Raw genomic sequence first — 57,997 nt, forward strand, 5'->3', positions numbered from 1 at the left:
CTCGCTGCTCACGGATGAATGCCCTTTCTATCGCTTCATTGTGCTTGAAACACTCAAACAACTTTCTCGACCAGAGAAAAAAAGGGGGTATCTCTCCAGGCTCCGGCGCCGGGTCTTTCTCACAGACTTTGTTTTGGATGTGGTCCCTGTTTAATTAATGTATACTCACTTCTCCGGCAGGCCATGGCCCCAGGCCGATGTGTGGTCGTCAACGCTGAAACCGCAGGCTCCAGATGGACGTGCCGATTACAGCCCGAAGAAACACGCAAAGAGCCAGCGAGTCGTTTTTCTCTAACATCCTTTATTTGCCCCATAGAATAGTTATGTGTGTGTATATTATCTGTATACGCTCCACGGAGAAAGAGAGACCGTTCGAGGTCCCACGCTCGTCAGTGCTAACATTCGCGTGCGCTGGACGCCTCCCATCGTTGAGTATTGGTGTGACCAGGCACCACAACAGGAGGACCGAAGGAGGAGGAGGAGGGAGGGGGCGGAGGAACTATAACTACTCCAGCGAACTGTGGCTCACCAACTTCCCCGTCACTAGCCGAGTTCTGGAGCTGGAAGAACGGCGATATACACCGCGACGTGGCGGCGCGTTGGAAGATAATTATGGATTGTGGACTTCAGGCCCAACAGTAGGGCTTGATCCGTGTAAAGATTCAGTGCCGAGATCTTCAAGCCTGAGGTAGACCGTTATACGCCTCAGGGATAGTCTTGCAAACGCTTATCGAAACGTATATTTACGCTGCAGGGTTTGTACCTCGAGTGCTGAGGGAACCCAGGGTGGCGTCCTTAGTTTAATTTGATGTATTCGTTGCCCTACAAAGCAACGAGAGGTTAGAATTTGTTCCGGGCATCTCGCATTGTCTAAAAGTCACCGCTGAATGGAATCTCGAATGAGACGAGAACTGCGACACGAATTTAAATGCTATAGTTACGCGACATCACGTTTTCGTTCGGTTCGTGCCGCCAAATATTAAGTGCTTCTGTTCAAATGCTTCGTTGAGGGGGTGTCCACTATTATTTGCTTTCCATAGGAAACGTTGCCCCCGCAATGGTACGGGCGATTCGTATACAGAAACTGGCACGGCAGTTGAGGAGCAGTTGTACACTACGCTGACTAAAAATGCAATTTCTTGCCCATTGCGATCACCCAGTTCGGGACATAAGTGTAAGCGAATGAGGCGTAATGCAGTCATAGGTACTTCGGGCCCGCGATAACGTTTAATTGCCCTAACATATGGTTCCAGGCAACGAATAATCTACCGCAAAATGCCTTACAGGTGCTGTAAATGCTCGCGTTTAATTGAATATGATTTCGAGAAAAAATGTAAATGATATTAACTTGCTATTTATAGATCATTTTCTAACTGTCTAAATGTTTGCTGTATTCGCTAACTATTAGAAACGTTTCTGGACAGTGGAAAAATAAGGAGAGGTGGGGTGAAGGCAGGTTATGAGATGCGTTTAGTTTGCAATTTTCATGCAGCGCATCGAAAGGGGGATTTGTCAGCGCTAGGCTTAACAAGCATGAAACTGCACTTTCCTCGCGCCAAGCTGAGCAGTACGCGTCACCAGACCAGCTCAAAGCCGACTGACAGGTACGAGGCAGTTGCCGTGAACGGCACCCAACGGCTACTTCGATAGTGCGGCGCCTTATAAGCCGGCTTGCACAACAGCCATAAGCTTCTTCAACAGCTCGGTTAAAAATAAACCACCGCGCGTTTCAAGGAGCAATTTCCGCAGACCTCGGTACTGGCGATAAATAATCCGCACCACGTCGGATGTCGCCGCCTCGACGACATAAAGTGGAAAAACATGCCCTGCCCTCGGGGCTCAGTTTCTTTTTTACCCAGTTACGGAGAAACAAATGTAGCGGCCTCAAGGGTGAACGAATGATAAAATTTCTGCGCTAAACACGGAACGCCGTGTTACGTGAGTCGCTAGCGGCCAACTCCTCGGGGCTTCATTCGCAGTTTTTACTGCCAAAGTAACATCACCTTGTCGGCTTACAAATAAAAGAACATAAGTCATTGCTGTTCAGCTGTATGCGCATGGACGCGAATTCCTTGATTCTTTGGGAGTGCCTAAAAGCCATGAGGAGTTGTAGCTACGCAGAGCAAGCGAAGTAAAACAAAACGAAACAAAAAAGCGTGAGTCACCGGAAGTAATCTCCGTTGCCGTGGTCTGTTTAATAATAATAATAATAATAATAATAATAATAATAATAATAATAATAATAATAATATACGTCCTGACATAGCTCATAAAACTCGATGCGCAGATTTTTACGCTGAGCGAGGCAGGACCTGTCAAGTTCTTTACAAAGTAAATAAAATAGTTTCAGCGAGTCAACATGACTGCAAAAGACGACAAACATATAAATGCAAAACGAGCGCTCTCTCGAACACCCCGTTCTTGTCGGCCATTCCGTATTCGCCCATACCCAACGGAGTGGCAGCCGATTTCTTTGTATACGAGCTGTTCTCGGCGCGCATGTGCCGTGTTCCCGGAGCATAGACGCTCACATTTCCAATCTCCCGGGACAAATGCGCACAGTCCCCATTGCGTCGAACACGGCTTCCAGCCGTGTGATGTATCCGCCGCATACGCCCCGCGCAGATAAAACCGCCCCTGCTACTTTTCAACCGCCGTATTGCATCGATCGCTCCGACTCGAGATATCTAGAATGGGTGGTTTTCACATACGCGCGGACGCCGGAAAATGAATGGTCTTTTACCCGTCTTCCTTTTACTCGCGTGACCAGGCAAAATGCAACCCCGTTTCATTCGCTGCCCCTTCTAGGACGTCCTAGAAGCCTCTCCTTTAGAAATTCGCACGGGGAACCAGCGTTCTCAATTGACTGCGCACTGCCAGTACATATCGGCTCGGAATAATGCCTTCGAACAAAAATAAGAAAGCCGCGCTGTGCAGGCTAAGCAGGTCTTGGTTCTACGCTGTTGAGTGTCTACTGTAACCAGTGGCATAAAGCTCAGGTGTTTTTTAACACGAAAGTGTTTTATTTTGGAATTCACGAAGATTTACGTCATATCCGTCACGGAAGTGACGCCAGTACAACGAAGCAAGCCGCCTGTAAAGGGTGCACCTCTGCACATAGTGTCTTCTTGCGGGGAAGCAACCTTTAGAACCAAAGAGTACGTTATACATAGGGTTGTTCGTTCTCGGGTTCGTGTTTTATGCCGGGATACACCAAGATTTCACTAAAGTCATATCCGTCACGGAAATGACCCCTGTACACGTTTGCCGAAGCGACCCGCCAGCAGGACGTCGCTCGCCAAACAAACCCACAAGACAGCCGCCGACCCGCAAATCATGCTCAGCTGCAGATTTCGTTGCACATTTCACTTTCGTGTTTTACCGCTTACTATGACAAAGGAATCAACCACAGTTTTTTTCTTTTTCCGAACACCCAAATATTGACACTTTTTCTGATAGAACTCAAGCGCTGCGCCAGTTAATCTCATACTCTTGCACAAGTGCAGCGCAAATCAGCATGACGAAGGACACCGAAAACGCGCAGTCGATAGCTAAACGGTCGATGAATAACTACCATGTCCTCGTGAGTGCTAAACCTGTTTTCAAAATCCACGCGCCGTTTCGGCTTCCGGAGATAGCGCAGGTTGTTTGAGCTTGTGTTGATCGATAGAGCGCTCATTAACGGGGCTTTTGTCGCAATGTCCCCTGCAGAATACCCACAAATGGAGGAATAATTTTTGTCCCAAGTTATTTTTCGGGAATAGCCGCATGTGGACAGTACAGTTATGCGCTGAGTTTTTTGAGGGACCCCAGCTTTAAATGCCAATTTCGATTATTCATTTTAACCAAGCTTTTTAGTTGCTTTACTTCCATAAAGGTGATATGAGCATGCGCTCTTGTTAAGTTGTGAACAGGTCCGTCCCGTATGCTAGCACTCAAGATCGTCCCATTTGTTCAGTTGTTAGACAATTTTTTAGCAGATGTGAAAACAAGGCACATCATGCAGAGTTACGTTGCATTCCGACTCTTTCATAGCGCATGGCTGGTCTCTCTTCCCGCGCCCAGCACCCTGAACGTCATTAATGGTTTATGGCGTCAGGGAGCGCTGACGCCATTAAGTGCGGGTGCGTTGTAGCCTTTCAGAAGTAGGTTAATTCATGTTCCGCCGCACCATATCGTAGATAAGCTGCAGTGCATGAAACCTTCAGGCCTTCTTCTTCTTATTCTTCAAAAGCTGTTATATGGTGTTCGCATTCAAGGGGCCAGATTCAAAGAGCATCTTGCTAAGATTTCAGTAAAGGCCATTCTTGCAGTTAACTCACTCCAAGATGTATCAAAACGTTCTTGTGAGTGCGACTCCAGGTTTTCATATGTAGTAAAGCCCGCTGGCTTAAAATTTCTTCACAGATTCCGTAAAATCCTCCTTGCCATTGCCATTTTTCGGAGCAGCACTTCATGGTGCACGTTTTATATAAGAACCGCTGCCGAGTCGTTCAACGTACCATATGTAGACAAAAATGCGTTCGTGCGTATTTTGTAGCGAAACGAACAGATATAAAAACCCCGAACGAGACCTGTCCACATTTGGTTTCGTCCGTAACTCTTCCATACGCCCTCGCATTTGCTATTCACGAAGACAACAGATTGAAAACAACATTCTCGAGGATGATAAAGGTAAGCATTACTTGAGCTTGACTGTTCTTTTTTTAGCTTTAGGTTAAACCATTACTACTCTACATTCATCCCATGCATATAATTATTCAACTTAATAATTGATTCTTTGCTAAAATAGTCTGTGTCCATGTTATAAAGAACAATTATAAGAATAAGCAGCTAGTCGTGCATCGCATATGTGTACGTGAATTATTCAACTATAGGGCTACAATTGACCTAGAGCGCCGGAATTAGAGATACCAAGGAACAACGAGCAATCTGAAAGTGGAATCCGTGGTTGGAAAAAAAAACAGAGAGAGAGATCACGTGGCTCAAGGAAAGCGGTGCAAGGTAGCGCCGATGCTCCCAACATGTGGGCCGAGCTGGGGTCTGTCACAGCGCAAAGCATGTCCCTATTACTACGCGGTTACTACGCGCGCATGGAGTTCTTTCCCGCCTATAAGCGGGGCCTATCACATGCATCGTGCGCGGAAAGTGTGACGAGCGTGGGCCCCGACGGTGGAGCACTGACCTAAGGCACACCGACTGCCCCGAGAACCGCGGCGACCGCTCGGGCTCTAAGCCAAGCCAAGCCAAGCCAAGGGCCGTTATGTAAGCCAAGGGCCGCGCGTATCACGGACAGCAGCCGCCACCTTCCCGCACGGTCTTGCGGTGGGCTGCAATGCAACGCTGTTTTCCCCAAGAGCTCTAACGCAGCCCGCATAGCTCCGATACTTGGGAACGTGTTGGAAACAACAGCGTTCTATGGTCACGTTCCCCTGACAGTCCTTTCGAAACGCTATCCGGTCTTCCATCCCCGGTTAGGAAACGTTCACATGGGACGGGAAATACGGAGGGAGGGGCCGGAATCTAACTTTTATGGAGCCTTCTAACAAGACACTTTGCCGTCGAAGATCGTCGGTAGATTTGTGCTCCTGACTCTTGCATAAACTCTAGTCTTTAATCGCCATTCTACGCTTAAATAACAGCATTTTATGCTTGAAGGTACTGGTATACGTGATGTATGGGCTTGTGAAGCGACGTAAAGTAATGCACAGGGTGAAAATATTAAAAACCTAGCTACGCCTGAAAGCGTGTTTGTACGGAAATATTTTACGCAGTTTCAGACTTTAATTTTCAGCTTCCTTAGAGAGGGCAAGGCTGGATTTCGTTCATAACAACATGGTTGAGCGGACTATTTACGCCTCCCTACAACCCTTCCAAGAATAAATGCTAGGCCTGCTCCCACTCTGTCTGCATTATTCTGTGCTGCCATCTCTGGCAGAACTTCTTTCCCTCTGTTCCCTTCGAGAGCGTGTACACCGCGCTCCACTACGTGCCTCGTCAACAAGTGTGCTCGCTGAACGTGCCCCCAGAACCAAGCGCGCCCCCTCAGGTCTGGGCTTGGCAGCGCACTGCAGGGAGGCATGCGCGGCGTGGTTGGTCGCCGCGGTCTCGGGTGCACGACACTCAATACTGGACTCGGGTGTGACGGACGACTCTGGGAAGACTACGGGAAGAGATTGCCTATGTACACACGACACATTGGGGAATGGTGGCCCCCGATTTTTTTGGCACGTGCTCGTCGTGAGGCCGCCGCAGGTGGCAGCGTCTTCTGACGCGGGACCCTGCGACCGCCATGCGTCGCCTCATCGGTTTTTCGTTGTGCTCGTTCCGCTCGATCCCGCCGACGGCTGGTCTCGGCTCTTTGGCACCTCGGTTGGCCTCGTGTGGCGGCGGGGCGACTCTTGTTGAGCGGGAGCGCGGTTACTTTGAAGGGTCGCCGCAGCCCTCTCGAGGGCCGCGACTGGCCTCAGGGACCTGCCTCGCGGAGGAGACGGTTCTCTCCCCTCCACGAGAAGGTCCGCCAAGCCTCTGGGCAGTCAAGTTTTCCGGCGTTGTCGCTCCCTTTAGTTGATGTCCGGCACGCGCCTGTGACGTGCTCCTCCTCGCAGCGCCCGCAGCGGCGATCCCAGCAGACTCGGGAAGCCAGCCATCTTGGACCGCAGCTGGCTGCGTAGCGAACTACGGCGCCGGTCGGGCGAATCTGGTTGGAGCAGCGGAGCTCGATCTTGAAGCACGATCTTGGGTGACGAGGCGCTGACCAGCAGGTCCGAGGAACCTGGAGCGACGCGGCAGAAGGCGGCCTCTAGGACGGCGCCTTCGGGCTCTTCTTTCTCGGGGATGGGCAGCAGCAGCGACGGCCGCCTCACGTGCAGGTCGCGGAACTTCTCGAAGCGTGACGGTGGCCGCGGCTTTGGGGGTGGGGGCCGCACGGTCAGCGGCAGCACGCCGGGGCTGACCCGATGCTGGCCGCCACGTCGGCTGCGCACTTCGCTGGGCGGTGGGGCCAGCACTACGGTGGACAGGGCTGCCGGGGATAGCGAGCAGCCCTTTGTTGCCGTCGCCAGCGGCCTGACCGTGGGAGGAGGCTGCAGCTTGGGGGGTAAGCAGCGATCCGTCTTAGCTGGCGACGGGGTGCTGCGGCCTTTCGGTGAACCGCTGGGAGAGCTGGTACTCTTGGGAGGCGTCTTGGGAGGCGTCTTGGGAGCAGGCGGTGGATCTGGCGTCGTCGACCGCTTTGCTGGCGTCGCACATGAAGGCCCGGAGTTCTTGGGACTGTTGGTGCTCCTGGGGCTTCGTGCCGGTGGCGGCGGAGGCGGACAGATAGCTTTCGGGGGCGGCGGAGACGGTGGTGAACGAGGTGGCTGGTGTACGACGGCTCGCGTCAGTCCACTGCGGCGCCCACGGACGACAACGTCGGCTGGGGAATCTTCACGCTCCAAACTCGTGGAGCTGCATGATGTCGGACTTATGGTCTCGGGAGTGGCCGGCAGGGACGTGGAGGGTTCCGGCGAAGGCGTGTTGCCCGCGCTGTCTGTGCCGCCAGCCCGGTGTCGGTGGAAGCGGCACGCTTCGGCGCTGTGCCGGTAGTGGCTGGTCGGCAGCGGCTCCAGCGGCCTGTGCAAGTCCTGCGGCCTGAGGAAGGGCCCAGCCCTCGCGCCCCCGAGCGCCTCGCAGGGCGCCAGCAGTGCGCGCGTTCCCGGCGTCACGGGCGTGGCGTGTCCGTGCGACGAGTGCTTGAGGCGCACGATTTTGGTGCGGCAGATGACGCAGCGCAGCGGTAGCACCCGTTGTGACACGGCAACCTGGATGGTCTTGACGAAGCACTTGCGGCACACCACCCGGTGGCCGCACGGGAAGGTCTGCATGCTCGCCTTGGCGCTCACGCACACCACGCACTGCAAACGCAACACAAACGGCACTCAGTGTCAGCGCTTTCTACCAAGGCTAAATGCTTTCTATGGCTACCTTCACACCATTTTCTACCTGAGGTGACAGAAAAGGTGGGGGGGGGGGGGGGGGGGGGGGCTTCAATAACCCGCCTACTTTAGTCCCTCTTTTATATTTCAGGCCTGGTCAAACGGTGGCAGAAACAAAAGCACAACCGAACCCTCAAAAAACGCATCGCGAACATTACCCCGCAGGCTGTGCAGTATGCACACACGCTCACAGTACAAAATTGGCACTCATTCTGCGACCAATCAAAGGGCACCCTCAGCACGAAGCGGACCTGGCACATCCTTCGCAAGCTTATCGGAGACAAGCCTACACGCACCACCACCCCCCACCAAATTAATCGCCTCATCATAAACAGCGATCTACCCCCCCGAGAACTTCTCCACTCTCTCCGTGACCACCTCTTTGGGCACCCGACAACCTACTTCATGCCCACTACTGTCCTATATTCAGGTCCCACTAACGCCGCATTGGGCAACCCCTTCACCACCGTGGAACTACGCCAGGTCCTCAGCAAGCTTACTAGAAATACAACTCCTGGCCGCGATCGCATCACCAACAAGCTCCTTCGAAATCTCGACGAGGAGGCCCAAGAATCTATACTCGATCTCTTTAACCACCACTGGCAAGCGGGCACGCTCCCTCCTCAATGGCGCCAAACTGACATTACTCTAATTCCTAAACCCAATAGGCCGATTGCACCCACTAACCTACGTCCCATATCCCTCACGTCATGTCTCGGAAAGCTGCTGAAACATATGGTACACGCAAGGCTCACTGCCCATCTCGAAAATAATGACCTTTTTCCTCACACCATGTTTGGCTTCCGTAACCACCTTTCCACACAAGACGTTTTTCTTCAGCTAAAAGAACAGGTCATAGAGAACCTCAGCAAAATCCATCCCAGCGCAATCCTAGCTTTAGATGCATGGAGGAAAGAACCTTTTCTTTCCTCCATGTTTAGATGTATGTGGTGCCTCTGACAACGTCACCCATGAAGCCATCCTCAATGGGCTGAACACCACACGTTGTGGTCAACGCACCTTCGACTATGTACGGGCATTTTTAGCTGACCGAACTGCCACAATCCGACTCGGATCATTGATCTCCCCAACGTTCTCCACACCCCCCAAGGGAACCCCACAAGGTTCTGTTATCTCCCCCTTATTGTTTAATATCGCCCTTTTAGATCTGCCTAAGCAGCTTTCCGAAATCACTAACCTTCTCTCTACGCGGATGATCTTACCTTCTAGATCACCAAAGGATCATCCGGCACCCAACAATCCGCTTTACAACAAGGGGTGGACACCGTCCTCAACTACCTAGCACCACGCGGTCTCACCTGTCACCATTCAAAATCAGCCCTTCTCGTCCTTCGTGCACGTACCCGTGGAAGACCCCCGAACCGGCACCGGACCCCCAGGTCATGATTCACCAAAAACCCGTCCCACAAGTGAAGACATTACGAATCCTGGGAGTAAGCTTCCACTCAGAAGCATCTAGAAGAGCACTACTACCCCAACTACACTCCACTATATCGCAACTCGCCCACCTCATCCGTCGTATATGCATGCACAAACACGGTCTTAAAGAACAAGACACATGTCAACTTGTGCAAGCATTACTGCTCAGAAGGCTTACATATGGCACTCCCTGTGTCCAGCTCCGACCCCAAGAACACTCCAAATTGGATGCTCTCATCCTTCGAGCCTACAAGATAGCCCTGAGACTACCGGCTTTCACTTCCACCAGCAAGCTCCTTCAACTTGGCCTACATAATTCGCTCTCCGAACTTATAGAAGCCCAAAGAACCAGCCGACTCTCTCGCCTTACGCTCACCCCCACAGGTCGCACAGTCCTCCAGAATTTAGGCCGTCCTACACCAAAACCCCATGAAGCACTACAGCCGATACCACCTCATATACGGGCCACCATCAAAGTCACCCCAATTCCACGACATATGCATCCCGAGTACAACAAAGGACGTCGCAACGCTCGGGTTCGCTACCTACATAAGAAGTACTCATCGGACAACGACACCCGCTACACCGACATCGCTCACTCACCTTCCCACTCAACCCTAGCGGTCACCGACACCAACGGCACCTTATACACTGCGGCCACTTACCACCACCCACCCCCATCGGCAGCGGAAGCTACGGCAATAGCCCTAGCAATGCAAACAGCAACTTGCGACTACCTCACGATTATTACGGACTCGCAGCAAGCCTGTCGAAGATACCTCCTTGGAAGAATTCCTCTACCTGCCCTCAAGCTTCTACAAGGCCTAGTATCACCTCCTAACGTAACCATCGTCTGGACCCCAGGTCACGCCTCCCTCCCCGGTTACGAAGCAGCCCACTCTGCGGCCCGCGAACTCCACTACCGGGCACTCCCGACGAGGCCGGGCGACTTGGACACCCTGACTGACACGCTACACCCACTACCAGCCACCTACTCAGATATCTTAGCGCACTATCGCCACACCCGCTGAGAATACCTTCCCCCTCATCCTGCACTCACAAACGAAGAATCCCGCATCTGGCGACATCTCCAAACAAATACATTCTACAAACGCACCATCCTCTCCCATATCTCCCCCAGCCGTTTCACCTATAACTGCCCCGACTGCCACACCCCAGACACAACCCCCCACCTCGTATTCTTCTGCCCACACCACCCCGCCCCACTCCCCTCACCTACTTCCGAGCAGTGGGAATGCGCGCTGACCAGCTCGGACCTGCAGGAACAGCAAAACCTGATCCAGCGGGCCACCCGAGCAGCGACAGCACGCCGCTACCTGGACTAAGGCGGCCGCCCATCTGCTCTAAATATGTAAAATAAACGTTTATTCCTCCTCCTCCTCCTTGTATATATTTTTTGTCGTTTCCCTATATTTTCCTTTTGGTTTACCATCACCCGAACAGCCTTGATTTTGTTACGTGTCTTCATCCCAAGAAATGTTTACAGGCTGTACCGGACCCTCTTCTTTCTATACATTTCGGAAACAACTTGCGGCAGTCGTACAGTTCAGAGAACGACTTCGGCGGTCAGCTGGGACCGCGTACACCGGCCGCCATTTCGTCATTTGCTTTGAATATTTCCCAGATATTCCCCTCAGCAACTCGTAAAACTAAGTCTCTATTTCGTTACCGTGGGAAGGGCACAGTTTCCAGATCTAAAACTCACCGAACGGGCTCGAATCCAGGAAATTGGACTTGTTTTTTGTTCGCATGACTTTTGTTATACAAAAAAAAATGTTCCCCGAGTCTAAAATCACAACGGGAATACCGTAAAAACCTAACAAGAATTCCTGTCGTACGACAAAAAAACTTTGTTGTGACAACACAAGTCCTGTTGTTACGACAAAGCCATCTGTTGTTACGACACACATTTCTGTCGTAACGACAAACATTCCTGTAGTCACAAAAGAACTGCCATTTACGCTACTCTTCACAGTATGCAATAACATTCAAACCTTGTGCAACTACTGATGGAACATCAGTATGACGACAAGACAGGAATTTGGCACAACTGAACATCAAAATCAGGACAGGAGTACGACACACGACAGAATACCAAAATCCCGACACAACAAGAATACGACAAGACGACAGTACGACACGCGAAAATACGCCAAACTACATAAATTTTTTTTTTGTCGTCTTTTTCGACTAGGCTGCAATTATCGTAAAAGACGGGCGGTGGGATATATTTTCGGTCTTTTTAAGCGCAGGACGTAGGCTGGCACATCGTTTTATTAACGTTCAGCATCGCGCAGGAAATGCCGATTCTCCCAGATGGGAGGTGAGAGGCGAATTCAGGTTGTCATGCACCCAACACTTCGGGTAAGATGGCATTCTACTTGAAACTAAGAAGCGGCTTGTGCAGATGGAAGGGCCGATATCAGTTCATTGCTTTGGCTGCTGTATCTGCGCTAATATTTGGGCGGTTGTGTGATATGTGGCTATTTTCACTCCTTTCGTTCTATAGCCAATAACAAGGCCGTGTTGCGAAAACTTGCGGGTGCTGCAAGCACTTCATACACGTACGCACTCGTTGAGTAATTATTACAAAAAGACGTTCTTCTATCGGTTGTTTCCCTGTAATTTAATGTCCTGAAAATTCGGAACGTAAAGAAGGCGGAACAGTCCCGTCTACGCAACTTGGGTGATTGGTTTGTTGTGCACAAAGCATAAAAAGCGATATATCCGACCAATTAGCCAGGAACTCACTTCAACTGGCACTGACGGATGCTTGCTAAGTTCTATCACGGAGTTCTAGCTTTTAGGACCATTCTGGTAGCGAGGGGTACCGCGGTTGAGGCCAGCAGTGCACTTAATTGTTTTTTTTTTTTTGTGTGTGCACAATGTGAGAGATTTAACAACGGTCCTCTGGAGTGTGTTAGACCTACTTTTAATGTTGTTCTACACCTACCAATCTCAGGCCCTGAGCGATGATTCACTTGCTAGGGTCACATTAACCCTAATGTTATAGCAACCCGGTGCACAGTCGTTATTGCGGTTAGCGCAGGCGTTGCGTATCAGTTGCCAAATTCTTAGTTGTACGGAGGGCTCTTTCCTCGTAAAATGCTTTCCCCGAATTTTAAGTCCCCAATTTTTGCTGAAATCACTATGACAGTTAGTTGCCCACGTGACAGTAGCACGGAAACCCGCAGATAAACTTCACCGCAGGACTTGCAACGGATACACCGCTTCCTTTGCCGCATACATCGATAAGCGGCGCCACTGTGTGCCCTAGCTAAACGCTCTGGAGGTTTCATCTCCGCAGTCATTGTTAGAAAGTGCGTTCGACTCATTGTATCCGGCTGGTAGTGTTTTTCTTTTTTTTTTTTTTTTTTTGTCGACACAACGCCCAGTAGACGCACAAGTTCACTTGTTGTTCGCTCAGGAAAGTCTAGGGCGTTCTGCCTTAAGAATGCGCGTGAAATCCTCACCTCTTCTTCTTGACTGGTGGCCAGCTCCGGCTCATGTTCCTCCAGCTTGGTCAGCAGCTTGTCCTGCGTGAACACAAAGAACATCCCTATAGTTGCGGCTTACGATTGACACGCCGCTTTCGACAAGGTCACACAAAAGCACGCAATCGTGCAATTGTGCCTCCTTTAAAAGTCATCCCTGGTGAACGACGAACTACGAGCATTAGCGAATTTCTGGCTATTTTTAGTCAAAACTTGCATATACGTGTGATTCTATTAGCCCGGATAGGCGCCCGCGCTCCCCAATAAATTTTGATGTCTTATTAGGAGTGCTTTTAGCAGTGCTAACGCATCTTCACACATTTCTGCCTGCAAGCGCGAGTGTGGGGACACTTTTAGCAGAAATATCAAAAGGTTAAACGCTCTTTATATACGGGAGATCGAATCCTTGGATAACGGGTTCGCCATAATACGTTATTTAGCCACTCAGCTATAACTATTCTGCTAAGGAGAAGGTAAAGTTGCGGTGATTTACGCGCGAGTTATATGGAATCACAGTAGGCGGGAAATTGATTATTCCTCGTAGTTTCTGGAGTTAGCGTTAAATTGAGCGAGCACCCGCAAAAGCACAGGCCGAGCGATATGCGCCTTCATGAAAAAAAGATATATACCCACACGGGCATTGATTATGAATGTATGGGTTGCCGGGCAGATCTTTAGAAGTCAACAAAGCTGACCCCAGGCCCTTGCCAACGTACCAACTCGGGCAACTAATCGGGCCACTGTAGGTAAGGCGGAAACGCAGACAGAAACGCGATAAGCAAAAACAGCACCAAAATCAGTGCCCGTCCATTTTGTGTAGAAGGATGACCAGTGAAGCCGGGCGCAATGCAAGGAGTGCACGAAACAAAACATGATTGTTTGTAATTTGCGATTTAGCACAATTCTTAGCCAATTGGCGGAATGACACTTGGAGGTGCTCGAGCTTTTCTGGCGGACAAGCATGGTGCTGTCCGTTTCCCTCCCGCGTCGTTGGCATCTTACTGCCTGTGTAACAATCCAACCCAAACCACTAGACCACGGAGGACAGCATTCAGGCCGTATTGAGCCATGCAGCCCCCCGCCCCCTTTTAATAGGGGGAGACGCACGTGGGGCGAGCAGTGCACATGACTCGGGAAAGATGCGACGGCGGCGGAGAAGAGAGTTAACTGGGGCTGTAACACACTCCTCTGAGCTCAACGTGTTGTGTAATAGCTAAGCTAGGTGATATCGGACATTTTCTTATGGACTGCCGAGAGCCTGCGATGGAGAGGTTAGCGTTGTTGAAAGAACTTCGAAAGAGAGCCGCTCCGCATGCCTCTTTGAATGACATAATTTTTCCTATAGGCCATTAGATCACCAGGAGAGACATTTTGCGCCTAATCCTCGGGTTTTTAAGGAACACACGCCTCAGTGACTCCTGGTGATTTCCCGCGCGTAGCGGCAAAAAGGTGTTTATCGGGGGAGCAATTGCCGGCATATCACGCAAGACTAGATCCCTTCGTCAATAAACATCATCACCACCACCACCACACTCCCTTGGTAGATGTCCATGCTTCACTGCGCACACAAACCATGGGAAAGACAGCTTACAAAGACCAAGCCTTTACCGATGTCCTTAAAGTCGGCTTCACCTGTACACACAAATGTATTGCTGGAAGATAATTTTTCAAGGGCAATATGACATGTCAAAATATGAAGGCCCTAAATGTGAAGGCCGTTTTTTTATTTTTATGAATTTTTCCATACGCTGAACACAAGTCCCCGAGTTTTCGTTCCACACGGGCGCAAGAACTGTCTGGATTAGACATAAACAGCTTCGCTGCAAAAATAAATTTGCAATTGATCTCAAGAATCTCGTTTACCGGCGGACCGCGGGGCCATTCTTGTCGTTGCGCTCAGGGCGCGGGCGCCAGCCCGCGCTCGCCCGTAACCGGCCCTGAATTTAATCTCGCTACGATTGGTTTTTGTTGGATTGGAAAATGTTGTAAATATTTAATTAAGTCAGACAGCGTGCGGTAGGGTGGTCCTCTTGGCATTCATTTTAACGCTCGACGGCTGTCTCAGGAAAAACGTCAACTGCTTTCGTTATTATAATTCTCGCGAAACGCGCGCATGCTTTCCAGCAAAAAAGAGGGAATAGTTAATTGACAGGTCTGTAAATATAAAATACACGCTAGGCTGTCTCAAAAAATTGCCTCTTCAGAGTGACAGTCCTGGTTATTTAAGCAAACTTTGAACAGTTGGGGTAGATAATAATGGACAAGGGGGAAAGAGTGGCGACTCATAGCCTTTTTCTCGCACTGCCCATACGACGTCACAGAGAAGAGTCTGTGATTAGCGCCCGTTGCAGGGTCGCTGAGGACCTCAAGACCTCGGGACCCAACAACGGCGTTTGGCCAATGTTCCCGGTGGTTGTGACGGAGAGAAGAAGAAATAGGCGAAAAGGATGACGGTGATAACGAAAGGACACGTTCCGTAGTCACTACATCTAAGCAGTGCGTAGGTGCCCTGGCCGAAATTTTCCCCTCAATAAGCCATTAAATGCGTTCGCAGTAACTAAACTATATTCGGCAAGTCGTTAGTGCTGATCCAAAGTACGAGAGAGAAAGCAGGCGCGCAGTTGGTACGGGTGCGTAGTTGGTAAAGCGCATTCGGCAAGTACTCCGAAAACCAGTTCGTCCTTCCGGCGTAAACCTATGGGGAATAAGCTTGGCGTCTTAGTAAACACCTTGGCCGAGAACTTACGCCATCCCAAAGAGCCACGAAAAGGAGGGTGGTTGGTGTCCGCTTAGGTATAATAAACCAGCGTCATGTCGACATCGTCATCATCATCATCATCACCACCATCCTGTATCCGCTTAGTGCAGAGCAAAGGCCTCTCCCATAGATCACCAATTATCCCGGTCCTGTGCTAACTGCGACAAATTTATCCGCGCAAACTTCTTGATCTCATCTGCCCATCTAACCATCTGCCGCCTTCTGCCACGCTTGCCTTCTCTAGGGATCCCCTCTGTTACCCTTAATGACCAACGGTTATCCTGCCTTCGCATTACATGCCCTGCCCACGCCCATTTATTCTTCTTAATGTCTAATGATATGTCCTTAACACGCGGTTGTCCCCTGACCAACTCCGCTCTCTTCTTGTCCCTTAACGTCACGTAATGTAACGTTAATGTTAACGTTAACAGCGTCATGTATAAGGGGCCAAACTCGAGCAGATGACATTCCAGGGTATCTGGATTTTCCATGGAGTTAGATTTCGCCTCTCTATCTTCTTGGTGAATGATGAAGACAAAATAATGAGGTTCTTGAAGAAGCTCGAGCCGAGAGGATGATCTCGACTCGTTACGATGACCGACGTCCGAAGCTTGATGCAGGTGAGGGATGAGGATTGCTTTTCTTGCTGGATATGACGTTTATTTACACTATTTACATTACTCCAAGTATTTACATCAGTACAGAATGGCGGTTACGTTGTCACTCTGCCCGCAGCATCCTGTTCGGCCATGATCTATCTGAACTAGATCCCTCTCGACCGGCCGACCGAACGACCCCCGACAAAACCCGGCATTCTGGTTTTGACGCCAAAAACCACGCCTCCAAAAGGGGGCGTTAAAGAGAGAGCGAAAACTCTTTTCAACATGATTCATACGGACCACAGATTGGCCACGAGAACCAACCAATCCTAAACATGTCCCCACCTGCGGTCACATGACCCAACGCTCTCTCTCATGCAACTCCTTGCATGTTCCCTGCGTACGTTATTGCAACCGACAAGCAAAGGCAAGACATCTGCTACCCAAAGTCACTGACCGCGCGGAGTGGTCACACCATTACGTTAAACGGGCGGCACCTGCTCAAAGCCAAAGCTGTTAGAGCGGTCTTCGCGCGGCTAACATCTTACAGTGTCCTCGCCTTGCCGCCTCGCATTTGTCCGCGCGCGCTCGCCGGCACAATGAGGGAGTCATGGCTAATCTTCTCCCCAGACTAAGGCACGCCGCTGCCCGCCACCTTTCTCGCGGGAAGAGCTGCTCCAAACCTAGGCGAGCATTCTCGAGGCGAATGACCCATCCTCGCAAATCGTCAAAGAATACGCCGCGCGCCTTTGAGACGGCATCCTTTCGCTTCCCGTCAGCTCGTCAACCTTGACGAACGATCGAGCCACTTCCCAGTGTCGGCAAGCCATAATAGCGGCGTGCGCGCTGTCCGAGAGGGAACCCCGCGCCGGAACTGTTTTCACTAGCACCGTTTACATTGACCCGACGAGGGCGCGTTGAGTCCAGTCACGGCGAGTCCAGTCGACCCTGAGGCAGGGGGTTGGTTGGCTCCTTCGTCGGGCTGAGTCGACGGGCCGCGGGGAGCAGAATACCGTATTTGCGCGGTTCTAACGCACCCCCCATCGTAACGCGCGGATAAGTTCGCGAAGGCAAATTCGAAAAAAAAAAAAAAATATTGACACTGACGGTACTGCGCCGATGAAAAAGACATGACACCAGGCACCTGGAAGAGGGAGATTTTATTTGGCGTATGCAGCTGTGGAAGCCAAAAATGATTGTACTTTAGAAGATTGCTCATGGAGCGCACTGTCCAGCTCGGACCCTGATGACCAGCTTTGGCTGGTGAAGAGGGCTCAAGAAGCCGGACGGTCTCAAGGGGTCCTGGAGTAAGGACTCTTCCCCAAAGCGAACTGCTTTATAGAGACGTTTATTCCTCCTCCTCCTCCTGCTGGTAATAAAGTTATAACGGGGAGCATTGAAGCTGTTGGCGATTTCAAGTGTTTTGATCTTCATAATTCTAGGTGTTACGGGCTAATTTCAGAAGCACAAAAAAATCTGCAACAGCTGACCAAAGTACGCGGCATGCCATTGAAGAATTTGTGTGCCGAAATTCATTCACGTGGGGATGACGGATTGTTTTTATTGGATTGAGTTGGATTTTGGGGGGACTTTGTGTCCGCGGCATGGGAATGTTGCTGGCCGCTTTAAAGCCGATTTAGGTTTTGAGCCCGATTATAACGCGCACACAAATATTTAGTCTACCTACGGGGGCGAAACTACGGTAACTCTTTTTCCGGGACCCCTCCGCTCCCCTCACCTCGATTCTGTGAACGGGGTTCATATAAACGCGGGAGGGGTCGAGGTAGCTGAACTCGTCAGTCGACTCGACCCTTTCTCGTCGAGTTCATGTATCCGGGGCTACTGCTGTGCAACCATCCGCTGTTCACTGAGACCGCCCGGTCGAGCTGACCGCATACCAATGCAACAGAGGTACTCGGGCTAAGCACCCCCCGTCTTTTGCCACAAGCGACCCCCCCAACTTCGCGTCCCTGCGGTTGCATGAAAGGAACGCAGCTTGACAGCTACAAGCGGAGACAACGCCGATGCATGAGCCACCGGCGGCTTTCAATAATTAAATGAGGAGCCTGAACTTAACACATGGCATGCGGAGTACCGACAACGGGTTGACAACCGAAGCAGCGGTGTGGCAACAGATGGAGGGGGGGGGGGGGGGACAAGTATAGGGGATGGCAGAAAGTTCAACGGTGGGACTGGAAGGAAAAACTCAGAGGTAGTGCGTGGATTGGCATGTCGCTGAATAGTTGAACGAAGTCTCCGTCTTGGAGTGGGTGCGCGTTATGAAAGCGGAGACGCGAACAGGGGCTGTCAGGATTTCTTCTAAGGTGAGCGCGCGTGTCACGCCAAAAGTTCGAAGAAATCACCACGTTTTCGTACACATGACATCAGAGAAGCATATATCTTAAGCGGTGAACTGAATGAGCGCCTTCCCTATGGAAATGGGGCCTGAAGATGGGAAGCGTAAACGAAGTGTCGTTCTAGCAAGTGCAATTTTGTATTGTCGGTCTGCTCAGGCTGTGTGCGTAATGATGCTGCATTCATGCGTAAAGCGCTGAGGTGGAGTCTGCACGTGAAGACGCGTGGCGACGTCTTAATTGCCACGCCATCATGCCAGATGACCTTGACGGCAATACTACCTTGCCGCCTGAGGGCCGAGAATGGATTAGCGTATGAAATGCGACGTCATTTCCTTCTGTGTGTTCTCTTTAGCGCCGGTAAAAAAGGAACGACGCCAATAAATATCTCCTCGCACGTGGCTCAAAGTTCTCTCCAGGCAAATGGTAATGGCATTGCAGGATGTGCAATACATATTTGGTCCCTTTGGCTATACGCCAGACGAGCTTGCGCCATGCCTGGAGAACGTCCAGCGTAGTTTCATGGCGGGGACGTTTGCAGCTAGTACTAACCGGGTAACAAATAAGGCGCCTACAGGATGGGGTTATCAACCAGCCGTAACTACGTTCTGCGACACGTGTCTTCAATGGCTTGGCGCATTTCGCTGTTGGCAACGGCCGCCGTTTCACAGCCGGCCATTGACTCGAATGCTTCGCCGGCAAACCAACGCGGCGATGTTGAGAAAACACTTGTGTAACTTTCGATGGCCGTTACGTAACGAAACGTCTTTATCTTGTTGCGAAGGCAGTTGCGAACGTGGCTTCTGGACGTTCGCTTTGTGACGCTTCAATGCAGCGAACACCGCCTTGAAAGTGAACTTACTGCTCTGTTACAACATCAAACCGACATAAGGTGCATACTCCGAATTCATTTTCGTCTGCTGGCTCTTAGTCTGCTTGTTTAAGGTATGTTTCATGTTCGAGGTCTCAACTTACTAAATGCGGGAATTCCCTGCCTTGCTGTTACTAGCGTTTACACAAATCTGTCCTAATAGTTTTTGGATAACACTACGTACAGCAAGCGGGTATGAATGGAAATGCGAAATAACCGGTGGTGCGTTTACAGTAAGCTAACAAAAAAGAGAGAAAAAGGCTAAGAGCGAGTTCAAAAAGAGGTATATATAATTAATATATTTTTGCAGAATGTTAATGAATGAACAAATTTTGGTTCAATGAACCGAGCTGTATCACGAGGCGTTTTTTATTGAACGAGTTGTCTTTTTCTTTCCGTGCGTGGTAGTTGTATCGTGTGACTCTTTGGACTTGTGAGGGTGTCTAGCATTCGGCAGTGCTAGGCGCAGCCGCCATGTCACCGTTTAACGAGCGAGCTACAGCTTATTTCGCAAACGACCTCTCTCGTTCTCTGGAGGGGCCGCGATCAGAATACCCCGAGTATTCTCACCGGACACGGCTATTGCCGTGCAACATGCACGTATAGAAAACATGTATTTCTGGTAAGACATAATGAGAGCGTGGTAGGGGCGTGATAAAAAGAGTATGAAGGGTAAGTAAGAGGGAATGTTTGATGCACCCCCCCCCTTCCTGAAACGTTTACATGCCTATCCGCGTGTACGTGCGCGTTGTGAGTAAAGGTCAGCATAGACGCACAGATAATTTGTCTCTCATTTCGATGCACACGAACATCGAGAGCGCCTTAACTTACGCCTTGGTCGTTGTCTTTCCCAAGTACAACCCCCTCGCTGTTATTTTCGTCTCCTTTTGTAATCACCGCAATTAAATAGGGTTGGTAGAAACGAATTCGTCTTCGAATACCGTGGACGTAACAGTATTGAACAGTGTGTATAAAAAACATGCCCTCTGTGCCCACTGCCCATGGGAAGGGCGTATACAAATCTAATAACGGGCAGCGATAACTCACGATCCGTCCCCTCATCCTTCTTTTCCAGTGTTGTACACTGCGGCGTGATTTCTCTAACAGCTTGGGGTTCGCTTTACACATCGTGGGACTTTTGTGTCGCTCTCAACTGTTGTAGATTGCTACCGAGATGACAGCGGTACCATCATGGTAGAACTTACGACCAGATGAGTAGGAAATACAAAACTGTGTTTGTTTGCTAATCGAATTTAGCCTACTTCTTAGATAACTAGAGTAAATAAACTCGGTGGGATTGTACGTTTACTTTGGCAGACGAATGTACGCAATTAGAGCAGAAAATTTATTGCAACTTTCCTTACAGCCTTTTCCTCAATCCCTGGATCTACGCGGAATAGTTGGCGCCACATTCCCCGTTCTAAAACTGCTCTTGCCCATTTTCTATGATCTAGAATGAGATGGAAATACTCACATTTACAGTGCCGCCTAGGCGGAGAAATTCAATACAATTTCTTTTGGAACATGTGCACTAAAACGCTAATTAAAGCATTTTACGGCATCATACAGTTCTCTTTGAAGTCGATGCACTTTAAAGCTCGGAAGTTCGGAGAAAGGGCACGCGAAATCAGAAAATCAGAAATATTTTTACACCTTTCCTGTGCCCGAACTATTTATTTGAGAGCGTCAAACTTGAACTGATTGTGGGTTATTTCTAATGGTCGAACCCGGTGCAATTCGCCTCGTGATAGAACTATAACACAAGCCGCTTTCCGGGAGCCCACTTCTTCGCTGGAAGCTTGCTTATTTATATAGGAAGGACACAAAAACTTTTACAACCTCACTATTTATCAACTATCAACCATGAATCAACTTGCAGATGTAAAATCTTGCCAATTGCAAAGTTGCATGTAGTAACGGCAGAAAAGAAAGAGAGAAAAAAAAAACATTGTTTTCTGCAGACACGTGCCCCGCAACGCAAAAAGACACGAAATAACTGACACTTTTAAAAGTGGCACGCTCGTGCATACCGACGGACGCACTGCATTACAAAAAGGCATCGCAACGAGCATGCTGAGTATCTGGGTGCAAGCTAACCAGTGAATTCGCCGTATGGCAAGGCGCGCCGGTGTAAGCGGCACTTCGCCTCCGCTTTGCTCGAAAACTGAGGATTGTTACGGAGAATACCGTACTACACTTCTCCGATTATCCTCTCAACTAGCTTCTTTATAGGCTCCTGAGTCTCAATGCACGCGCAGTTCTTTTGGGACTGACCCTCAGGCAGTCTTCTATGCGCTTCTTGGGGCGCATTTCACTCGGGCTTCCGAGGCGGCCTGCAATCACAACAGCTCGCATCACCGGGATGCGGGAGGAGGGAGAGAGCGGGGCAAGTCGGGGTCCGGCGCATCCGAGGCGGTGCGGCCCCCTCCACTGCTGCTGCTGCTGCTGCTCGCGGGAGGAGGAGGCAGCGTGCAGCGCAGCTGTTCCCCGGCCAAGTAGGGCTGTATTGATTCGGTCGCCGGTGACGTCAACTGCCGGCCGAGCCCCCGTCAGAGCCGTGGGCGCCGCTGCGCTGTTCGGCTTCTGATCGAAGCCGGCCGCCGCCGCGTCTACCGAGGGCACGTCGGCGTCTTACAAGTTGCACCTTGAGGCGTGACTCCCCCGCACACGCACTAATTTCCCAAGTGCCCGCTTCTGTGGGCCCGGAAGTTGAACTTTGCTTAGGAGCAGATTCGAGCACGAAGGGGCGTTTTAATGTTCAGTTCGCTGGATGTAGGTCCCTATTCAGTGGCGTTTCCAGAAATTTAGGTGGGAGGGGGGAAGGGGGGTGACATATAGCAAAAAAAAGGACTAATAGTGCCTCCGCACTAATGTCGAAGTCATCACTACATTTTATACACGTTTCCTCAAAAATAAGAGCAGGAAACATCTATCGATGAAAATTTCTCTGGCTACGCAATTGTCCCTCTTACAAAAAATGGGCGCCAATCCACCCTGTGAAGGTGGTTGGAAAGAAAAGCAGTTAACGACACAAGCAATAATTACCCATGCGACGTCACCTGAATTCACACACGTGGCTCTACAAAGAGTGAAACCAGAGACAATTAAAACCACTTAAGCACACCCTTATTACTTCGAAGAGATATTTCTTGCTAAAGTAGAATCAGTGCATGATTTATGAACGGTGGTTGGTTGAGTTGTATTGGTGAAGCGTCTCACTGAAACTCTTTTTTTATGAACTCAAAGGAAGCTCAAACCTGGTGCTAGATGATCTCACTTCTTCTCCGTCTCTTCCGCTGCTGACGGAGGCGGCGAGATCGGCGGCACAGATGGAGGAGAAGGGACATGACATGCGTTGGTGTGAGTTTCCTATAATTTTTATAGCTCCTAGCGCATGCGCAAGGCCAGCACACGGCCGCTATAGGTACCGTGGGCGGAGCGCACAGCGGCGCGAGGGGTCGGGTAACGCTATCACGCGGCATTCAGCAAGAATGCAGGGGATGAACCAGCAAATGTACTCGGTGAGTGCACCGCCGGTCTCCCCCGTCTCCGCGTGGGCTTACAGCTTAATCGGTAATAAGACATCGGTCTCTCGCTCCGTTTCTATATTCGTTCCAGGTTCGACTCCTGGTGGTGCCAGTAACTTCTTTTTTTTTTTTGTTCGTGGAAGTTTTCTGTTGACGCCAATGGTCGCGACAGAACCCTTGAGAGGTGGAGATAAAAAACTTCGCTTTAAAAGGTGAACGGTTGGCCTGTTCTCGTATTTCTTACTCCGCATCGTATCTCTGCAGTCAGAGTCCCCCGTGGCTGGCGGGCACCTGTTCTACCCACGTACTGTCACGTTCGAATGTCACGCGATATGACGTCGGCGCTGCACGCACTACGCTATGTCCTCTTACACCACTGGAAATGGGCTACGGTAGCGTGGTGGTAATGCACTCAGATCCTTCTCCGTATCCGAGCGCATTAAAATGTGAGAAAAAAAATATGTCTATTTGTTTACTTTCAACAGCAGCGGCCATTTTCTGTACCAGACAACGACGACAACAACGCCACTTTTCCGCACTATCGCGCACTTCAGGCCTTAGACTTAAAAGAGAGGTAAGAAATAAAGAAAACAGTGGTTCGTCGGTAGTATGCTTATTTGTATATTTGGTTGTTTATGCGGAAGTGGTGTTACGTTCTTCTCTCTTTTTTTTTCTTTCAACCATAGGTTCGAGCTAAAACCATGCCATTTCTGACGCAGTCCCGGGCGCTGCGCCAGAACTGGCGAAACGGCTTGCGTAATGTTCGCATTACGCATTACGCTAGAATTGATGGACAAACAGACCAAACAAATATAAATTTTAGAGCGCCCCTAGCAACTTCTGCCCTTTGTTCCTTTGTCGAAAAATTCCATGATGCTTTTGCCAACTTAAAGCTTGGCCCGCGAAGAAGTTTGGTTCGTTAAAAAGAATCCTTTGACCCGATAACATTCGTGTCAATTTTAACGCAAACTTAAGAAGAGTAATGTAGATAAAAAGGGGAAAAAAAAGATTAAACAGTGCCTACCAACAAGCCACTTTTAGACCAGGCCCTACGATGTCACAGAATTTTGTTTGTGCGATTGGCGGTCGCCAGCCGGAAGCCACTGGCACGAAAGATGACTGTGCAATCGTAGCGGTGCTTCTAGACCATTTGATTACCTCACTTGAACCCTAACACTCAGTTAACAACAGATAGCTCTGTTTTTATAGTTTTTATCCTATTACGTCTCTTCTAGCGAAAACTTTGAAAGTTTTTATAAAATTTCTTTTTATTTTTGGTATCTGAAAAATGCCCGTCGGGTCGGAATAAAGAAGTGTGAGTTATCGAAGACTAGTTCTATCAAACAAAATTAGGTTGTATTTTATCTTCGTGGCTTCTTGAGCAGATGAAAATTAACAGGGTAAAAAAGAAAAAAAATATATATATACATACATACATATATATACATACATACACAACTATGTTTCTATGTTTGAAGTTTGTGCTTCGATCTCTTGCAGGGGCTTGTGGGGGGGGGGGCAACATTCGGAAAGAATTTTAAAAAAGATTCCTTTCGTAACACTCCCACTTTTAGACAAGCAAGCGAAAAAGTAGAGGGCGTATAAGCGACAGCTTAACACAGTAAATTTGTACAATACTCGCTATATAGAGCGGCAACTTTTATAATTCGCAAATAAACCTGTCCTTCTAAACGTCTTTTTTTTGCGCAATCGTTTCACGTTTCATTTATATCAATAGGCGCGAATTGAAAGCGGGGTGCCGTTCTCATTCAACCCAAACAGCGTTTTCAGTATTTGACTTTGCATAAGCATGGCTGCCAAATAGGAAAGCAGAAGGCTAGGTAAAGAGCTTTTCATAAGAAGCTATTGAATGAGCTGTATACGAATGAAGTTAAAGGCGAGCCAGATTTAAAACCCCTATTATCAACTGCTCGTACCCATTTGTTAAGCCCCTCTTTTAGACTCCCTTATGGGCTTTCTTGGGCATGCGGGGGCACCAGAGTTTATTTCAGACATTGCCGTGGTAGAATTGTAAGCAGCGGCACTCTGCAAGGCGAGCATCGGACGAAAATACTAATAGATTTTTTTAAAAACTGAACTGGTGAAGATTAGTGCAGACCAGTGCAGAGTGCTACTGGAGCTATAAGTTAGGAAAAATAAATGAACATGTGCTGTACTGCCTGCACTAGTGCGGCCAGTGCTAGTGAAAAGTAGATCTAGTGCTGACAAGTTTCAATTTCAATTTTGTTTATTACCTTCAATGGCGTTAAAATACAATCAAGTTAGTATACAGACAAGGGTCCCAAAGTCAAGAGACTGCAACGGGACCCTTGAGTAATTATTACAAGATAAAAAAGGCACAGAAAGCAGCAAAAATCAAACAAGAAGTAACTGAAAACAAGTAATTAAAAAGAATGAACACAGCTTAGGTAGAGCACAAGTAAATAAGAGCGAAGAACTCCGTTTAACAAAATGTAGAGCAAAAATAGGTGTTACACATTACTAGCACAATCCTAATACAAAAAAGTAAAATTGTAGATAAAAAAAAACTACATAATATAGGCCCTTGCACTATACATACAGTCTAGCTCGAAACACAGGAATGTAATATACAATGTAATAAGCAGCAACATAGCAATACAAATTAAAAACTAGTACATTCCTCTATGCAACAAAAATTTTTTGAGCAAGTGTTTGGAGGAACACAATGATTATGATGGTGATTTTTTTTGCCGAAAGATTGTTCCAGAACAAAATAGCTGAAAAAGTGGATGTCATTTGACCATAGTTTGTGCGGACTATGGGTAGTAAGTAATTTTCGTTAGCTGCTAACCTAGTGGAGTTGTTGTTTTGTAACCGGTGTCTTTCAATGAATTGGTACGATAAATTATTAACACGCAGTTAATAAATAAAAATATGAATGCTGAAGTGAAGCGATAAAGTTATTAGCGATAAAAGTTTCACCGCAGCTAGTCGATAGCCATTAGGATGGGCAACGACAGAATGAAGCCCAGGCTTTTTGCAAGTGCTACTGCGTATGGTCTTCTTTTTTTCGATCACTACAGATATTCAGAACGGAGATATCTAAATGTTTGGCAGTCATGCAGTAGCAGTGGGTGGAAGAGCTCCCATGTCATTCTACGAATATCTCTCGTTATTCTAGCCCCGCGCACCTAACCACAGTACTACATACCGCTTTCGTCTTTACCACACATGTGCACGCACGATTACGATAGAGCACTGCTTCACTTGCAGCTTCTCATTTGGTACCAGAGGAACGTCTAGTAGGAACCTGAGACATGCTGACGTTAGAGATAGAACAAGAATTTACTGGATTGGCCACAATTATGCCCGTTCATGAAAGTTTCAATTTAGAAAGGTTCGGGTAAGTTGACAGGGGTGAATGAGCAGGTTTCACAGTCCCTGAGCTACTGAGGCTGACGTAATATTACGTGTTTTTCTTTTCTTTTTGGGAGCTGACAGGCCTAAACGAAGCCAAATGCAGATTCAGAATTACTGGAGTTACAACAGTTCTAATCGTAGCGCATTACAAGAGAAGAAATGCTTTGCGCGAGAAAGCCACACGGGAACTGTTTGTATACAATTTGTCCACACGTTCGTGATCCGATCCGCTACCGTGACCGCGCAGCGCTTGGAAGTAGCGCATGCGCATCGCACAGGCCACGTGCGCACCGATCACTGTCGCGGATGATAAATCGTGCTATGCTAAAATGCTCCATGTTTTTTTCTCGGAAAGTAAATATACCTCGCAATGACAAATGCTTTTCGGACCAAATTAGACTGAGGAGCCATTTAAAACTGCTCTGACGTCACCCCCTTCGTCAATACTACGCGACAGAGGACCGGGCGAGCGCGACCACATTTCTAAAGATATATGCACACGCACGAAATATGGAAATTTACGGGTCAGTTTGGATCTCAAGGGTAGGTCTCTCGAGCCATTTTCTTTGTGCTTGCCACGTGTATCTTCGGTCATGTACTCTTGTTAGTTTTATGCGTGTGCTGTCTTGAATTTCTTTGAAAATTCACTTTCCGAGCCTATGCAACCGCTTGTAGTTTGACACTGGCGTAGTTCGCAGCTACCGCAGGGTTCGGATGCCTCTTGCGTTTATGCTGCACGTGCGTACATAAGTGTATCTGTAGATTGATTGATTGATTGATTGATTGATTGATTGATTGATTGATTGATTGATTGATTGATTGATTGATTGATTCTGGGGATCCCTAATTATTGTACGCCAAAATCTCAACACCCGGGCGTTTTCGCTTCTATCAGAAAAACAGATACCGCGGCTGGTATTGAAACCTTGTCCTTGGGCTCAGCAGCACAACGCTTCCACCAAGCCGCCTCGACGGGTGTATGTGCATTTATTGCTGGATTACATAGACAAATAAAATCGCGGGTGCCAGAGGTTGTAAGCAGGCGTTTCGATGACAATTATTCATCAAATTTCCGTGATCTATATACATAATATGCTTGCACAAGAGCGGAGCGTGTTCGTTTAAATATGGGCTCCAGAAAAGCACGTGTGTTTGCAGAACGTTTTTGTGGCTACGACGTGCATGCTGTGTCATTTATCGTGTAACCGTGTTCGGATGCTTGGTTTGCTTTCTAAGCGAGCTTTATTTTTTCACTTGTTTCCGCGGCACTAGCTGGTGTGTGCAGTGTGCGGGGTTTTGTCATTTGTGTTTTGTTTCCAAAATTGGGGTCCGCGATTTAGTTTGATTGATAGCTGTAAAACCAACCTCATGGGTCCCACAGGTCGGTTTCAGAGCTATCAATAAAACTAAATCGCGGACCCCGCAGATGGAAACAAAAGACAAATGACAACCCCAAATAATATATATATATATATTATTTGGGGGAGACAAATAATATATATATATATATATATATATATATATATATATATATATATATATATATATATATATATATATATATATATATAGTAAAAAATGGGTATGGCTTCTAACAAAACGGGTTATTGGTTGACGTTTCGGTCGGATGCCGACCTTTATCAAGACAACATTTCGTATTTCTCTGCACGTACTTATAAGCTCGTTGTCCAACGACGCCGAAAAAAAGGAGAGAGAGAGAGAGAGAGAGAGAGAGAGAGAGAGAGAGAGAGCGAGCGAGAGAGAGAGAGAGAGAGAGAGAGAGAGGGAGAGAGAGGGAGGGGGGGGAGAGAGGGAGGGGGATTTGGGGAGAAAAGCAACAACAAACACACCCTCTCGGCGAGCTGAGGTAAAGGTTAACAAAAAAGAGAAATTAATTGAGAGGAAGAAAAAAAGAGAGAAATTGAGATAAAAAAAAGAGAAAACAAAAACAAACCTAAACATGCATAGGGGAGAGAAGAGTACACAAATCTTTCAAAACGCTGTCCTCTATCATTCGTCAGCTTGTAGAAAGAGTGACAGGGACCGCTCGCTTCAGAAGGGCGCCGCTCTGCTCAAGAAAGGAAAGCGCAAAGCAGTAACAGAAAGGGTCTGACACAACCAATGGGGGCACAGCATTCCAATGGTCACTGACATTACGGAAATAGTTTACAGGAAGCGGTCGCAGCCGCACACATGTTTCAGTGACGCCAACCCCACAAACAAATAGGAAGGCTCGTTAAGAGTGTAGGTACGATCTCCGCACTGTGGCTCAAAACATGCAAGGTTCCGCCGACCGGCAGGACGGGCGAGTGGCATTCATCACACTTAGGTCTATTCTTCCGCTCTGTCCAGGCAGTCGAAGGGGTCGTCCCTGACCATATATATATATATATATATATATATATATATATATATATATATATATATATATATATATATATATATATATATATATATATATATATATCTGGTTAGTAGAGGCAGAGAGACACGAGAAAGACGTATAAAAAATAAAAATAAGTTTACTGACGTTTCAGGAAGAGGACTTCCTTTCCTCTGAAGAAAGGAAGTCCTCTTCCTGAAACGTCAGTACACTTATTTTTATTTTTTCTACGTCTTTCTCGTGTGTCTCTGTTTCTACTAACCTTATTTTTTAACGTTCTGTGTAACTTTTTATCTTTCCAGATTATATATATGTAGTATATGAGTTGGCCGTCACAACCCGGGGGTTAAAAAGGTCCCCTTCACCCCGAGTAGTCCGAGTGACGCTGGCTACCACCCGCAAGTGCAGGAAACAAAAATACCTTAACATAAATACCCCAGAAAGTTGAAGGAAAATAGCCCCGCCGGTATCGTAGTGGTCATCGCACCAGACCGGTATTCTGGAGGTCGTGGGTTCGGTTCCCACCCGGCGGGCATTTTTTCTCCACTTTCTTTCCTTCTTTCTAAATTCTTTATCTGATTCAATGACCTACCACATCCTCCCCTTTGCTTTCCGAGGTTTTCTTGACTTCCAACCCTTATTTCTGTCTTATTTTCAACGAGCCCCTCATTTCTTATTCTGATTCGCTACATGCATAGCAAGGGCCTCTGTTCTGGCAGTCTTGGTGCCATAGGGAGCTTAAGAGGGTTCAACGCTGGTCGACCACTCTCGACATGTCGTAGACACTCGAGTCACGGCCCGGGGGTTAAAAATAAGGTCCCCTTCACCCCGAGTAGGCACTGGCTACCACCCCCAAGTTCAGGAAACAAAAAATACCTGAACATAAATACCCCAGAAAGTGAAGGGGGAAATAGCCCCGCGGGTAGCGTAGTGGTCATCGCACCAGACCGGTATTCTGGAGGTCGTGGGCTCGGGTGCCACCCGGCAAGCATTTTTTCTCCATTTTCTTTTTTTCCAAATTCTTTATCTGTTTCAATGACCTCATCATCCTCCCCTTTGCTTTCCGAGGTTTTCTTGACTGCCAACCCCTATTTCTGTCTTATTTCAACGAGCCCCTCATTTGCCATTCTGATTCGCTATATATATATATATATATATATATATATATATATATATATATATATATATATATATATATATATATATATATATATATATATATATATATATATATATATATATATATATATATATATATATATATATATATAATATATTATAGCAGCCGTATTCCATCGCGTAGTAATACCCGTCCTCTCTATCTCGCATGCGTTGTGCGGGAGAGAACATGTGGCTTGCGGGGACGTTTAATTTCGTCACAGCGACTGTACAGCGAACGTACAGTGCACAGCGAAGCTGTACATTAGTGATAAGTTCTGCGAAGTATCTCGTCACCCGTTCGTCATGCTTGTAAACCTCAAAGAAAGGTAGCTCTTTTTCTCTATCAGGATGACAAAGCAAGCGAAAGACGTGGCATCGCGCCTGCGGACGCGAGTGGTTGCGCTTCCTCGTCTTTAAGGAGAATATGAATAACGCATGGCCAATAGAGGGATGACCATCTTTTTTTTTCCTCTCCACTGCACTCCTCACTTTAGGTAGGAGTGGGTGGCTTGCCATCCTTTTTTTTTTTCGAGGAAAGAGCTTGCGCTTTCCAGGAAAGAGGGGGAACGGCACTCGGAGGAGTCTGCCTTTTATGATTGCTCCTTGAAGTGTTGTAATGCTGCGATCAAATAATGGTCATCCTAGCGGAACCGGCATTTTGATGTGTGCCATTTTAGGGCGACGCTATTAGGGCCGCTTTCACGGGGATTTTTTTTTTTTTTTTTTTTTGAGCCTGACGTTCTGCGTCCGTCATCGAAAAATGCCTCCATAATCCTCTTCCCGTATCCACTCCTGCATGGGGACTGGCCAGTGACGATGACAGTTGCCATCAGGAGTTATAAAAAGTGGTAATGGCTCCTCGAAGCAGTACACGACCGATCCTTCGGCTCTTCACGTACACGTACGGGAGGTGTCGACTGTGGAGGGAACACCAATGACGGTCACGAAAGATTACGACTTGAAACGGAGGCAATCATTTAGGTGAGGTGCAGGAAGGGGGGGGGGGGGGTGCTCTGTCGGCAAGTTGTTCCGCAGCACCACGTGCCTGAAAAGGCTGTTCCAACATAGCCTCACATAAACCCAGTCTAAGGCTAACCTAACTTGACCTAGCCTAACCTACCCTGACCCACCTAACTATTTTTTTAAATTTAGAAGTGGGTGTGTTGGGCTGCGAAGCAGCCTGCAAAAAGACTCCTCCGGAGCAGGTGAAAGGGCCGCAGTCATTTTTCAATTCAATTCAATTTATTTGTTTGCATCATTACGATGCTGTTAGGCGCGGTCAAAAAGTGCGCTACTTCACGAGAGAGAGAGAGAGAGAGAGAGAGAGAGAGAGAGAGAGAGAGAGAGAGAGAGAGAGAGAGAGAGAGAGAGAGAGAGAGAGAGAGAGAGAGAGAGAGAGAGAGAGAGAGAGAGAGAGAGAGAGAGAGAGAGAGAGAGAGACTCGGGCTACTCTGTACATGGCATACAACGTTGGCAAACAGCCCTGCTTCACGCTTGCTCAGTCCGCCACATTTATTCTGTAAGGGGACTTGCAAATGACAACAGCCGAACATATATGACGGTGAGCTTCGCTGGGCCATGATTCGAACATTCACACACCATTTCAATGAGAAGCGTTCCTTGCGTGCAAATCCCAGTTAAAAGGTCCGGAAACTCGCCTGCCTTCTGGCCTCCTATCATAAATGCTCAGAGTTAGAAATAATACCCACAATTAACTCTCCCATGTTAGTCCAATTAAATTTGAGTGATTACAAGTACTTCCGTGAGTACAATTACCGCAAGCTCACTTAGACACGGAGGCGCGTTCCTTTTCTTTGTGTTCTTTTATTACTGAGGGGCAACGGCCAGACTAGAATAGCGGCGGGCGCGCACTTCATGAAAGTGCGCGCCCAGTCCGGCCGTGCGCCTGCTTGAAGCCACCTCACGCGTCGCAGCCAATAGGAATTATCCTGCCGCCTACGCATTTTTTTTTCGCCCATGCTTTCGCTTAATACATAACTGACGCAACTAAGAAGTTAGTGGCAGGCAAAACAACACATAATAACTGCAGCAATCTATAGAAACAATTTCTATACAACCCTATACAAACATCTATACAACCCAATCTCTCGTCCCGGCGGCGCTTCCAACAAAGCATGTCGTACAATTAATTGCCCTTTTTCGGTGTTGTATTGCGTTCCTAAAACCGAACATGACTTTAACGCATACTTATGCTGAAATATTGAAAAGGTCATACGAGAAGTAAAAAAGCTACACTTTCATACAAAATGAAAGAAACACTGTTTATAGCAACACATGAGAATACCTTACGAGTGCCCAATATTGCCTCTATTTTTTTTTCTTTTTTTCTTGCGCGTGCGGCGCTGCGTCTAATGCACCGTGACATTCCCTGGCGCTCCCGCACCGATGCCACCTGGGATTGAGTGTGGGCGGCAGCTGCAGCCAGCTCGTTTCAGCAGGCACTCCCGCTCAGACGGAAAAGAGCTATTTTAGGCAAGATCACGCCGCACCGTGCCGAGCTTATGGCTAAAAATACAGAACGGCTCGGGCGCATCTTTCCAGGATTTCCGATGCGTCGCATGTCACAAAACTTCAAAAGTGGAGCATAAAAGGTCAAGGTATGTAAATGTTGGGCTGAAACCTCGAAAAAGATTGCTTCCTCTTTGATAGAAATGCAGTATTGGTTAAAATGTAGGCCAAATCTGCGTTTCTTTTTTTCTGGCATTCTTTTGAGATTTTAGACTTTGCAGGGAAATGAAAAATCGAACTGTAATAACCCCGTAGCCGACAAAGCGAATCCAGCCGTGACTTGGATAAGGAGTTGGCGAACGGGCCTGCCGCTTGACTTTATCAAAGTGTGTAAAAAAAATCTAGCGCTTGCAAGTTATTTTGCCAAGTATGTCGCAGACGAATAAGAGGGACAAAGAGAGATAAAGAGAGTAGGAAAAAGAGAGAAAGGTAGAAGAGTCTATACTGAGACAGAGTGGACTTTCGGCCTGTAGGTGGAAGTGGTTAAAGGTGGGAGTGAGATGAAGTGGGCTCCTGAATGGACATAGTCTTGATCTTGTCGTAGGCCGGATTACGCTACATTCGTAATGCGGCTAAAAAGAAGGAAAGAATTTGCAAGTTTCATTGGGGTGGATGAAGATGTCGTATTAATTTGTAGCCGAAGAAGCCAAGGAAACATCGGATGGTAGCTACTGCACCGAAGGTTGCCACGTGGATGTGGCTTGCGGTATGACGACGAGATATTTATGCGGTTATGTGAAGTACGTTTTGACTAAATAGAACTTTCTCTCGTTTGTTTACTGGGGTTATAGAACCCATAGATTGTTTTTAATCGCAGAATACGACGTATACTTGAGGTCAAGTAAAACAATGTATTTCCATAACGTACGTTCATGTGTGCGAAAAGGAAAAATGAACGGGTGGTGGTGGTGGTGGTGAGGACGACGATGACGACGATGACGACGATGACGACGGGGCTGCATCGCCACGATCATTGTCGTCATCACCATCTAGGAGTAGGCTACACGGGCCTTGCATTCCCCTTTCTAGTGTTGATTGCAAAATATATATCCAGAGTCGAAACACGGTGAAGAGGTGTATGAGTACATCTCAACAGTGAAATATATTGTTCGTGTATGTACATTCGTGTTTTACAACTAATGGTTGTGCTGTAAATGTGCAGAGTTTTTCTACGCGGAGAATTCCTTCAGCCTCTAAACCGGAGTTACTCCCACAGGTTCCGCCTCAACTTTTTTAAATGTAACTCATTTAGTTTTAACCTCAGAAGATAAATCATAACAAGCGAATAAAAAATAACACAGCAGATAAAGATGTTAAGTGGGATATGGAGGAGTCATTTCCATTTAGCAAACCGTCCTTATATAGGATTACACGGAGCAGCTCACGTTAGAGATTTGTTTAACCTTCATAACAGTTCGATGAATTGGTTACCTTTGTTCGTGACTGCTAAACAACGACAACTAAGTATTGATCGAGTTCATCCTGGTTGAGTGTGGTCGAGTTTAGTGCTTGCGCTCCGCTGTAAGCCTCTACAAGCTTCATCGTTGCATCTAAGTTTCAGCGTTTCAAAAAAGGTTGAACTTCACAAGCGGCCTTTTAGAGCCGCATATCAAGCGTAAGCTGTATGAACAGAAAAGGTGCATCGTACTGAACCAACCGATAGTGAGGGGCCACATCACTGGGTTATTGCCACAGAGGGGTGGCCGCAGCCATTCATTTACAAAGGCGTGCCCACGAAGGTATGCAACCATAAACAACACTAGGGTCAAAAACAATACCCAAGGTAAACAATTGACAAGTTGAGACTAATGGAACAATGTGCATATTGTCTGATCGAAATAGTGCCGCAGAAGAGTACGGAAAGAGAAATAAGTCAGAGAAACCCTGACTGGAAAAGGACAGAGGAAAAAGTTTTCACCAACACAATAGAGTCCTGCCCACTTATAACGGTCGCAGCTATAACGAACTTTCGGTTACAACGAACAAACACGGCGTGACCGTCACAACATGCACTGCGGCAGTGGCATTTTGTTTCACATATAGCGAACTGGCGCGAAGGTGCAACTCGGGTGCAGCGAACGATCGATCATCGCCCAAACGCCCCTGACGTTCGCAGTCGCCACTTGATCGGCTTTCCGCAAACGCGAAACGTCAAATGAACTGCGCGTGGACCTCCCTTTTCCAACTGAACTGATTGCAGCCAGTAAAAACAAAAAAAAAACAAAAAACATGTGGAGAGAAAAGAAACGTAAACAAGAAATGACGTCGTCGTCCCCTATTTCGTCCCTAATTCGGCGTGATGGTCGAGTTCGTTTAAGTAGGCTGTACTGTAGTTGGACCGTACGGAGTACCAGTGTAGCTGATAACCTTATTGTTCCAGAAGGTAACAAAGTATTGATCAGGGCACTATAAAATGGGATATAAGCTAAGCGAATACCGGAGAATTGCCTTTGCTGAGTACGCTGAATTTAAAACAAAAAGAAAAGTCGGTACACAGCCGCGAAGTCCACTTAAACTAACATAGGGGTTCTGCAGGTACGAAGAACAGGCAAAGCATGGATGCGAGAAAACGAAAAGCTTTCAACATTGCCGGAAATTTGAAGTTTCTGAGTTCAATCAACACAACTACAGGGTGTTTGTTCCTCTCCGTTTGTGCAGTTACGTGCGTTATTTTATTTTCGCTTCGTGTCGCTGAGACTTCATGTGCCATAACCGTCATGGCAACTAGTTGGAAAACACAGACAAGACGTAAAAACTAAACAATAATTCGGCTCGTTACCTGACCATGCTCACCGTATTCCATAATTTAGCAGCTGGAAAGGTTTCCATTATAAAACTTCTTGCGTGTATAAACTTCATAAGTCCCCCATTATATCATACAAGGTGCATACCGCGTCGCTCTTCGGACACAAGCACAGATGCGCATATGCGGTGAGCGTCACCCAAACTGCCTGGCGACTCGTTTTGGGGGGCGCAACCAAGAGTTAATCGGCGTCGCTTTGCCCAACGACTTCAAACTGCACGTCCACGCGACGAAGCTTTCGCGTTAGCGCAAAGCCTGTCCCGCACAGCATATTTGATAAATTAATATTCCTACAACCTACGTGGCGTGAGTGTACACGCGTACCTTCAACGCAGAGCTCAGTGAATATTTAATCTTTCATACGCCTTTATCCGCTATAAATATGGCCGGCATTTTCCCGCGCGCTTAACGAGGCGCCCAGCAACATATTTATGCCCTCTTCAAAGCCTCCTTTCATAGCCTTCCCGGCGTGACCGCTAGCAGGGATGTTTTGTTGCCCTGCAGCAACTACCCGTTATTCTCCACGCCCGATCACGGCTGAACACAGAAAGCTGACAAAACTGTGCGCCAAGGAGAGGCATACAAAGAAAAACGAGAAAGATGTCGGAAGTGCAGAGCAATGATTCGCCGTAATGGGCTGCAGCGCCGTTATTTGCTCACCGCTACCACCCAATGAAAGTCAAATTTCCCGCCTTCCCAGTGCTCGCGCGCCCCCTGCCTGAAACTGCGGCAGCTGGAATTCTGTTCTTTTTGTGCGTGCTTTTCTTCCCACACGTGCCGGCGTTGCACTGCCACGTTTTTTCGCTGACTATCGTAAAAACCAAACCAACGAGCGTTCCTAACTAAATGAACGTGGGCGCTGCCGGTTAATTACGTATATGTTGCCTTTGCGCTAAACAACGGGGATATGTAGGAAAAGCGCCAGCGGTGGCTTTCGAAGCCTCTGGGTTACGCCGCAACGACAGCGGCTACGACGGAACGCCCGGTCGCTCTTGGGTTCAGCGAGCGAGCTACGACGGCAAGGCGAGCGCCTAGAGTGCTTTGCACTTAAAGGGGTCCTGAAATACCTTTCGCCGATGCATGGATGTCCATGTAACCAAATAAGACAATGTATTAGCAATCTCCTCCCGCAAGAATTTTGTTAAAGCGATGAGTATTAGCTGAGAAATCGTAAATCAAAAACCGCGCATTATCGTCGCGCCGCGTTTCCTCCTCTTTTCAGCTGTTGACGGCGCGCGAGCACTCCCTCCCATGATGCTGCGCTAGTCAGCGGTGACGTACTTCCGCATTACGCTCCTCCGACTGCCGTCTGCTACGGGCAAGTTTTGTTGACACCATGAATTCCGCACTCCGCTCAAGGATGGATAAGCGAACGAAAAATCTGGCCGCATGTGTGCGGTGGCCTGGCCTTGCCCTTTCGCGGTGTGCGTTGCTGCAGTGCAGCACGTGACTTTTAATCGGCGGCGAACTCGCAGCCGCTGGGGAGGATCTTGCGCTCGGTCCCTTTCATGCACCGCGCACTGTTTATCCAAAAAGCGCCGTATCAGATGGGGCCCCGCTGATGCCGGGTCTTATTTTGCGGTGGTGGTAATTACTGCCGGTGCCATGCGAAAAAGACATTTTAAACCGATACAGAACCCGTGCACAAAACGCTTCAATCATGTGACCAGTTCAGCTTGGGGCGACGCGTGGTGGAGAGCGGCAGCGTCGGCAAAACATGCTCCGGCGCGGCTCTGAGCTTTCTAGCGCTGGAGCGAGCGCCTTTCTTTGACGATCTCAAACATCGGTTGCCTTGGCAACAAGGCACAAACCGCCCCAGAAGTCAGTTACGGTTGCGTGATCCCGGTTCAGCTCGGGGCCCCGCCTCGCGACATGTGGGCACTGCAGGCGTACCACTCACTCTCATTAAGAAGTGTGAGATGCGTTTGGCATTACAGGAGGCGATGGTGTGTGTGTTGTGGACGCCTTTGTTTCGCGATGAAATGCGACGTTGTGCTTCTGCGGGTGGATAGTGCTTCCCATGGTCTGGATTATCTTTCTCGAGCGACGTACGACTCAACCTCGCATGGGGTATGTGCAGTGTGCGTGGCTAAAAGCCATCTCGGCTTGCGCGCCAGAGTTAAGTGACTTGCTGTTCGTCCCCGCAAACCGCGCGCGAGGTGAGTGCCAAATTTACGACGGGCAGGAGGAGGCAACCCATCGTCTGTCAATCGCGGTTCAGACTTGCAACGCATGTTATGACGTTGTGTTCGTTCGAAACGCATCTCTGGATTGTTTTGAAGTGGAAAAAAATGTATCCGTCAAACCCGGGCATTCGGCTCAGGGCGTTCTCTGCGATTGCACGAAAGAAGTGCCACGGGGCTTCAACGCTTTCTTTATGGAACGTACTCCGGTAAGAGAATATCCATGTCGTGTTATGGCCGTGTTGCATTCAATACGAACGGTTAAGCGTTTGTTTACACTTGTTTCGTTTGTCGTAAAATGTTCAAGCCCTCCGACACACCCCTGGCAGATCAGCCGGCGAGTCGACGCTGAGCAGACGACTCATCTCTTTGCCGGAAGTGCGTGAAAAAGCCGCCCAATAGCAGGGTGTCTAGCTCATGACGAACATCTGGGAATCGATGATGTAGACATGTGAAGATGGCGGCGTCCAAAAACACGAAGGAAAGGGTGAGAAAAAAGCGACAAACTTTGCAACAAAAGTGTGAGCTTTCCGCTGCGCGTAAAAGAGTAATACTTGGCCCAGATGACCTTGACGACCCAATCTAACGATTGCGCTACTTCATTTAGTGTGCTCAAAATGCCTTTCAGGGCCCCTTTAAATAGTAAACAGCGCGTCTGACATGAAGCCCAGCTAGAGCGGCAGGGTTTACGCTCAAATAAACAAAAGAAAAAGAACGGGTTTGTTCGTCTTTCCAAGACGACAAATCCACCAGCTCCACAGCAAGATGTCGGCAAAGGTGCTTGTGTCATGGGTGCCTGAAAATGAACGGGCTGTCTACCCGTCACATAACTGCGCGGCCCCTTCATCCCCGGCCCAGCTCTTAAGCGACGCATGGGCCACACGACTGGCTGGAGAGGAGGACCTTCAACGCCGATCCGTGTTCGGTTCTCCTCCCCCTCAACATTACCAGCATGAGGGTGGTTGCCCTACAAGGATCCGGTTGGGGGTGGCGCGTACTCCTGCCCAACGTTAGTAGTAACGTTGCTTCTGCCCGCACGCATGTGGAAAGGAGACTACCGCGTACAAATGAAATGCCCAACCTCCTCCGAAGCAACGACTCTGGCAGGTCTTCACCATCTATTATGGACATGCCCCGGAACCGAGTACATTCGAAGAAAACATTTGGTGGTTGCAGCCCTAAACTTGCGGCAAGACACTTATTACTGTCGGTGGTTCATGGCCCTGCCTACCGTTCCCTGGTAGACTATATCCGGGATGCTAAACTAGGTTCCTAGATATAGCTCGAACTCGCTTCGTATCCACTGAGCCTCGAGGCTATAAAAAAATTCACCATCTTCCCGTAGGGAACCCTGAGTAGTATGCGAAGCAGCCATGGGGTCGACTCAAGTTCCCATTAGTTTTCAGTTCAATCGCGGCGTTGCGGGAGGAGAATGAAGGGAGCGGAGCGCGCGCGCGTCATTTATACCATGGAGCTACAGTGGCGCCCCAGTGGAGTATGCAGCGGCTAATGTCGCGTCTCTAAACCTAAGCCGCTTCGCATTATCGCACGCGGAGCCGCAGGTGTTGCCATTCATTGCGCAATCCCGGAGAAGAGAGGAGCTTCAGAGAGGACAGGAGGAATGCCGGAGAAAAGAGGAGCGTCGGAAAGGAGAGGAGGAATGCCTCGCATACTACTCGGGGTTCCCGTACGGGAAGATGACGATGGTGGTTGAACGCAAAGCTATCTCGTGATGGATTCTTTGGTAGGCCAATCCCTAGGGGCATCTTGCCACAATCATCATCAGCGGTGCCTGGCCAGGCATGCGCAGTGGGGGTGTGGACGCCGCACAACGGCGCCCACACAACGGCGGAGGGAACAGGCTCGACCATAAGCTGCTTCGCATCTAATAAACGAAAACACAACAACAAGAACTCACAATTTCATCTTTTTGGACGACTCCCAGTGCACAGCGTCACTTATATTCATGGTAATAGAAAACAACCAGCGCAAGAAAGACGCGGACGAGGAAGGTTACAGACACAGCGCGGTACTCACAACTGAAGTTTTATTGGAGAAGAACAACATATTTACACAAAAAACACCGCGCATGTCAAAACAGTTCAATTCAAGAATGAATCACTACGCAAGCCTGCAACTCGTCAAGTCAAACGTTCTGCAAGATAACACATTTCGCTTTTGTGCAAGGTCACAGAAGGTTGGCTTACGCAAGTTTTGCAATTTTTTTATATAAAAAAAAGCCTCAGACACTTCCCTTGCATGCTGATTAGTGTGTTTGAACAACACGGTTGTGTCAGATAAAACCGGTGTACACTTGTGTACACGTGTACGCGTGCGACAATGAGAAGCCAAGTTAGAAAGGGAAGAGTTCTGGATGGACAGATAATGCTCGCGCAGTCGTTTATTGACGCAACGACCAGTTTGACCTGTATAGCAAAGACCACAAGACAACGGGATATGATAGACAGCGCCTACAGCACACGCAACATACTTGTACTTGTGCTTGACAGTGCACTTGTTTACAACGAATTGCTATCTGTTTTTTTTTTTTTTTGTGGTTGAGATGGAATAGACGATGCTCGCGCTAAAGGACCGCCGGAATTAGTGTCGTCTCTTTTTTCTCGTAGAAGAAACATAGGTAAGAAGACTTTTCTAGTTGGTCCAAGATGGCCTCTGTCTTACAATAAGTGCAGTCTCGCGTCTCGTCAAGTGGGAGCTTTCGGGAAGTCAAGATACATCATACCTTGATATGATGGCGCTCTCGGCTTCAGTTGTACGTTAATAAAAACAAGGGGTCTTCGCCTCGATCAAGTAAATTCATCGTGTCAGTAATCACTCATTTGTATCTCTTCAAGCAGCAGTGCGCTGCCGCTTATTTGTAGCGCTTACGCTCTGCTTGGCCACCAGCAGCAGTGGCTCACGTTGGGATACTGTTCTCGGGGTCGTAGGTTCATGCCCTCCCGAGGCGGCTCCTTTTATGATAAGGAATAGAAGCTGGAGCAACGGTGTGTACGAGTTTTCTGTGCATGGTAACGATCCTCAGGTGGTTTGAGTACGGAAGCCTATGCGGCCCTGCGTAAATTCCGGGATATTGTGCGTGACAATTAGCATTTCGCGAGTATATTCATGCGTTCATAAATGGTAATTGCTGTCGCACCGGTTTCATCACTTTCCTCGCAAAAATGTAATTTGTATGTTCAAAGCCGGAGCCGCACTAAAACGATAACTACAGGTAATTTGAAGTTTCAATATTACGTAAACGACAGGAGAATCGAAGTTGGTCTTATAGAAATTATAGTAAAAAAGCCAAAGACCTGAATAGGCCGGTGATGATGATGATGACGATGACGACGACGATGATGATGATAATTAAGCAACGATGAAGCTTGGAAATACGGCGCCAATAAAATCTGCAGTGTTCACCAAGGTATGCTTATAAGCACACTAAAGGAATAACCTGAAAAGATAAAAATAATGCTGTTTTTGCCGGTAGGAATTTGGAGCAACATACTGCACATCGTCTGTCCATCGTGGAGTGATTCAGTGCGAAAAATTTAAAGTTGCTTTTGTTTTTTCTTCCTTTACAAATCTTGCAGAGGAATTCATTTTCTCGTCCCGAGGAACAAAATGAAAATTCCCTGTTACCATTTGCATATACAGCTTCGTTGTGAAAAAAAATTGAGGCGCCATTCAACTCCGTAAAAATGGATGGCCTGCGAAATTGTAGAGAAACACCAGAAACCGCTAACACCCGATTTTTTCAGTGGGTAGAGAACAAGGTCACTAACTATGGTGATGCATGCGGCGTACATGAAGAATACGGAATCTTAGTAGTCACCGTATAATACACCGTATAATAGAAACCGTATAATACCTCTATAATACAGCTAGAGGTGACACGTAGAGCTTCGTGCGACGCACTTTGCATGGGTGAAGTGGGATTAACAAACTCCGGTGATAGTCATACGGCTGTCATATTTTGGTATAAGACAGCTTATAACGCCCCTAAAAAACAACTTCCCAGCTCCGCATCGCGTTTAGAGGTAAAGCCGACTTTAAGGGGATCGGTGTAAGCTTGGTCTTTTTAAGCTGCCTTTTGCACATCGTGTATCACAGCAGAGAAGCACAACCATCTACGGAGGAAGGATGATTGCAGAAAATGGCCCCAATTCTTGTATCTTCGAAAGTATTCCTAATAAATATCATCTAAGAAGGTTTTCTTCTCAGATGAAAAGGCTAAGCCGAAACCGGGAGTAGTTGTGAAGGTCGCACTCGGAAGAACAGCTGTAGCAGCCGGCGGTATGTAGACACGAGCGAAGCGTTCGCTAGGCGGCTGAGTCAGCCTGCGTCTTCTTCATCGCACAGCCCAAGGGGTACGATGCACGATGACGGTGATAACTATTGCTTGGCGATCGGCACATGCGCAGTACGGGTAATGACTCGTTTGGGCTATGCCTGGATATGCTTGCGGCTGGCTATAGTCTGCGTTACGATTATGGAAATTAACCTATAAGACAACTCTACCATTACGAAAAATTTCATTTACTTGGCATAATTAGTAAACGGTACAAAATTACTGTCTGCTGTCAATATATGGCCACCAATGGAGGGAGTATGGTTACAGAAAACGGCTGTAACTGTTGTTTGACCGGAACTATACGGAAACTAACTGTATGACGAATAGCCGCTAAGAATCTAACACTACGCACCGCAGCTTCGCTGGTCGTATAGTGGAAGGGTACCGAATTTCAATTCTTGACCAGTCCCCCACAAGTGTATGCTGCATAGGTGAATATGATCCAGGGGCTATCCTTCGAAGGAGCTGAAGCGCTGTGTGGCGCAGTTTTATTGACGCACTACACAAAGCAACCTGCCACCCTCGGTATCATCGCTGCAAAGCAATACGAAGAGCTCCATTCGCGCAGTCTGCTGTCCGAAAAGAAAAAACTGTTAAGCCTGCGCAGCATTCCACAAACCTATTGATATCGAAAACGTTTTAGAGTAGCCAGAGGTTACCGCCTGTCTCGCTCTCTGCGACAATCGTCAGGCTAAAAGTGCTCCGGCAAACAAGCGCGGGAAACGCGATGCCGGAGCAAACAGCCCACGCGCTGCGCAATACGCCAGTATTTCGTCTTTTACGTCACCAGCGTGGGTGACTCAGCGCCTGCGTTGTTCGTCTTCTCGAAACAGAACCCACTCAGCAGATCTATGTTCAGGATCCGTACGAAAAAAAGAAATGCCCGCGAGATGACGCAAGCAAGCCCTGTATAAACCGAATGACTATTCAAAGCAAGAATTCCGGAAAAACACACACTACGTAAAAGAAGAGCAGCAATGTGGCAAGCTTTTAGGACACGCTGATACTCTAAACTAAGTGGCAGACGCCACACATGAAGCGTACGAGTAGGACATCTTCTGTGAGCGCACTTTCTGACTAGCCTAGTTGCGAAAGACAGCGTTTGAATATGGGTAGACAAAAAAAAAAAATCACGTCGTTTTTAGTGGTCGTATGATGGATGGATGTATGGTGTGCTTGGGAGTCCTCGGACAACACTAGTGGCTGGGCTGTTGCCAAGAAAAAATACTGCTGAGCTAAGGAATGAAAACTTTTAGTAGATAAGGTGGCACAATAATAACAAAAAAATGGGGGGTCGGGGGGAGGAATGGAGACAGTGCCGAAGTCCGTAGCGGCTTAAAATAGCGAACAAATCTAAATTCAGAATATACAAATTTGTTTGGTCTATAAAATAACAAATTTGTATGTGTAATATCGTTCGCCATAAAATATTAAAGAAGACTGATTGTTCCTCGTGTATTTGCACGAAGATGTCGAAATCTACGCCCTATTTTATTACCTGTCGTGTGGGCGTTCCGAAAAGTCCTACGCTTCCAGTACAGAAATTTGCCTCCTAAATGAATATCTCTAAGATTAATTAGGCTCTGAAATGCATTACATGTCACGTTTAACTCTAACTGAAGAAAACCCTTACGTGATTACCCATGCATCAGATTTTATCATGCGTGAATGATTCTCCTAGAGCAACTACCGACCCAAATGCGTATTTCTACCGGTTTAGTTTAATCACTAGAAGTCCGCGCTATGTGTGGGTAGCATGCTCGTTTTTGTCCCGTCCTTATCGCTTTTTTTTTTGGTAATATCAACCATCAAGCCCAAAGACTTCCACTGTCATTGCATCCATCTTTTAACCCGTTCCCCCAGCAAACCCAGAGCCTACCCAATCTTAACTACGCCCCCCTCCCCTTCTCCCTCTCTCTCTCTCTCTCTCTCTCTCTCTCTCTCTCTCTCTCTCTCTCTCTCTCTCTCTATATATATATATATATATATATATATATATATATATATATATATAGAACAGAGACGTACGGGACGAGGGATTCCGTAAGGACACATATCAAAGTTGCAGTCCTTATTGCCAGTGCTGTTTGGCGTTTTAACAGTGTTTTATAGTGCCGAATGAGATATGGGTGCCTTTTTTTTTATGCAGGAATAAATAATTGAAAATTCAAGCCGAGCAAAAAATGCGCCGTTTTTTCCGGAAGCGGGAATCGAACCCACAACCTCCGCATAACGCGTGCGGTGCTCTACCATTGAGCTAGTTCCGCGGCGACTCCTCTCTCGACTATACCTCCGGGTTTTGTATTTACGACTGCTCAGAGCCCGGTCAACTAGCGCCGCCCCTCGACCAGCGCGGGAAGACGTAGAACGTCTTTCCCCAGCGGCCGCACGTAAGACGTGGTCGGAAGTCGGGGATAGCCAAAGGAATTTCAGACTGCTGAAGTCAGAATCCTCGTAATGCATTTTGTAGAACAGAGACGTACGGGACGAGGGATGCCGTCGCTAGTTGGCGGCGCTAGTTGACCGGGCTCTGAGCAGTCGTAAATACAAAACCCCGAGGTATAGTCGAGAGAGGAGTCGCCGCGGAACTAGCTAAATGGTAGAGCACCGCACGCGTTATGCGGAGGTTGTGGGTTCGATTCCCGCTTCCGGTAAAAACGGCGCATTTTCTCTCGGCTTGAATTGTCAATTATTTATTCCTGCATAAAAAAAAGGCAACCATATCTCATTCGGCACTATAAAACACTGTTAAAACGCCAAACAGCACTGGCAATAAGGACTGCAACTTTGATATATATATATATATATATATATATATATCAATGTAACGCAGGAGACATGGCGTCCGTCGAACCAACCCCTTTATTAACAACTTCTTCTTCATCGTTCACCACTATCGCACCGCACCGTCTCTTGGTGGCCAATCTCCCATTCCGGCCAACTGCCCTGCATCATCCATCTGCGGGACGTCACACGCTTCCCCCTCCCCCCGAGAGAGTGTTTGGTGTAGGGGCGGATAATATCGTCTTAGCCTCCCCACATGGACAATGTCAGTCTGACGACCGAGTGGAGCCACGCTGCGGTCGATCTCGTAGTTTACAGCAGAGATCTTGCGTAGGACAGTATACGGCCCTTCCATTATCGCGCAGAGTTTGCCGCGGTTGGGATGCCAGGGTGACTCATATAACACACAGTCTCCCACCTGGAGCTCTGACGGAAGAAACTTCTTGTCGTAGATGAGCTTATTCTTCTCGTGATACGCCAGGGAATTACGGACTGCGTTTGCGCGAGCTTCTTGCAGGGTTTCGGCAGTGTTGGAGAGGAGACAGGGGTATGATGGTGTACCATACATGAGAAAACATGGTGGGTAGCCGGTGACTTCATGAGGTGTCCTGTTGTACTCATCAACAACCTCTGGAAGAAGGCGTGTCCATGGTTTTCGCGGTTCGTCGTTGATTTTGCAGCGGAGGCGAGTAACTATGGACTGATTAGTGCGCTCGTTTAGGCCATTACACTGCGGTCGTTGAGAAGTTGTGAAAAGCTGATGAATGTTGTTGTGTTTGAGGAACTGCTTGAATTTGCCTGCGGTGAATCCTGTTCCGCGGTCGGAGAGGAACTTCCGAGGCTTTCCAGCAATGAAGATGCTCTTCAGGCAGGAAATGTACGCATCGCACGTCTCATTTCGGTGCGCAAAAGCCCAAACATAACGAGTGGCATGATCAACGGCCAAGTGAATGAACCTTTTTGGAGAACCGTAGTTCGCAAAACCTCCGATGGTATCCATGGCCAGAAGATCAAATGGTTGTTCAGCTGGTGGTAGGGACTCCAAAGATGCGAAACGCTTGGTCTTCGTCTTCTTGCAGCGCTGACAAGTGTCACAGTGGCGAATGTATTTTGAGACGTCGGTGATGATGTCAGGCCAATAATATTGTGGAGACAAAAGTCGCAATGTCTTCTTGACTCCAACGTGACCAAAAGCGTCATGAGCCTTCTGAAGAAGAGAAGATCGCAGAGCGGCAGGAACGTAGACTTTTCGAATCCCTCTACGCGTCACTATGGCCATTCCGTTCTCAATGACGTGCTTGCAAGGCGGTTTGTCGTTGGGATGATCTTGCAGTTGCTCAGCTGATAGAAGCTGAATAATCGGGTTTCGCGAAAGTGCATCAGCTTCGATGTTGTCAGTGCCCTTTTGGTGCTTGATATTGACATCGTACATGGAGAGCTTCAAGGACCATCGAAACAGACGGCCTCGCGGATTCTTGATGTTTTTAAGCCACTGTAGCGCAGCGTGATCGGTAACCACCGTAAAAGGTTTTCCATGCAGATAGCAGTGCCATTTGTCGATAGCGTCAATAATTGCCAAGCATTCAAGCTCTGTGATGGCGTAATTGACTTCGTGCTTGAGCAGCTTGCGTGAGTGGTATGCAACTGGGTGCTCCCGGCCTTCTTCATCAGCCTGCTTCAAAACGGCGCCGATACCTTTGCTGGACGCATCACAGTACAGCACACAAGGTTTGGAGGCATCGTAGATGGCAAGAACCGGCTCTTCCGTGACACATTTCTTCAGCTTAGCGAAAGCCAGTTGGCAGTCAGAGTCCCACTTCCACGTAGCGTCTTTGCTGAGGAGGCACGTCAGTGGATGGGCAATTTCACTGAAGTGAGCGATGTACCGACGGTAAACATTCACGGTACCGAGAAAACGCTGCAGCTCTTTCGGGCGCGATGGTGTGGGAAAACGCAAAATCGCCTCCACGTTGCTTCGTTTCGGAGTGACTGCGCCATTTGAAACCCTGTGTCCCAGGTACTCAATGGATGTTTGTGCGAACTGACATTTCTTCATTTTGAGCCTGACGCATTCGCTTTTAAAAGCGTTTAGAACGGCGTCGAGATGCTTCAGATGGTCAGAAAACGTGTCAGAATACACCGCAATATCATCGAAGTAGTTCGTGACGTGCGCTAAGCGGTGTTTTGCTAGGATGGACTTGACAGCCCGCTCAAAAGTGGCTGGGGCGTTACGGAGACCGAAAGGCATAACAAGCCATTCGTAGTGACCGGTACGTGTCACAAAGGCTGTTTTCGGAATGTCTTCCGGGTGCATCTTGACGTGCCAGTAACCCGACGTGAAGTCTAACGTTGAAAAGTACGTCGATTTCCCGAGAGAGTCTAGAACGTCGTCAATGCGAGGGATGGGTTGGTAGTCGGTTACCGTCACTGCGTTCAGTTTGCGGTAATCTATGCAGAAACGTGTGCGCCCTTCTCCCTTTTTCTCTGCCAGAAGTGCCGGGGCAGCGTACGGAGACGTAGGCAGCCGTATTACGCCTTGCGTGAGAAGGTCGCTGACTTGTCTGTCCATTTCGACGCTATCGGCTTCTGAGCATCGATAGGGAGCCCTGCGGATGGGGACCTTGTTTGTGACGGGAATGCGATGCATCTCGCTACTGATACACCCAATGTCAGTTTGTGATTTGGAAAAAATGTTCTCATACTTGTGGAGAAGTTGCTTAAGTGCAGACCTCTGAGTTTCATTTAGGTGGGCCAAATCGGAAGCTTGAGGTTCCTGTACACAAGCGTTTTTGTCAGCCGCGTAACGGACTTGTGGGCGTTGGGAGTGGAGGACATCATTTCCTTGGCGTAGGGTCAGGGTGTCGAGGTCTAGAAACAAGTTGAAGAGGCAGGCGCTGTCCAAGCCAAGAAGTAGATTGCTCTTCATTCCTTGCAGAACGTGCGCTTCTATTTCCCTGGTGATTTTTCCGATTCGTACTTTTATATTGACGCGACCCAAAGTTTTGGTAGATGTTACTTGATCTACAGTGATGCATGAATCTCTCATTATTTGTAGGCGAAGGGCTGTCAGCACTGCTTCGCTGATACAGGTAATTGTGGCTCCGGTATCAAGAGTAGCGCTGACTGGGTGCCCGTTAATGAGTGCATCAAAGTGAATTAACGTAGCTTTGGGTCGCCCTCCTCGTTTTCCTGGTTGGTAGCGAGGGCGGAAATGCTTGCGCGTCGTGGGCATTCATTGTGCCAGTGCATCTGTCGTGGCAAGCCGGCCATGGCGCAATGCCTGCATTCGGACATGGGTGCTCGGCCCGGCGTATTAGGCGGACGCTGATGGGAATTGCCGCTCGGTGCATTGATCTGTGCGTGTCGACCTGGTGGAACGCGGTGCGACTTAGCTCGGTTCATAGCAGCCTCTACTCTAAGCGCAGCTGAAAGCCACGCTGCTGGGGTGGGTGGAGTAAGCCCGGCAAGAGCCATTTCCATTTCAGCAGGAAGGCCGTCGATGAGCCCTGATATAAGGTTTGCGTCCTTTAGTTCAGCAAGGCGTCCCAGACACATTTTTTCATCGTAATACTCCTTGAGGCTCTGGCCCGATTTCAGGCGGCAATGAATGAACTGACGGAATGGATCCGCGATGGCGCTTGCGAACCGTTCGGTCATGCATGCAACGAGGTCTTCCCAAGCTGTGCCAGTGTCAAACACCTCGGTAAGGTACCAGCGGAAGGCCTCACCTTCAAGGTAATCGGAGAAATTCAACAACTTGTCTCGCTCGGTCCATGCAGTGGCCGCAGTCTTCACCTCGAAGAGTCGGAGCCACTTGTCAAAGGGAACATCGTCGCTTGCTCCCGAGTACTTGGGGATGGTGATGGCTTTCTTGGATGTTGTCATGATGCGGGGTTGCACGGTAAATCCTGTCGGCTAGTGTAACGCAGGAGACATGGCGTCCGTCGAAGAAGATGATGATGATGATGATGTCCTCAAATTTTTTTGGCACGTACTCACAAGGGGGGATTGGCCAGGGCTAAATCGGTTAAAAACGTGGGGACTTCGATATACTTATTTCCGGAAAGAGGCTGTAAAAGGAAACTTAGTTGTTAATGAAACCCGAATTACCCACTAATCAGCACCGCTTAGCAATTCAAACGACCTGAGGCAGAAAGAAAATTTTGAATGCAATTATATATATCCCTTCTTGCAAACCCCAGCTTTGATGCGCCAATGGATAATATAAGTGTTATCGATAAAGTCAACCCCAACCTCTCAATCGGCTCCTTCAAAAACAGTTGTCTAGCTGTTGAGAAACGGCGACAGTCGAGGAAAAAATGGTCGATTGTTTCGGGGACCTGGCACCGCACACAGTTCTGTAGGTGAAAGTTCCGATCTGAACAGATAGAAATTAGGCCTCGGTACCCTGCAGCGCAGCTCGGTGAAGGTCACCTCGCATTGCCGAGAGCCACAAAAATGAACATTCCACCCGTACTTTAAATGTTGGAACTCTTCAAATGATAAGAGTGAATCGGAACGGGTGGCGTCTAAATGTCAATATCGTCTTAGTCTCGCAGATGCAAATAGAGCCAGATTAGGAATTCCGAATTGAATGGGAGCTGTGACGGCGAGATTAGCTAAATGGTCCGCTTGCTCGTTGCCCCTGATGTCCGTATGGCCAGGGACCCAAGACAAGCGTACCTCCTTCACGTGCCTGGGAACAAAAAATAATAGTGTGCGGTACAATGGAGAGTCCGAAGAGGAAGTTAACGCCGATACAACTGCCATCGAATCAGATAATATGATGATGTTTACTTTGCATAGAGCTAGAGCTATTGCTAAAAATTCGGCCATAAAAATGGGTGTGTAATCCGGGATTCGCAGCGAATAACTCCAGTCTAAAGATTGTGAAAAAATACCAATTCCAGCTTTCTCGTCATTTTGAGATGCATCAGTATAAATCACAGAAGAAGCAGGATAATTGGATAAATATTCATTTAAAATAGCGGCTAATAGCGAGCGTGGTAGAAGTTTTGCAGCGGAAGGGAAGGGGTTTTGAAAGTAAAACTCAGTTTCTCGCTCGATTGTGGATACCGGAATGACCTCATATAGCTTAACAGAAATACAATCCAGGCATGATTGAACGAAAAGCACTTGGGGGGAGATACGTTTAGGCCACGGAGATGTAAAAAATATACTCGGCTCACAAATAAATACAGGCTTGGCAGCCCCAGAGGGGGCTTCGTACATGCGGAGGTAAGTTTGCACCGTCAGCAAAAGAAAACGGACCCTAAGTTCAGGAACGCGTGCCTCTAAGAACAGAACTCGGTTCGAAACGAACCGGGGAAGGCCAAGACAAAATCGAAGAATGCGCCTCTCCAACAGGTATAACGGACGCAGTTTGTAGATAGGACAACTGCAAAATAAGACGCATCCAAACTCCATGACTGGCCGGACGTAGGCTCGGTACAACAGCAAAAGTGTGTCCCGGCGCACTCCTGCTCGTTTCCCACATAGTCTTTTCATGCGACCAAATGCTCTCTCCGCTTTTGTGACCGATGTGTTAATATGTGCCTTCCAATCAAGAGCAGACGTGTATGTAACACCAAGATATTTCAGCGAATCCACCTGCGGAATGACTTGATTTTTGTGCGCGAGAGAAATTGAAATTGTTCCTGCAACCGGGAAGACAAGTAAAGCACTCTTCGACACATTTAACGTTAAATAAATGCTGTCAAGCCATGTCTCCAAGACAGATAAATAGGCCTGCAAACGGTCATATAGCGAATGAATGTCGACTGCGGCCGCAAAAAACGCTATATCATCCGTATAAACGTAGGTTGTTACATCTGGGAATATAGGAATGTCACTCATAAGGATGTTAAAAAGTAAGGGCGATAAAACCGATCCTTGAGGCACTCCTCTAGTTAGAGGAAAACTTCCTGAAGATAGCCTTCCGTTTGTACAAAAGAATTCCCGATCAGCCAAAAACTCCCTAATCCAAGCAAAAAGATATGTAGGCAAGTTTATACGCGCTAGTTTGTCAAGTAAGATACCATGCTCGACACTGTCATAAGCTTTAGCTGCATCTAAGGTCACTAGTGCCGACACCAGTTTCCCTTTTTGTGCTAAGCGGATCCTCGCCTCTAAGTCCACATGAGCGTTCCAAATAGAACATCCCCGCCTAAAGCCAATTTGAGCAGGACTGAGTACTTGCCTGTCCTGCATGAAAGAAGTCATCCGTTTAAAAGTATTCGCAGTATTCGCTCTATTAATTTTATCATGTTGGAGGTCAGAGCAATCGGCCTTAAGTTGTCTAAATCGAAACCCTGACCTGGCTTTTTTTGGAGCAAAATTATCTTGGACACCTTCCAGTTGAGTGGAATCCAACAAAACCTGAGGGATGAATTTATCACATTCAATAGAACCGGTTGGAATTCCTCAGCCAAAAATTTAATAGCACCAACAGTCACGCCATCAAGCCCCGGCGCCGCAGAACGTGTGATGGGCAAGGCCTCCGTCAGATCACAAGATGAGACTGGCATGAAATCATCCGTTTCTGGAGGACCGATAAGACGGAAGTTATTACAACGAGAAGAAAAGCGAACCGCAAGACCTCTAGCAGAGCGCTCAAGAATCCGGGCCTCTTCAGCAGAAGTCAAGACCTCTGATGACTGTAACTTCTTGATAGAAACCGCCCGATTGCTTTCCATGAACTTATAGAGCGCTGCTTTATTTTTCGGATTCGAAAGAGAGTCATTGAGATTTATAATGTAATCCATTTTAGCTTTCGCAACTGTACGTTTGAACACTGCTGCCATGTACTTATAGTTTATCCAATTTACAGGACAGTGATTGTGCAGAAGAGTCCTCAGAGCTGCTTTTCTACGGCGATAATCTCGGCTGCAATCAGAGTTCCACCAGTTAAAGACCTTTTGCTGTGCGGTACAATTGACTGTGAACTCCAACCCCTTTATTAACAACTTCTTCTTCATCGTCCACCACTATCGCACCGCACCGTCTCTTGGTGGCTAATCTCCCATTCCGGCCAACTGCCCTGCATCATCCATCTGCGGGACGTCACACACACACACACACACACACACACACACACACACACACACACACACACATATATATATATATATATATATATATATATATATATATATATTGTATATATATTGTATATATATTGTACAGAGGAAGACTAGCCACCATCGACGTAACACTACCAGCGCAGCCACACAGCGGTGAAGGGTGAAGTGGGAAGAACAGCCAGCGGAGTGTATTACCACGGCCGTTGGATGAGACCGCACAGTGCGCCTTTCATCCGGCGGCCGTGGTATTACCTCATGCGACCTGCATCATCATCATGGCAAGACACACGATCATCATCACCAGTGAGTTGGCACGAGAGCTGAGCGCGCACGGCACAACCCGTTCGGACTCAGCTGAGCCTTTCTGCGTTTCGACGCCTTGCTGCCGTCCTGCCAATAAACCTCGTCATAATATATCTATTACGGAGTTTACCCCCTGAAACAGACGCAGACAGAAGCTTAGATGCCTGGGTGAAACAAACGGTACTTCTTCAGTAAAAAGGAGAGAAAAATGATGCGCCCCTGCGTTGGTTATGTTGATACAATGAACTTCCGGATATAACGAAAATGATTTTGGCAGGTCAACGCACATCGCAAAGCCAATAACGTTTATTTATAACGACCCAGGTTACAACAGTCTTGAGGTTTTGGAACACTAATCCCAATATAAAATTTTATTGAGAGCAGGGTTTCTGCGCGATTTTCTGGCGTTATATTTTGTCTGAATGCAGCGAAAAGGCGAGGGTCATGAAAGAATCATGAAAGAAGCAGCTTCACGTCTCGGAACTCTGGCTGACAGACTTCGATTGAATAGGCAAGAACATTTCTCAAAAACGTATTCCACGTGCACTAAAAAATATAAGCTTGATTCCTTTTTCAAAAGAAGCGGTAATGTGGCGACAGTTGCACAAACAAACCGGGAGCTTCGACTTTTTACGTTGTTGTTGGTGGTGGTGGTTGTGTGGGATCAGGCGGGGCTAGCCTGGCTGGATATGCCGGCTATTGCTCCGCCCAAGCTCCTCCTAATTAGCCAATGGTAGTGTCCTTTCACCACGAGTTTGCCAGCTTCGTCTCCTGAAGGAAGCTTAGGAGAAGGCGTGACACGTCTCTGCGCAGCACCCAATGTCCCCTTGGAAAGACGACGTGGTCCAGAGTGATGTGTGGGGCTGCCACTTTTCGAATCGCTGAGAGCATTGCAGTCCGCTCGACATCAATCTCTGGGCAACACATTACGTAGTGGTGTACATCCCCTATCACTGCACATGACGAACATAGAAGCGATCACACGAGGCCCACCTTGAATAGCCATGCTGTGGTCTTCGCTGAGCCCGTTCGGATGCGGTACAGCAATGTTGCCTCCGATCTTGTAAGCCCCTTTGTGACGCAAGGCTGGTGATAGCGATTTCCCAGGAACTTGAAATGCTCGGCCACTGTTCGCCTGAAGGCGTTCCAGTGATTGGGGGAAACTTTAACTGTCGGTGCAAATTGCAGCGCACTCCGCGCCATCTGGTCAGCGGTCTCATTGCCCTTGACGCCAAAATGGGATGGAATCCATTGAAACCGCACATTAAAACCATTGCTGCTAAATTCTTGTACAAGCCGCAAGGAACGCTGACAGTCGTTTTTCGTAAGCATCCCACGCTGCAAAAGTTGTAGTGCTGCTTTGGAGTCAGTCAGAATTACAACTTCCTGCGGCTTATACGACTTAAGTTTTCTCAAAGCAGCCGCGATGGCAATGCACTCGGATTCGGTGGAGGACACCACATGATCCAGGCATGCTGCCCAGGAAACCTGGGCATCAGGAATGACATACGCCGCTGCACTAACCACGCCACTGCACTAACCCCTCTGTGCGGATCGACTGAGCCATCCGTAAAAATTTGAAGGTGACTGGGTTCTCCAAATGTTCAAAAACCAAAAATCTGGCTGCTTCGTTCCTTTGTTGTACTTAGCATTTCTATTTTGGCACTTCGCTAACAGTCACGCGTTGTGATAACGGACGCATGTAATCAATTCTGTGTAACTGTGCATCATTTTTCAAATGTGCGAAACAATTAAGATTTTATTTTCACAACCGCATTTTTTGTAGTTTTGTATTTCCTCCCAACGCTAGCTGCGTTGGGGGGGAATGCCTCTTGGGGGCATTCGTCTAGGCTGGTGACGTTCTAACATATTACAACCTTTACTTTCCACACCTCTTTTAATCGACCTTGGGGACAATGATGGATCAAACCTTACAAATTCTATACTTTATTTTTCGCAATTCTAAAGCGCGTTTGACACGCGTGGCATTTTGTATGCGAGAGTGGTTTCGGGGGCGTGCTTTCGTGGGCACGTAATGGGTGTGTCTCCTTCGAAAAACCCAGAACTCGGTCCAGAATGCAAAATCAGTAATCGCTGAAAGGCTTCGCGAGGCCCTTCGACAGCAAATTTGGCAGTCAAGCGTCGCGCAGGTCTCCATAGGTTCCTTGCGACGTACGACGATCGTGTAAATCTGCTTTCGAGGTTCTTCCGAACTTCCTTGTTCATACTCTCTTCTTCGAAAACGCCTTAAAGCCAAGCAGGAATAAGCAAGGTGCTTATACGCGTTGAGCCATCGTGAGTCCTCGAAAAAGAAAAAAGAAAAACGGCCGTGTATCTGCTTGCTCCTCTACAGTCGACGTCACATATATTCCAGTTATATACTGGGAAATACGGGATACTTCTCAAATGAGGCCTTAAGATTGGCGATATTTTGTTCCCAGATAGGTACAACTTAGGTACATCCGGTGCGCTGCAGAACGTTAATTAAACGTGTTGATATACCGCTCTCTGCATAGACACCGACGTAAAAGATTCTAAGCAATTCTTATTTCTGGAAAGAAGCCGTAGAATGGAGCTAACAGAACTCTTTACAGTGAAAAAAAAACCCGGGTCTTGCGAAAACTTCAGCACTGCTAGAGCTCGACCCAGGCCGTTCTCGACAAGATCCGCAATTCTACACCTAGGCTACGAAGGATTATTTTAGCAGTTACTCACAATCAATCAATCAATCAATCAATCAATCAATCAATCAATCAATCAATCAATCAATCAATCAATCAATCAATCAATCAATCAATCAATCAATCAATCAATTGTGTTTATTTATCGCGTCCAGGAACAGCCATGAGGCCTTAATGCTGGTACACGTATGGATACAATTACAAAACATAACGAGGTTGAAAAACGCACGTGAGGTCAAGAAATTGCAAAGACAAAATTAGAAAGGCTTATAGACGACAACAACAGAAAAAGATAAGAGGAGATCGAGAGCTGTACAAGTAATATTTCTCCTAGCGAAGCACATGAAAGTAGTCTGAAAAAAAATGTTAATTAATAAGCACAAGGAAAGAAAAGTAACAACTGGATAATAATAACAATAATAATAATAATAATAATAATAATAATAATAATAATAATAATAAGAAGAAGAAGAAGAAGAAGAAGAAGAAGAAGAAGAAGAAGAAGAAGAAGAAGAAGAAGAAGAAGAAGAAAGAAGAAGATGATGAAGATGAAGAAGGAGGAGGAGGTACGTACAGGAAATGGCGGGCTTGTACCCATAGGGGAACGGAATCTCGCCCAATAATCATCAAGAAAGAAAACGCAACTCAGAGAGAGAGCGAGAGAGAGAGAAAGAGAGAGAGAATCAAGGCGCGTGTAAGGATGTGGGCTCGCCGGCTTCTACACAAGCAAGATCTAGACAGTTTCATTTGCCGCCGGGTCATATAACCGCAGACTGCCATTTCTCGTCCAGCATCGCCGCGGCGGTTATTAGCCGCAGTATGCCTGACCCATGAACGTCACTGACTGCACGGCAAAGCTATAAAATTTTCGTCTACTAGCAGATGAGCGCGGTTGCATCGCGCGACGGGGAGGCAGTATACGTGCTCCAAGACGGCCTGTTTTATCAGTATAGCTAGCAAGCCGCAGCTCGCGTTACGACCAAATTGCAGCTGCTGGATCATTTTTGTTTTGATCGGACCGGGGAGTGACTCGTGCGACCTCACGAGCGACTGCGTCTTTCTGCGCGGCGGCAGTAAGCTTCAATAACGGCAGTTTTACAAGGCATGACCTAAGTATGCCCGGGGTTGCACTATGATGCCTCGCTTCTGCGGTATATCGATTCCACCTCCAGGATTTGTGGCTTTAACCATAATAAACGCTAAAATTAATCTTTGGAAAAATGTAAACATCTCCAGCTCGCTCCTCTTAAGTAATACATAGCCATTCATAATGACGCAATCTTGTTTCTTGGATGAAAGGAGCGTCCGAAGCGGTTCGTTGTTGGAGGCAGCTTGATACTGTCTACATTGACTTGAACAACGCTTTTGATGTAGTCCGTCACAATTTGCCTATAACTCAATGGTTCCCTGATCTATATTAACGTTAACGACCACCAACCGTATCGTTTCTGTCAATTCTTGGATATATAGGCTGGATGGTTGGAGCAATGAAACATGGTAAAAACAGCGCAGCTAGAGACAGGATGCAAAGGAAGGAGGACACCGGACTAGCGCTGGACATCAACTTAATAAATTTCACCACACACGAAAAGGCATACAGAGGCAGCAGACGCGCGAACATGAGCGAAATAATCAGGAAAATGTTTGGCGACGAAGTCAGGTGGTTCTCTTTTTACGCACGTGGCAAGTGCGCATTGAGATTATCTATTTATTGTTTTGACAGCGCCATAGACGCCGTGCTAACACAGTTGTTACCTGCATTTACAATACACCACGCTTCAAAAAATTCACGGCTGGCGTGGTCCGTGGTCAGCTAAATGGCCCCCCACCGCGAGCGCTTGAACAGCTGTACGATGATTGATTATGAGGTTTAATGCGCCGACGCTTCACGGGCGATAAGGCGCGCCCTAGTAGAGGGCTCCGGATTAATTTCGACCACCTGGGGATCTTTAACGTGTGCCGAAATTTCGAACACACGGGCGTTTTTGCTTTTCGCCTCCACCAGAAAAGCGGCCGCCGCGGCCGGGAATCCAATCCGCAAAACATGCTATTGTTCAAGCGCTCCCGGCGGGGGGCAATTTAGCTGACCACTGCCGCCTCTGCCTGTGCGTTCCACATGGCTTTCCACTTCTCGAAAAAAAAAAAAAAACAAAAAAAAACTCAAGTTTCGCGCTGTTTTAAAGACCAGGCCAGCCGTGAATTGTTTGAAGCGTGGTGTATTGTAAATGCAGGTGACAACTGTGTTAGCACGCCATCTATGACGTTGTCAAAACAATAAATAGATAACCTCGATTATCACGAATAGATTATCACTTGCCAAGTGCGTAAAAAGAGAACCACCTGACTTCATCGCCAAACATTTTCCTGTTTATTTCGCTCATGTTCGCGCGTCTGCTGTCTCTGTATACCTTTTCGTGTGTGGTAAAATTTATTCTGTTGATGTCCAGCGCTAGTCTTGTGTCTTCCTTCCATTGCGTCCTGTCTCGCTTCTGTGCCTCAAGTGGCGTGCCGCAGGGGTTTATTCTAGGCCCTCTTTTGTTTTATTTATTTGTTAATGATGTTTGTGTCGCCACAATGCATTCTTCTTTTCTGCTTTATGCTGACGACATTAAGCCTTTGGAAAAAAGCTTCGCGTCTTAGCATGGGCATCGGCAGGCTTTCGTCTTGATGGGGGCAAACCCATTGCATTGAGGGGAAAGAGGGAGAGGGTGAGGGGCCGGACAATTGTTCTGGGGTGGCTTGGGAGCGGGGGGAGAAGTGCCCCTTTTGCATACTACCGCCGACGCCCATGCGTCTTAGCAATCGTGCGCACTTGCCAAGACACATCGGTGCGTTTGGTAACTGGTGCAAAGAGAACCAACTGATGACAGTAAACGTAGTAACCGCCGCGGTGGCTCAGTAGCTAAGGCGTTGCGCTGCTGTGCACGAGGTCACGGGTTCGATTCAAGGCCGCGGCGGCCGCTTTTCTGATGTAGGCGAAACGCAAAAACGCCCGTGCGTACGAGATTTCGGCGCACGTTAAAGATCCCCAGGTGGTCGAAATTAATCCGGAGCCCTCCACTACGGAGCGCCTCATCGCCTGCGTTGCGTCGGCGCGTTAAACCCATCAATCAATCAGACAGTAAACGTAGTAGCGGCTTCCTCTCAAAAGCACCATAGCAACACACAAGGCGAGGCCTGCAGGTTCAGTAATATTTTCTATTTTCTGCAGTCACCGCAGTTTTGTATGATAAAGCTTTCGCCCTTAAATCCGAGCAGCAATTTCTTTATTTGTGCACCAGACAGGCCC

General features: G+C 47.9%; 1 protein-coding gene across 1 annotated transcript; it reads right to left on the minus strand.

The window, feature by feature from the left end:
• Nucleotides 1-281: 281 nt before the first annotated feature.
• LOC144168584 (uncharacterized) lies at nt 282-53,033 on the minus strand. The gene is made up of 4 exons (XM_077697538.1): nt 53,021-53,033; nt 21,788-22,122; nt 12,911-12,973; nt 282-7,895 (listed from the first exon to the last, which is right to left on the minus strand). The coding sequence occupies exons 1-4, from the start codon at nt 53,031-53,033 to the stop codon at nt 6,564-6,566; spliced, it is 1,743 nt and encodes a 580-aa protein (XP_077553664.1). The 3' UTR covers nt 282-6,563.
• Nucleotides 53,034-57,997: the final 4,964 nt, after the last annotated feature.

The sequence above is a fragment of the Haemaphysalis longicornis genome, unplaced genomic scaffold (genome assembly GCF_048455015.1).
Source record: "Haemaphysalis longicornis isolate Haplotype H1 unplaced genomic scaffold, Haemaphysalis longicornis Haplotype H1 scaffold_2, whole genome shotgun sequence".
Taxonomy (NCBI): domain Eukaryota; kingdom Metazoa; phylum Arthropoda; class Arachnida; order Ixodida; family Ixodidae; genus Haemaphysalis; species Haemaphysalis longicornis.

Coding starts and splice junctions, on each gene's coding strand:
- LOC144168584 (XM_077697538.1), bottom strand. Junction 12,974..21,787: donor GCATAGAAGACTGCCTGAGG/GTCAGTCCCAAA, acceptor GTGTTCACGCAG/GACAAGCTGCTGACCAAGCT. Junction 7,896..12,910: donor CCACCAGTCAAGAAGAAGAG/GTGAGGATTTCA, acceptor TTGCGTTTGCAG/TGCGTGGTGTGCGTGAGCGC.